The sequence below is a fragment of the Electrona antarctica genome (genome assembly GCF_951216825.1).
Source record: "Electrona antarctica genome assembly, chromosome: 9".
In the NCBI taxonomy this organism is placed as follows: domain Eukaryota; kingdom Metazoa; phylum Chordata; class Actinopteri; order Myctophiformes; family Myctophidae; genus Electrona; species Electrona antarctica.
In genome coordinates, this window is record NC_136790.1 from 23,656,212 (window position 1) to 23,718,147 (window position 61,936).

Genomic DNA, 61,936 nt, shown 5'->3' on the forward strand with positions numbered 1-61,936 from the left:
ACATTACGATCATAAATGTTGTTTGTTAACTTGTACAGGAAATAATAATAGGCTAATAGTAAAGTATAAACTATTCATTTGCTATGGTTATATTTATTTGTAACATTCTGGGGAAGGGAGGAGGAAGGGGGTCCCTATAGTTCATTGTTTCCCAAACAGTGTGTCTGGACCCATTTGTCTAACATCCCTTTCATTTTTTGTTTCATACATTTTTGTAGGAAACACAAATACAAAATCAATGTCATTTTGAAATAAAAACAAAACAAAACAAGAAGAATTAGTGAAAATAGCAGATCTACAAGCTGAGCTTGTAGATTGGTTTAGATTAGTTTAGGTCCCTGAGAGAAATCCAATTTCTCTTTTGGGTCTCGAGCACAGACTCACAACACAGATGCGTTGTGAGCTTGTTGATCTGCTATTTTCACTGGTTTGGGTCCCTGGGAAAAATCACATTTCTCTTTGGGTCTCGAGCTAAAAATAATTGGGAACCACTTATCTAGTTGGTATGAGAAATATCCTTTCTTATGGCAGCTTCATTGATTGATTTTGATGATTGATAGGCAAAAGTGGAGCATCAGCAGTGAGTATAAAGGGTTCTGATCCACAGGTGGTGGATGTGGTTAGCAGTGGTAAGAAACTTCCATCAATGTGTTAATCGCTGCATGGATATATAATTCTGAATATGGAAGCCATTTGAGATACAATGGCTTCAGAAGTCAGTGTGTTAGTCGTAACTCAATTCACGAGGCAGAATAATAGGCCTTAAAATGTTAATATGTTGAGAACATAAAAAACATATTAATATGTTGCTGTAACTTAAACTGCTTGCTTAAACATAATGCTTTTCCTACAGAAAAGCATTGATGAAATTTTAAATAACTTCTTATAACTGCTTTAATGTAGTTATAAGTATACTTAGAAGTGATATACATAGCCACTAACTGCTAACTGATTACTGACAGGTAATTGTGATAGGCCTAAACAAGCAACAGCAGATGGTCTTTCAGGATGTGGTAAGACGGATCACAATAATGTCTAACATGCTTTGAGTGGATCCTCATACATATTCCTTTGGCATTAGGGGAGAAAAAGTTACTTTAAATTATAATGTTGTTGCTGGTGTCACAGGGCTTGTCCAATCGAGTACAGAGGCAGGACATGGTAAGCCATAGAATGGGATGAATGTAATAATAACATTAATTAATTGTTATGGAATAATCCAGGAAACAATTAATGCAGCAGTCTAATAATGTGTTCATTGAAATATCAATGGCCAGGCACGAGACTGTAACATTTCTAACAAGAAATCCTTATAGAACAGACACCCTTTACTTCTGTGAGTGAGAAGGTGGGGAAATAATTAATAATAATTCCAGAGTGAAGGTGAGTTCTAATTTCAAATAACTATCTAATGTCAGTACTGTAACACTGAATCATCACATTCCCCAAGTATGTATGCTGACATTAGGAATGGCTTTCTGTGTTTCTTAGCATGGTCCTTGCTTGTGTCATGATCTTGCAATGTAAAATTCCTAAAGTCAAATACATAATCAGATCAAACTGACAGGTTACTTGAATTATGCACATCTCTCCCTATTCCTTCTTTATATCAACTAAAGACATTATTTAGTTTGTTTTACTTAATTTGTATCTTTTGAACAAGACTGATTGAAATATAATGATAGCACCATGGCAGTCATCATGGCAACACATTAACAGGCCATAATGATAGCTACTGTTAATGAAGACATGCTGATATATTTCTACATTAGAAATATCTGGTGTTATTCAGACTCTGGCTGGTGATGGTCAGACTGAGTTTGGGTTCAGAAATAATTTTCTCAGGCTACGGTTTAACATTGGTTCTGTTGGACAATTTCAGGCCCAATTTGAACTCAACACAGTGCTATAATGCAGTGAGTGAAATGCATAAGCAATACATAATACAAAAAATGACTAGAAATCATTAATATTGTTGAAGTCTGCTAAGGAGCAGCCCCTAAAGGCCGTGCTTCTCCTTACACCCACCTGGAAATGATGTCCGAAAGGTGGTGCTAGAAGTAAGGCCATGGGTCACAACAATAGGGTTCATCCTGCCTTAGGCCTGACTCACACGGTCACAACAGATTGTTGTATAGGCCTCACTCACACCTATACATCTAGCATACAACAATGTTCCATGGTAGATGTAAACAAAGGGTAAGTGTCATGGCCACCCCAATGCATTTCCAATGGAAGTCACATGGTTTGACACAACATTTTTGTTGTACAGCTTTCGGCTGTGTTTCGACTGCCCCCCTCCCCCTCATACAACAAAAATGTTGTGTCAAACCATGTGACTTCCATTGGAAATGCATTGCGAGCTTGCAACAGTCAACAAGTCTCATGCATCAGCTATACAACAATCTGTTGTGCAGGTGTGAGTGAAGCCTTAGAGTATGAGATATCTTGTGTGGAATAGCCAATGGTGGTACTAACTAGCACTCGCATGACTCATATTCAGCCCCACTTTCATAATGACCTCTTAGTCATGCGAGTGCTAGAGGAAAGCCCATTAGGTCCACACATTCAACAGAGGTTGTATTCCACCGCAATCCAGCCAGTAGTTTTCGGGTTATATTGTTTTGATAGTAAAATGTCTGCACATGAAAGACTACTTCCCTACTGGTACAGGAAAAACCTAAAAACAGGTATCATTGGATCATATTGTGCAAATCTAGGCAATCCAGTCCAGGTATCTTATTATAAGATGAAAATAATAAAATAAAGCTTTCTTTTTTTTTTAATAATAACAAAACTTATTTGAGCCTGTGATAACCTGTATGAAAATCAAAATACAGTGTATAATTGTTTCTTTCTTTCCTGTCACATAGACCCTGAAATTACAAGTGGACTATCTGATATCTATGCTGTTCGTGGTCAGTCTGCTGAACTTTTAATTAAGATGAATACTGATGCTAAGGGGACTTGGTTCAAGGATGGGGAAGAGGTATGGTTTAATTAATCTCCATGCTAGCTTTTTTCCTTTAATGTACAATGTACATTTAATGTATCTACAGTGCCTAATGTTTTTCTGATAACCCTAACTTACAATATGTGCAACATCTAAGCCAAAATAGATTATTTGATCACCATACCTAAAACACTAGAAAACTGTCTATCTCTGAGTCCACATAGAAACGGCGTAACTCCGATGTGGATCTCAGACTTCATGTGACCAGTCTGTAACATCAGACATCTATCTATGATGTCAGTTGTATGACATCATGGAATTTATTAAGGTCCTCTGTGGTACTACTGGCAGCGTGCATACAACATTTGGCATTTGATCATCAGCATGTGAACTTAGCTCTGGAAAGACAGACTTTTAGAGACAAACAAACTGACAGACACATGTATCCACCCACATGCACAGGTGCGCACACATGCAAGTCATAAACAGCTAGTTAAAGTTGGGCTGTATTTTGAGTGTCTTAAGTACCAGGTCTTATGACCACTCAAAATAGCTAAACAGCATTGACCACGCCTCCAGGTCTTAAGTTAAGTAATAAGACCTATTACTTATGACAAAATACAGCCCGCTCTTGCAGAGGCATGCTCTATAAAGATTTTAAAATAATTTAAGACCTGCAATATAGTGAAAGTGAAGTATTTCAATGCCCCTAGTTTGGTCCTGCATAACAGAATTGCCAGGTAAAGCGAAGGCACAACTAGGTATTTGTTACATTTGGTTCATTTAGACTTTTTGGCACAATATGGCTAATCTCTGTCTTTGTCTTACCAGTTAACTTCCAATCGTGGTGCTAGCATTACCAACGATGGAACTTCACACAAGCTGACAATCCAAAGCTGTGAAGATGATCACTCAGGGCTGTATCGTTTTGTGTCAGGAGACACAAGTACAGAAGGAAAACTCATTGTTGGAGGTATGACATAACAATCATAATTGTAATATAATAATAATAATAATAATAATAATAATAATAATAATAATAATAATAATAATAATAATAATAGAAAAGTGTGCTCCTCAGAGCACAGGTCTCCACTCTCCACCAGGCCAGGTTGCCTACCCAGGGCCCGCAAACTTTGGTCATAGCCACTTGGTTTTTCAAAACAACAATAAAAGGCTGTTTTGTGCATTTCTCTTTCCTCTATCCAGCAATATCCCAGCAGAAGAAATAACTGACAAATCACAACATTTTTCACAAATGCATTCAACTGATCAACACCTTTTTTGGTTCACAGATGTACCTGAATTTGACCCTGATGATCTTCACAAGTTCTCGAGGCCGGTGATAGTTAAAGTGGGACAGACTGCCACTTTCAAGATGCCATTTCCTCCTCAGGAATCCATTGACATCACATGGTTTAAGGATGGCTCTCAGTTGAAGGATGGAGGAGGAGTCAAAATATTTAAGGAATCCAACCACAGCCGGCTGCTGCTTAGAGACTGTCTGCGTACGGACACAGGGGAGGTCAAGATCCAACTCAAAACCCCATTTGGGACCGTGGAAGCCACCACTCAGCTTATTGTCCTTGGTATGAAAATATTATGCAGATAAAACAAGATTTGTGGTGATAAAAGTGAACAAGCAATTATTGCTTTTTATCCACTATTTTCCCCTCTGCACAAATCTAAAAATAATAATAATAATAACCCATCTACAGTACAGGCTCATAACAAGGTGCAGGGAGACGAATTGTGATATAGTTTGGTTATTTTAGTGGAATGTTCACCTATTATGACCAGAATAGAGATGCTGGGATTCATGTGGATTCATATTTGACGTACTGTAATCATTCCTAAAATAAATAATAATAAACAAATGCCTTTTAATACCATGTTTCCTCAAACAGACAGGCCAGGTCCACCAGAAGGTCCAGTGGAACTGGTTGAAACTTCGTCTTCTATGATTGAGTTTATGTGGAACCCCCCTAAAGACGACGGAGGCTCCCCTGTCACCAACTATATCATAGAACGACAGCAAACAACCCAAAGCCAGTTTGCGAAGCTTGGGGATGTCACAGCTGATAACACCACCTACAGAGACAGAAATGTGAACCATGGAAAAACGTACAACTACCGGATCTATGCTGAAAACCCAGAGGGTCTCAGTGACGCCCTAGAGACAGAAGATGCATTTATGGCTGGTGTACTGAGTAAGCCAAGAATTAACCAGATTCTGATTATGCATTCCTCAGTGGATCTAATGCTAATTTGTTCAATGATGTTTGTAATGATGAAAACTGCCTCTGGATAGGTTTCTGGTACACGTCAAATCATTTATCACCTACGCTGACAGTAAATAATTTAGCCAGTGTAGACACGTACATTTTGCTGCAATACTGTTGTAAAATGCTGTTCCAAGAAGGCCCACCGTTTATCATATCCACATTTGCTCCAACCCCACGAAGACCTTTCTGGATATTCCTGTATTACTAAATCAGTGATATAATAGGCGTCTAGAGTAAAACATAGAGAGACAATAATCTTAACTTCACTACAATTTACAGTATATTGTAGTCACTGAATTTCATACAATCTACAACCTACAACCTACCGTATCCTGTTAATTTAATTTCTCATCATTTCTTAGTACTGTCTGGCCCACCTGGAGCCCCGGATGTGGTCAGTGCCTCTAAGACCTGCATCAACTTGACCTGGACATGTCCAGAGGATGACAGAGGAGAACCCATCATTGGTTACCAGTTGGAGAAGCGCAAGAAAGACACGAGCCAGTGGATTGCCCTGAACCCCGTGAATGAGCCAATTGAAGGTCTGTCAGAGGGGATATGGCATATTTTGATTTGATAGCAGGAGGATGGGATGGTGGTAGAAAACACATTTTCCTCTACTGTATTTTTGGAAAATGGGATGTCAAAACGCATCAGAGTGTTATGAAATGAACATGTTCCCTGCCTTGACGTACTGCAGGTGAAAGCTATGCAGTTAAAGCTGTCACTGAGGGATCAGAGTATGAATTCAGAGTTGCGGCCATCAACAAGTCTGGTGCTGGAGATCTAAGCCCTCCTTCCAAGATGGTGTGTGCAAAGAATCCTAACAGTAAGTAATCACGATGCCTGCGAGTGTCCTTAGAGTTTATAGTTAGTTATAATTCATGGTGATTCATGTTCTCTAACAGGTGTGTGTGTGTGTGTGTGTGTGTGTGTGTGTGTGTGTGTGTGTGTGTGTGCGTGCGTGCGCGTGTGCGCGTGCGTGTGTCCAATCCAGTGAGACCTTGTTTTAAAGATCCAGAGGATTTCATGGTTGTCAGAGCAGGAAATTCTATGCGCATCAAAATAAACTATGAGGTATGTACAGATGAGTTCTTCCAATTCTCCCTCAATCCCACAATTTTAAATGACCCAATATTTTATCCATACATCACCATGATAGTAGGTTGAGCAGTTGTTGCTAAAGATAATTTTCGAAATCAGTTTTAAACATTATTTGAAGTTCTAACTACATCTAACAAATTACATCGCTTTGTTCGTAAATTAATCTTTTCTCCAGAGATTATTTTTAGCCTACACTATTCAAATCACACTTCAAAATCCATAAAAACTCAATGATAAGGTAACTCAAGTAAGTTTCAAGTCTTTGACTTGGAAAATTTATTTCCATACTGTACTAAAATTAATTTAATCCAATGGCTTCCTCAAAAACACATATTATTATTGGAAAATGGTCAGCACAGCAGTAATGTCAAATAATGTGCGAGTCATGGGCAATGGGCTAAACCGACCCCAAGCATGGTCCTTTCACTTGTTTGAGAAGACCGATGTGACATTTCAAGTTAGTTGTAAAAGTAAACTGCATATTGTGGCACAAGAATATCAATCATGAATTAGGCCTACAGCTGACAGCCAAACTGTAGTCTTGTCAGTCTATGAATTTATTTTGCATTAAAATAAAATAAAACAAGAAATGCCAACATCAACATCAGTATGAAATTGAGCCTCGTGTTTTTTTTGTTTGTTTTTTTAAATTGCTATCTTTAGGCGGAGCCTGCACCAGAGATCACTTGGTTGAAGGACAATGAGCCTATAGACGTCTGGACAAATGTTATCAACACAGAGGGAATGTCACAGCTTGTAATCCCCTCCTCAAAGCGCTCTGACTCAGGCATATTCACTATAAAGGCCAAAAACTCATCGGGCGAGGCCTCATTTGACATTGAGGTCAGAGTCACAGGTAAGAAAAAAACAAACAGAAACTGTAAACCAACTCAAATCGTAATGAAGGACGCTACTAAATAAAACTAATAAGGGGTCAATAGTAAATGTTTGGATTCCTTTTCTTTTTAATCAATAATAACTCAGATTTTCACTTTTCACTGGCTCCTAGAGGAACCCAAGAGCCCAGGCCCAATAGCGCTAGAGCAAACTGTCCAGGGCAAAGTCGTGATATCCTGGGCCCCGTCTCCAGACCAAGAGTTGGATGATCGCATGTACTATGTGGTGGCTGAACACAACTCAAACTCAAGGATGTGGAAAAACATAGGAGACCGTCTCTATGGCAACACATTCACAGCCATCAACATCGAAGACGGGAGAGAGTACCATTTCCGCGTCTATGCCAAGAATGACATGGGCCTTTCAGATCCGTCTGTGTCACCAACATGGGGTGCGAACAGCAACCGAGGTGAGTTATTTTCCTGCGTCAAATAAGTTTGATCAAATAATCAAACCAAACCAGGGACATTGCTCTAGATTTTGGTGTGGCATAACTTTCCACCAAAATAACTTTGCACCTATTTAATTAAAGGTAGGGTAAGTGATATTTTTAGTAAAACAAACAGTTTTTTGTCATTGCTAATATAGAGTATAATGTTCAGTAACTGGGGTCTCCCAGCTGTCTCTCCACCTCTTTAATGAACACTTATTGTGCCCAGGACGTCCCCACACGTCTTTATAATTACACCCGTAGGAGGACCAGGCCTGGAGACGTCTTTAGATCCTTTTTAATGATATAAGACTCGACCGCTAAAATCCATCTTTTGACAGCTAGTCAACGCGCGCAGCCCTTCACTTCGTTGTTTACGGGCCGACAAAACTTGCTATTATCTCCGAATCTACGGCGTTCTCCATGGTTTTGATCAGAAAGTCATAATTTCTGATTTAACCAAGCATTTCATTCGAAATATTAACGCTTCTAAAGAGAGATACAGACTTAGTGAGTTATAATGGAACATTATACCTCCCGGTTTTGGGGGGAAATGGAAGGCGAGGCTTTTCAGAGTCAAATCTGCCTCATTTGCTGGGCACTCTACTCTCTCCAATCAGGAGAGAGTACCCATTTATCAGCTTAAATTGTTTTCAATATGTTCAATTGTGTCTGCTATTTTCTTTTTCACCACTTCCAATTTCATGTTTGATCAGTATATGTACTGTACACGTTCTCTCTCCAAAATTGGCATCCTGACCTGAAAATGCAATTTTTGTTTATAAAGCACTGGAGAGACAGGGAGAAACATAGATAACTAGAAAAAGTGCCCCTCGGGGCACAGGTCTCCACCAGGGCAGGTCAGGTTGTGGCCTCCTGGTGGCGCTATAATAGGCCAATGTGAAAAGGGTGCCATTTCTTCATACGCCTTTGATGGCAATTGGATGATTTGAGGCATTTTGTTCCAAAAATGTGTTTTGCAAAAATCAACCTGTTGGTGGCGCTATAACAGGCCAATGTGAAAAGGGTGGGATATATTCCTCAGCCTAGTAAGAAAATGTGTGAAAGATTTCACGTAAATTGCATGCTGCGTTCATGATTTGAGGCTTTTGTTCAAAACGGGGCAATCTTGCAAACTGTGAAAGCCAATTATAGCCAATTAGGATGGAATATGAAATATCGGACAGATCCGACTTGAGCACATGGCCATAGAGATACTGTGTAACGATTTGTGAGATTTTTGGACAGAATCTGGAGGAGTAATATCAAAAAATGTGTTTTACAAAAGTCGGCCTCCTGGTGGCGCTATAAAAGGCAGATGCGGAAAATGCAGGTCAAAGGTTTATCCTTGGCCTCTAGGGAGTGTGCATAGAACGTTTCACGCAGATCGGTGCAGTTTTAGGTAAAAAATGTGAAAAGCTGCCTCATGGTGGCGCTATAACAGGCCGTTCTGGAAAATGTGGGGCAGAGGTTCATCGTTGGCATCCAGGGAGTGTGTGTGCAAAGTTTGGCATCGACCAGGTTAACGGTGCCGGAGATTAGCTGTTCACAGACGGACGGAAGGACGGAAGGACGGAAGGACGGACACACACACGGACGGAGTGCAAAACATACTCTCTCCCCATGCCTTCGGCCTGGTGGAGACAAATATCACTTACTCTACCCTTTAAGTTCAAGTAACAAATCCTGTAACCTGCAAGAGGTTCATTGGCAGTCATCATGAACTTTTAGGCTTAATCTTAAAACATAAAGCAATTTCTGCTTGGGATGTATAACACCCAGTCCATACAATCACCCACATTGATTTTTCTTCCCTTATATAGTTCCAGTGGCGTTAACTGGTGGAGGGGCCACAACGGCATTCACCATCGAGAAATCCCCATCCATCCTAGTCCCATTGAAAGTTCACTCACCACCTAAAGGCTACCAGCTTTACATGACATGTGCTGTCCGAGGAACCCCCACACCCAATGTGAAGTGGTACTTGAATGACGTCTGCATCAACTCGGACAAAAACTACTACATCACCAATGCATATGGCATATGCTCCATCTCCATAATCAGAGTCAGATCGGAGGACAGTGGCGAATACAAAGTTGTTGCAGTCAACTCCCTTGGCCATGCAGAGTGCTCCACTAAGCTTAAAGTCAGGGGTAAGGTTTGTTTTAATGAAAACCTGGATTCCTCTATGATAATTTCTCTTTCTTTCTTTCTTTCTTTCTTTCTTTCTTTCTTTCTTTCTTTTTCTAATTAAACATATAATGCTAATGTCATCTTTCTTCATGACTTCCCCACAGATTGAAATCAGCATGAAGAATTGCTTCAGGCCCGATATCTCTCTCTCCTGTTGGGTTTCTTTAGGAGACAGATGAATATTGTTTTAATTTAACGCATTGGTGACATAGAATGATGGTTCAAGTTTCTTTATTAGGAAAAAGACCCCTTGAGATGTACCATCTCATTTTCGAGGGGCTCCCAAGAATGTTTGTATTTAGAATAGTACTATATCAAACCGTCCAAATAGCCACAATGCTCACTTCTTTGCTAAATTATTCTATAAATATAAAAATGCACTTGCAATGTATCATCACAAATGTTATTCTTGAAGAAAAGAATGAAAAAGAGGGAAAAAAAATCAAGATCTGTTATATTTTTTTGAAACCGTAATAAAAAGCACATTTATAAAGTCCATCCATAATTTTGGTCTGTTGTCTTTTTGCAGCTGCTTTTGTTTCACTGCATTAATATTCTTACAAACATCATTACTGACTACTGAAGAATGAACTCAGTGGCCACTGGCCATATCCAACACCAGAACTGGCATTTGAAATATTTATACCATTATTGTTCATGCAAATCAGCAATATTTCACCGATATTTTCACAGATAAATTGGCTATGTGATGATCATGCACTGCAAATATAGAATAAGTTATTCTTACATCTGAACATGAAAGGAAGATAGTCAAGACATAATTTTCTACTTTTTGAAGGAACCTGCTCTGAAGGATATAACAAATGCTCAAAGAGGTGCAATCGTACAACATTTGTCCTGAAAATAAAATCTAGTTAGCTTAGTGTTGTCCACACTATGATACGAATAGTTTTCTGTTGAATAGTAAGTACGAAGCAGTACTACCTGCTGCTGAGCACACCTGCAATATTTCCATGATTGGCACGGCATGATTTTATCAGCAAAGAGTGAGATATTACAGTATTGTTTTAAAAAACTATTTTGATTTTATGTAAAGTTGTAAAAAATGGTTGAGTTTTTGTAGGAGAACACTTACCCTGTTTCCTCTGTCAGGTCAGAGGGTGCTGTTTTTGTTTGTCCTCCTATCTTGTCTTTTGGTTTTCTTATTGTTGGGTCACAACCTTATCGTTTATGAGGCTATGGTGTGTTAGCGCTATTCAAACCGTGGGTATGTTAAGCCTGACTAAACCCCAAGAAGCAGAAAGCGCCACTATCCAGACAACCCCCTTTTTATAATGCCAAGAGTATTGAACCAGTGGTGACTCACTGAACGCATCATTTGCTTTCTTTGGAGAAACGTCTTGTCAGAATTTCCATGAACACCATATAAGCTTAAATGGGACAGCCACTGCCAGCCATATTGTACTTAACATGCCAAAACGGTATTACTAACCAGGGATTATTTTACCAAATAAAACGTCTCATGTACAGTATCTACAGACCAATACATAAAAACAGTGGAGTCATCGTATTACACGACGGTCCAGTGATTCAGGAAAAGCATGGACACTGTGGATCCATAAATCACCAGAACAATGTTTTTGTGGATTCTGATATAGTATTAATAGAAGAACAATATTGATATCAACATGTGATTAATATTGGTTCATTATGTTTGTCAGAGATTGCCAAAACCCGTTCACTGGATTCAGGCCATAAGGTTTAGGAGTATTGGATGGCATACAGTATGTAATTGCCAATGCCAACTGTGTTAAGTGATCTGTTTCATGGGATTAGGGTAAGAAGAACCACCCTTTTACCATCGCCACAAATACACGTTTTTACCAAGGGGATTCTCCCCATGTAAGGGATTCAGCGGTTCTTAATGTTTTATTACCTAACAAAAAGGGGTGTCACTTTGGATGTGTCAGATAGTGTTAAGAGCAAAAGTGGAAGAGCTTAACACAGTGGACATACAACTAAAAGGTGAGTAGGGTTAATGAAACTGTTCCAGTGTTTAAAGTCAATGTGTGAGATCTGCATATTTGTAATTTTGGAACAACGTGACTTTATTTTGAACGCTCAGTGGTCCTGAAAAAATAATGTCAACCTAACACATTTTATTTTTAAATCCATGATAAATCTGGATACATGATCTAAGCCTAGTAATTTATACTGAAAATAATTTGATTTTCAAACAACGCCACGCTTCGCATTTTCTGCTTGAAAGTGATCAACACACTAAGTATTAATTAGCCTTTAGGATGTGTGACTGGTCAGAACATATTCTATTTTACATATTCTATTTAAACTTAGTTTTGCACAGAACATTTCACCTTTCATTAGGGCTGTCACAATTATTACATAATGGTGTAATCACAATTATTTTTGCATAATCGTCACAATCTTTTTCCATGTTTTTTTACGCATTTTCAAATATTGAAAAAAGCAGAAATAGCAGATCTACAAGCTTACAACGCGTCAAGAAGTGACGAATGTGTCAATCATTTCTTTGTATATTTCAGTTATTTGTCATATATCTGCCCTGTGCAATTTTAATTGATTACGAAGCCTAAACGGCTTCATAATGTTCAATGCCAAACACACAATCAAATCATTAATTGCAATTATTTGAGTGACAATCGTCAACATAAATTTGTAATCGTGACAGCCCTGCCTTTACCGATAGCTCCAAGGCATACATGTGCATTTATTTACAAACCAATTACATTAACATGCCAACTTATAGCCACTGGAAACACAAATCCAAAATAGCCAGATCTAAACAATATGATTTAAGGTTTTATACATAATAGTAGCATCTCCTATTTTTTATATATTTTTGTAAACTATACTGGCACTTTGACTTGAATATGGTTATGCTCAGACAAAGGAAATTCCACAATTCTGTTAACATATCGTAAAAAATAATCAACGTCAATTGTCCCACCCAAACAGGTGGAAAAACATCTTCTCCTCTTTGCATCTAAGCCAACTCTCTCTCTCACTCTGTCTCACCTGTCTGCCTCGCTCTGTGCACTAATAAATCACATCAGCTGATAATGTACAGTCAGCCTTTCATACGATCATTCAGTCATGTTAAAAGATCAATTCATTGCTGAATTCTGCTATGATGGCAAGATACTAGTGGACCTAGGTCTCATAGTCACACGTTTAGCACACAACCAATGTATTCAACCAATCAATCAAGTTTCCTTAACCACTTAACCCATTAAAACCCGGGAAGCTGTGTCATTTAAAATTTTAGCTATATAGGCATTATATATACTGTAGCAACTTTTTCAGAAAACTCTAAGGATTTAGAACACTGGTTTTCAAACCATAGTACATGCACAAGCTCACATCGCATCACTTCGTGCTGGGCATAAAATATTTTCAGATGGGGCTCCACGGCCAAAAAGGGTCCTTAATTAGCACGGAAAAGTTTGAGAACTACTGATTTAGAATTAAGGCATAATCGGCCTTCTACCGTAAATCAGGCAGAAGTGGCCTCAGGTCTTAATGGGTTAAACCCTATATCTCATTGCCGGGGGACCCCCAGTGGTCTATACTTGAAAACAGCCAATCTACAAGCTCACAATTTGCTGTGGGGCTTGTAGATCTGCTGTTTTCGCCAAATGTTTGCCTATTTTCGGGATGCCGGTGTTTAGGTGATTAAACTGATGGCACAGCCAGCTGACTCCATGGGTAAGTCAGAGTCAGCCACAACCCACAAGGTGGAATTTCACATTCCACATTTATAGTCTGTCGGCATGCCTCAAGTGTCCTTAAAGCCAACCCAAGGCACGACCCACAGATGAAAATAGCGTGATATCAGACTCGTTATGAGATCATGCCATCAGATAATGAGGTGCAAAGTCCAAACAAAACTGGAGACAAAAACGAACGCAAAGCAAAATGTAATCCAGATTTTGACCCCAGAAAGCTTCACAAACTGTAAACCCAGTACATGTTTTGTTGTTTTTTCTTCCCAAGTAGGAAATAAACATCTCCCATTTTTCTACATTTACCGTGACATATATTCTGTACTAAGTGACTGAAAACACTGTAGTTATCTGAATGACAGCCTATACAGTATTTACTGTGGCATAAGCTGAATTTGACTGAAAGGTACACAGCACACACACATTATTGTATTTATTTTTTGAGGGGCACTAGCTTTGTGTGTCTGTGTGTACCACGGAAATGATTTGATTGGCTGAGCACGGAATGTGATGTATGATGATGTATGATGATAAGAGCCCCCCTCACTTCACACATTTTTGTATATACAAAGGTTTGTCTGAGGCATTTTCTTAGAACACAAAGGTAACTATAAACAACATTGTATGAACACTCCTCACTACAAGCAGCATTACAATATTCCAGCACTAAATCTGAATATTTTTCACTTTCTGTTTCAGTCACCAGGCATTAAAGAACACTGATTTGAACAACAATAAAAGACACTGCAATGAATCCATCTGGAACGACGGGCCCAGGAGGGCAAGGTAAGCATCAACGCTGCAACATTTATCTTTTGTTGTAGCCCTAAAACGTGAATTAGAATTGAAAGAAAGACCTTCAGTGGGACTTTGAAAGTCCCACTTATTTGTTTGTTTGTTTCTGAATAATGAGTGTATATGTATTTTAGCACCTTTGAGAAAGCAACCTTTTCTCTTCACACAGTCTACTGTGTGGAAAATCTGTTCTTATTCAAGTATGGGAGGAGGATTTCTTCAAGCAATATCAGCTTTCAACCACCAACATACGCGAATAGGCAAAATAAGCCATTGGCTTCAGCCTAAACCTTTTTGGTCTTATGCAGAAGTTGTAAGAAAAAAAATAAGATCAGATGTTTAAATGTTCCTTTCATGACCAAAATAAACTATTACTATTACTTCTGAATAGCCTGGTGCTGATGAAATGAATTGTAACAGAAGGGAAGAGGTGCAATACTCTATCAAGGCCAAATCCTGTAGCTTCTTTAAAAATAATGTTTCTGTCTTTTTGACCTTCATAAGATGAAATATAGAACGATGACTGAGAAAAAAACTAGGAAAACCCATCCTAAAGCTGGCCCTATAGGTTTTTGTCTGCAAAACTGTCTAATATTCCATGCCACTTTCCAAAATGTGCCCAAATTCCCCAAAATGTGCTGACCTCATCACATTTGGTGATGATTGCAATGGCCGTTGTTAGCCCAAGGAGTGTTTTTTGTGCAAAACTAATACTTGGAATGAATTCAGAATCATGAAAACCCTCTAGTTTGTTTGACATTTCACATGCTACTTAAAGCATAATATATTGTTTTACATTTTTGCCTTATATGATGTCAATGGTATGGTCACATATAAACCCCTATAAAACTTTTGCTCAATACCGACAGCTGGTCAGCAAGTAGATTCATGAATGTATGTATATAGACAATATTTTAGGCCAATAAAAACATGTGCCCCCTGCCCCAGCTGTTCCACTATACTGTATGTGAGGATAGAATTAAATAAATGTAATGTTAGATAGATTGTAATTTGTTTGACTTAAGTTACTCTAAATTACAAATTATGGTATTGCATTCCATAACCTACACACCATGTAGCTAAGTAGGACTTTGTTAAATTTAGGCTATTCTGTTCATAGCCTACCAACAACCATGATCATCACCTTCCTTCATCTCGAACAAAACGTTTCAGTGGGGATCCCGATAAAGTGGTGAAACAAATCACAGAATGTTATGTACATCCTTATATTATTATAATCCTTGGACAATAAACTCCTAGATGCTCATCCTGACACCCATTCTCTCACATTTTATATTGATGATAAAACCGCATATCATACAGCGTGCCTTTCATCAGTTTCATGTAGCCTATCATGGGCACCTGAAATTAAATTAAATAAAAATACAGAACCGAACCTATACTACTTTTCACCTATAGCTTGGACCGACGGGATCAGGTCCATGCACGCTATATGGACCGACCAGACCGACGGTATGGATCAGACTCAAGTCACTCAGTCAATAAACATTATGGACTGTCTTCTATAGCAGACATGAGTGCAATAGCCTAAACAGTCATTAGGCCTTCGATGTTCGCACAAGGTAAATCGTAGCAATACTTACTGAATGATTTCATCTGGTTTCAGGGCCCCAAACATTGTTTATTGATAGGGAAAACAATTCCGCCGTTGAAAGACACTCTCCTTACTATCATTTACAAATAGTAAGGAGACAAAGTAATCAAACATGGGTGGCATAGGTATTCAGAAAGGCTGTTCATGCAGACCACATGACAGACATGCCAATTTAAATATAAAACATATATATTTTTGGCATCTGCTGAATAAGGCAACTTGATTGATTGACATCAAAAAGGGCCTGTCAGCTCAAACCCACAATGCAATACTTTGTGTTGCACACAAAAATCAGTAAGTATTACAGTTATATAGATGTAATGCCAGTAATGCTATTCCAAAGCCCCCTCAGGTAGGCTACTTTTTTTTTTTTAGATCTTGTTGAGCTGGTTATTTTGAAAGTAGCTCTCAAGTCTAAAAACGTGTGGATACCCCTGGTCTAACATAATCACCTACTGACGTTGTGCATATTGGGCTGGCTCACTTGAAACAAACAACTAATTCCTACACTCTCAGAGTTATGGGTCTCCTTGAAGTTTGACAACCACTGTAAGCTAATATATAGGCTACGGATTTAACTTCCTGAACTATATAGCCTTTCTTTTCGTTACCAGCTAGGCTTTCCTTGAACAGGTTCAGTAAATAGGCCAGAGCCATCTCCCGATAGGATACTTTTTTCCCCTTCTTCTTCTTCTTCTAGGATTATGACTGCACGAGATACATTTAAATGATAAAACATGAGAAGCACTATAGATTTCTGGCAGATTCTTTCTTTCTCAAAGGACTCATACTGTGCATTTATCCCCCTCCCCCATATCACAAGGCTGGCATTATTAAAGTGTGATTTTATTATCTTATAGTGTGCATCCAAAAGAGATCCAGAGTTCCCGGGGTCGTGATCACGCAGTATGTTGAGCAAGTGCCCCTTGGAAAGACAACCCCAGATATCGTCCATAAACCCCTACCACTGAAAATTCAACAGGGTAAAATATTAACTCTATTACTGTATGACTATGTGATCTTCTTTGGTCATTTAAATATGAGATTGCTAATGTACTAAGGTTTTGTTGTTATATTGTAATAATTAATCCATATACGTTTATTTCATTTATTTTATGTATTTATTATATATAATATTATTATGTATTTATTTTTTCAGGTAAAAAGGCCATGTTCAAAGTAATGGTCAGTGGGCAGCCGGCACCAACGGTCACATGGGAACGAGAACGCAGTAAAATCAAATGCGATGATCAAGAGATATATAAGACTATATACAATGAGAGAAATAAGGAACACATTCTTGAGGTGAGATAATATTCTTGAGGTTAACCAGTAGGCACTGGTCAATCGGATGGTGGTAGCCATAACTGAGCTATCCACCTCCGGTGGGGGATCCCATGCTGTTTAGCCTCAGTTACCGGGGACTGCCACGAGGAGGCACAGCATGGGTCTTGGTGATGGAGAGGCTATGTACTGGCAAGGAAAGACTTACGCATTCTGCTTTCCATCGCTTGGTTCTTAGTTAGCTAGCCAGCAGCAGTTCCTGAGCGAGAGGCATCAAGCAGCAGGCATGCAACACAGCAAGCAGCAAACAAGCATGCAACTATGGGGGGGTCATAACCTCCCCACACACACACACACACACACACACACACACACACACACACACACGGTGTGGGGGGGCAGCTTAAGTGTGTTTGTGTGTGTGTGTGTGTGCAATGGCAGCTTAAGTGTGTGTGTGTGTGTGTGTGTGTGTGTGTGTGTGTGTGTGTGTGTGTGTGTGTGTGTGTGTGTGTGTGTGTGTGTGTGCAATGGCATGTGTGTGTGTGTGTGTGTGTGCAATGGCATGCGTGTGTGCGCGCGCGCGCGCACACACACGCAAACACACACACACACACACACACACACACACACACACACACACACTTAAGCTGCCATTGCACACACACACACACACACACACACACACACACACACACACACACACACACACACACACACACAACCACAATAACCCCACTTTGATTAATTAGAGCAGCTTGTTGTGCATGTAAATATCTAGAGTGAAAATATCAATATATGCACTCTGGATACAATTTACAGTATGAACATATTGTTTACAGATAACCAATGCGCTTCCAGAACATTCTGACACTTACAAATGTGTTGTCACCAATGAATTTGGAATGGCTACTTGTACTGCTATACTGAATGTTTTACAAGGTGAGAGACCAATTTAATATTTAATAGATTAGCAATTCATTCATTCTATGACTGCCATATTTTACAGTTGGACTAGATACTTATGAAAAACATTTAATTCTCAGGTGGAGCGGACAACAAAAACCAAGGTAAAGTATGAATTTTACTCTTTTCTGTCCTTGGATGATGCTATTTAGCAGACTTGCAATATTAGAGCCAGCCTTCATCTGCCTTTGCAATGTATATTGCCCCAGGCAGATTCCCGGTAAATCTGGCCCCTCTCAATTGTGGAAGGAATTCACGGCTGAAATGGTGACGAGCCAACCAGATTTGTTTGGAACCAGGCTAACCAGGCTATAACCAACCAGGTCCCTGTATGCAAATATTGGGAGGGAAATTGTGTGTCGCTGTTCCGCCCCCGACGAGCGGCCCGGAAGACAATTTCTAATACATTTTTCCCATAGACGTTTCAGAAAGTATTTATTTAAAGACCTTTACGACTCAAAGAAAGCCAACTCAGATCGTAACAACTCATGACAACAAACACAATTTTTTGGGCCGAGCAAATTATTAGAAAGAAGAAAAAAGGGCAGGGTAAACCACTTATTTTGTTGTTTTTCTTTTTTCTAATTATTTGTTCGGCCCAAAACATTTGATTTCATCATTCAAAGTAACCTAAACCAGATTGTTATTATCTTATTCATTCACATGTCCATGTTCATAATATTGATTTGATTGTCTTGCAGGTGAAGAACAAGATTTCAGAAAAATGCTCAAAAAAACGTAAAAAGAAAGAAAGAAACAATACATTTCATAGTTCAATTTCAATCTGTCTCGCAAGACAATTTAAGCAAAAAGATCTTAATATGTCTAGTATGAACCATTCTTTCTTGTGTCTCTGCCCAGTGTTGTTGCAAAAAAGAAAAAACCACTCCCACCAAAAGAGGGAGAGATTGACCCCAAGCTCTTGGAACTGCTATTATGTGCCAAAAAGAAGGACTATGAAAGAATCTGTTATGACTTTGGCATTAGTGACTTCCGTTGGCTGTTGAAGAGACTCAACCAGTTGAAGAAGGAACGAGAGGATGAACAGGCAAAGGTGTGTTATTAAAGGACGACTTCACCGATTTTCAACCTATCTTTGTATACCAGTAAGACGTCCTGAGGGCGAGAAGCGACCTTGGCCGTAAAGGGCGAGGTCGCGTGCATGCATCTGCCTGGGTGGCGGCAGACGGCAGACTGCTGGGCGAGCGCTGGTGCTTTGGCATGGGGGGTCAGATCCACATATGGAATGAATTCTGTATTGGCCATATATGGAACGTGTCTTGAGTGTACAGGGTATGATGAGACATGATGAGGCATGATGGAATGGCAACCATATATGGGGGTGTGACTGACACGAGACACAGGATTTCTTAGTAAATGCGACCTTTGGTCGCAATTAGTCCTCACTAATGCTCATGATAAAATGGTACCATTTCTGCTATTTCTACTTACTTCGTGTCTCAGAGGATGGCTGTGGACCCACCCACCAGTTACCTCATCTTTTGGGAAATGGGAATCCAAGCTTATGGAAACTGCAGGCTTTATATTCCTGGAAAATGTGCATGTTATAATGGAAGCCAGTGTTCTCGTGGTAATAACAATCTTAAAAAAGAAGAATCTTGTTAGAAAACAGTGCCCTCCTATGAGACTCGACAGAGTAGAAAAAAGTTTTATCATGAGCATTAGTGAGGACCAATTATATGAAGTTGGGTTGAAAATGGGTGAATCCTTTAATGATGATGAGATGCTGTCTCTCTACTGATGCCTTTTTTATGATGTCTTGTCATTTTTGTCTCAAATTGAGGTAACACGATGCAAAACGTATACTATTAACTTGGCTTAACACAAGTTATACTAATTGTGAACATATTCCATGGCAAAATTCACAGTCGAACAAATGGGAAATCTTGCTATATGAATATTGTTTGGATATTTAATGTTTTTATACACAAATAAAAATTATTTGGTGATGAATCAGGTAGGTTGATATAAGACAGACATAAAGCAAGCACTATCCTTGCAGTGTAATCTGTATCACCTATCTCCTATGACTGACTCTCTAAGGTTGTGGAGAAAATTGACAATGTGAAACAAATAGAGTTGAAACCAAGTGGCAAAGCGGAATTTGAGCTGGACATGAAGCTAAAGGATTCCAACAGTACAGTTACTTTATATAAGGTAAGGTGAACGTTGCTTTCATAATTTCTCCATCATCTTTAAGCCAGCCCTGCCCAAATGTACTTTACTTTTAAAATGTGGCCTACTTTTTCCAAATCAAGGATGGCGAATCGGTTGAATATGGTGAGGGTGATGACGGATCGAAGCACACTCTTAACAATGTTGGGACAAAGTATGTTTTCAGTATCAATGGTACTGAGCAAGACGATGCTGGGTTTTATCAGGTTGATGTGGATGACACCAATGTTTTCGCCACCGATCTTCAAAGTAAGGCATAATCTAACCTTCTCCCTTTGTTTTATTAAAAAGCAATCATTGTCTTGCTAATGAAGAAAAAGGGGGGAAAACAAGTTTTACCCCACACACTATCCTTCTCTTGCACTCTTCTAGTCCCATCGGTTGAGTTTGCTGCCAAGCTTAAGGATGTCAAGGCTGTTGAATATGAAGACGCTGTCTTCCAATGTGTCCTGTCAACACCCCTCAACAGGATTACATGGTCTACAGAGCACTCGTCGATTGAACCTGGAGACAAATTTGAAATCACAGTTTCAGAGGACAAACTCATTCACTCATTGACAGTGAAAGACCTTGCAATGGAAGATAAGGGTACCTTTTATGCCATCGCGGGTCTTGCCAAAAGCAGCGCTTCTCTCGCAGTGGAAGGTGGGACTGCTTTAAGACCTTATTCTTGTGCTGAAATTTAAACTTAAAGATGGATTTGTCCAGTAACATGAGGTAGACAGAAAATAAATGTTCAAGTCAATTTAATCCAATCAGAGAAAACCTGTTTGTTCATTAGTTACATTTTATTTATGATTGGATGAAATTGGTAACCCGACATAAAATTGGTAACCGGACCTGAAAATTAATTATTTATCTACTTTGTTTTTTAAAGAGCTGGAGAGAAGGGGGGGACCTCTGTTACTAAACAAACACTCTATAGAAGTTATTACTATAGGAATATAGAGCTATTGACACTTATTTTAACTACTGTGTGTGTGTGTGTGTGTGTGTGTGTGTGTGTGTGTGTGTGTGTGTGTGTGTGTGTGTGTGTGTGTGTGTGTGTGTGTGTGTGTGTGTGCGTGTGTGTGTTACTGTATTTCTTTCTCTCTCGTTCTCTTTCCTGTGTGACTGTTACTACTCAGCGGACCCAAGTGGTGGTAAAGGTCGCAAGAAACCTGCAACAGGGGGAGAGGACCTGGCTAAACGTGGAGCTGCAAGTGGGGATGGAGGAGATGGGAAAGATGGGAAAGATGGTTCTGGTGATGGTTCCGGTGATGGTTCCGGTGACGGTTCTGGCAATGGTGCAGGTCGAGATGGTGGAGATGGTGGAGAAGGAGATGGCAAGAATAGGATGGATGGGGCAGAGGGAGACGGTGAAAACAAGGAGGAGGGGGATGGAAGTGATAAGACAAAGAAGCGAGCCCGAAGTGGTCTCTTGGTTCCTGAAACATTGGTCATTGGTAAGTTTTTCAACAGACAAACCCACCCCACCACAAGGACCAGTAGACATTATTGAAAGTACTTCATCATCTGTTGAGTTCAAATGGAAGCCGCCAAAGGATACTGGTGGTTGTCCGGTGAAAATTTAACTACTGAAGAAAGGTGTAATTCTCTCCCAGAAAGTATGCCCTAATAACCACCTAGATAATGAAATAGTAATACAGCATGTGATTACCAGTTGTACATTGTCTCTACTCTCTTCCCAACTCTGCTTCTACACATTCATTAAAATACCTTTTCTCAGATTTATGTTATTCATATACCCAATCCCCCTGCGCCTTAATATTGTTGTGCCAATTATGTTTGTATCGCTAGTCAGTCTGTGAAATGTTAAGTGTCAGGTTTTCACTGACCCCCATTCACTTTGTGAATCCTTGTGAGAGGAGGTTCTGTAATGTCATTGACATTACCGCTACTCTATATACAGTCAAATGTAACAGTAATGGCATGCAGGATGAGATGTACACATCTGAAAGGTGGCAGACCATGAGAGCCAGGTTGCCTACCCAGGGCCCGCAAACTTTGGTCATAGCCACTTGGTTTTTCAAAACAACAATAAAAGGCTGTTTTGTGCATTTCTTTTTCATCTATCCAGCAATATCCCAGCAGAAGAAATAACTGACAAATCACATAATTGTTCGCAAATGCATTCATCTGATCAAGACCTTTTTTGGTTCACAGATGTACCTAAATTTGACCCTGATGATCTTCACAAGTTCTCGAGGCCGGTGATAGTTAAAGTGGGACAGACTGCCACTTTCAAGATGCCATTTCCTCCTCAGGAGTCCGTGGACATCACATGGTTTAAAGATGGCTCTGGGTTGAAGGATGGAGGAGGAGTCAAAATAATTAAGGAATCCAACCACAGCCGGCTGCTGCTTAGAGACTGTCTGCGTACGGACACAGGGGAGGTCAAGATCCAACTCAAAACCCCATTTGGGACCGTGGAAGCCACCACTCAGCTTATTGTCCTCGGTATGAAAATATTATGCACATAAAACAAGATTTGTGGTGATAAAAGTGAAGAAGCAATTATTGCTTTTTATCCACTATTTTCCCCTCTGCACAAATCTAAAAAGAATAGGTCTCCACCAGGCCAGGTCAGGTTGTAGCCTCCTGGTGGTGCTACTGTATAATAGGCCAATGTGAAAAGGGTGCCATTTGTCCTTACACCATTAATGGCAATTGGATGATTTGATCCACCTGTTGGTGGCGCTATAACAGGTCAATGTGAAAAGGGTGGGGTATATTCCTCAGCCTAGTAGGAAAGTCTGTGAAAGATTTCACGTAAATTGCACGCTGCATTCATGATTTGAGGTGTTTTGTTTTAAAAGGGCCAATCCTGCAAACTTTGAAAGCCTATGTTAGGCAATTAGGATGGAATATGAAATATCGGACAGATCCATCTTGAACACATGACTATAGAGATAGTGTGTAACGATTTGCGGGATTTTTGGACAGAATCTGGATGAGTAATATAAAAAAAGAGAGTGGCGCTATAACAGGCCGTTCTGGAGATTGTTGGGCAGAGGTTCATCGTTGGCATCCAGGGAGTGTGTGTGCAAAATTTGGCATCGACTGGGTTAACGGTTCCGGAGATTAGCTGTTCACAGACGGACGGACACACGGACGGACGGACGGACAGACACACGGACGGACGGACAGAGTGCAAAACATACTCTCTCCCCATGCCTTCGGCCTGGTGGAGACAATAATAATAACCCATCTACAGTACAGGCTCATAACATGGTGCAGGGAGACAAATTGTGATATACTGTAGTTCGGTTATTTTAGTGGAATGTTCACCTATTATGACCAGAATGGGGACGCTAGGATTCATGTGGATTTATATTCGACGTACTGTAATCATTCCTAAAATAAATAATAATAATAAACAAATGCCTTTTAATGCCATGTTTCCCCAAACAGACAGGCCAGGTCCACCAGAAGGTCCAGTGGAACTGGTTGAAACTTCGTCTTCTATGATTGAGTTTATGTGGAACCCCCCTAAAGACGACGGAGGCTCCCCTGTCACCAACTATATCATAGAACGACAGCAAACAACCCAAAGCCAGTTTGCGAAGCTTGGGGATGTCACAGCTGATAACACCACCTACAGAGACAGAAATGTGAACCATGGCAAACAGTACAACTACCGGATCTATGCTGAAAACCCAGAGGGTCTCAGTGACGCCCTAGAGACAGAAGATGCATTTATGGCTGGTGTACTGAGTAAGCCAAGAATTAACCAGATTCTGATTATGCATTCCTCAGGGGATCTAATGCTAATTTGTTCAATGATGTTTGTAATGATGAAAACTGCCTCTGGATAGGTTTCTGGTACACGTCAAATCATTTATCACCTACGCTGACAGTAAATAATTTAGCCAGTGTAGAGGGACACGTGTTTACATGTTGCTGCAATGCTGTTGTAAAATGCTGTTCCAAGAAGGCCCACCGTTTATCATATCCACATTTGCTCCAACCCCACGAAGACCTTTCTGGATATTCCTGTATTACTAAATCAGTGATATAATAGGCATCTAGAGTAAAACATAGAGAGACAATAATCTTAACTTCACTACAATTTACAGTATATTGTAGTCACTGAATTTCATACAATCTACAACCTACAACCTACCGTATCCTGTTAATTTAATTTCTCATCATTTCTTAGTACTGTCTGGCCCACCTGGAGCCCCGGATGTGGTCAGTGCCTCTAAGACCTGCATCAACTTGACCTGGACATGTCCAGAGGATGACAGAGGAGAACCCATCATTGGTTACCAGTTGGAGAAGCGCAAGAAAGACACGAGCCAGTGGATTGCCCTGAACCCTGTGAATGAGCCAATTGAAGGTCTGTCACAGGGGATATGGCATATTTTGATTTTATAGCAGGAGGATGGGATGTTGGTAGAAAACACATTTTCCTCTACTGTATTTTTGGAAAATGGGATGTCAAAACGCATCAGAGTGTTATGAAATGAACATGTTCCCTGCCTTGACGTACTGCAGGTGAAAGCTATGCAGTTAAAGCTGTCACTGAGGGATCAGAGTATGAATTCAGAGTTGCGGCCATCAACAAGTCTGGTGCTGGAGATCTAAGCCCTCCTTCCAAGATGGTGTGTGCAAAGAATCCTAACAGTAAGTAATCACGATGCCTGCGAGTGTCCTTAGAGTTTATAGTTAGTTATAATTCATGGTGATTCCTGTTCTCTAACAGGTGTGTGTGTGTGTGTGTGTGTGTGTGTGTGTGTGTGTGTGTGTGTGTGTGTGTGTGTGTGTGTGTGTGTGTGTGTGTGTGTGTGTGTGTGTGTGTGTGTGTGTGTGTGTGTGTGTGCGTGCGTGCGTGCGTGCGTGCGTGCGTGCGTGCGTGCGTGCGTGCGTGCGTGCGTGTGTCCTATCCAGTGAGACCTCGTTTTAAAGATCCAGAGGATTTCATGGTTGTCAGAGCAGGAAATTCTATGCGCATCAAAATAAACTATGAGGTATGTACAGATGAGTTCTTCCAATTCTCCCTCAATCCCACAATTTTAAATGACCCAATATTTTATCCATACATCACCATGATAGTAGGTTGAGCAGTTGTTGCTAAAGATAATTTTCGAAATCAGTTGTAAACATTATTTGAAGTTCTAACTACATCTAACAAATTGCATCGCTTTGTTTGTAAATTAATCTTTTCTCCAGAGATTATTTTTAGGCTACACTATTCAAATCACACTTCAAAATCCATAAAAACTCAATGATAAGGTAACTCAAGTAAGTTTCAAGTCTTTGACTTGGAAATTTAAGTTGTTTTCCATACTGTACTAAAATTAATTTAATCCAATGGCTTCCTCAAAAACACATATTATTATTGGAAAATGGTCAGCACAGCAGTAATGTCAAATAATGTGCGAGTCATGGGCAATGGGCTAAACCGACCCCAAGCATGGTCCTTTCACTTGTTTGAGAAGACCGATGTGACATTTCAAGTTAGTTGTAAAAGTAAACTGCATATTGTGGCACAAGAATATCAATCATGAATTAGGCCTACAGCTGACAGCCAAACTGTAGTCTTGTCAGTCTATGAATTTATTTTGCATTAAAATAAAATAAAACAAGAAATGCCAACATCAACATCAGTATGAAATTGAGCCTCGTGATTTTTTTTTTTTGTTTTTTTAAATTGCTATCTTCAGGCGGAGCCTTCACCAGAGATCACTTGGTTGAAGGACGATCAGCCTATAGACGTCTGGACAAATGTTATCAACACAGAGGGAATGTCACAGCTTGTAATCCCCTCCTCAAAGCGCTCTGACTCAGGCATATTCACTATAAAGGCCAAAAACTCATCGGGCGAGGCCTCATTTGACATTGAGGTCAGAGTCACAGGTAAGAAAAAAATCACACCCGTGTGAACTGAGTGGTGCAACTCCCCTCACCCCCCCCCCCCCCCCTCTCTCTCTCATTAGCAGGCAACAGTGCAGCACTATCTCTCTCTCTGGTACAACAGCGCCCCTACTGGTACTCATGAGTCACACATGAGTCACACACAAACATAGGTTAACGTCACAGACATTGCTGTTCCTTGGAGTGGTTGCACCACTAAAAAAAAAACAGAAACTGTAAACCAACTCAAATCGTAATGAAGGACGCTACTAAATAAAACTAATAAGGGGTCAATAGTAAATGTTTGGATTTCTTTTTAATCAATAATAACTTAAATTTTCACTTTTCACTGGCTCCTAGAGGAACCCAAGAGCCCAGGCCCAATAGCGCTAGAGCAAACTGTCCAGGGCAAAGTCGTGATATCCTGGGCCCCGTCTCCAGACCAAGAGTTGGATGATCGCCTGTACTATGTGGTGGCTGAACACAACTCAAGCTCAAGGATGTGGAAAAACATAGGAGACCGTCTCTATGGCAACACATTCACAGCCATCAACATCGAAGACGGGAGAGAGTACCATTTCCGCGTCTATGCCAAGAATGACATGGGCCTTTCAGATCCGTCTGTGTCACCAACATGGGGTGCGAACAGCAACCGAGGTGAGTTATTTCCCTGCGTCAAATAAGTTTGATCAAATAATCAAACCAAACCAGGGACATTGCTCTAGATTTTGGTGTGGCATAACTTTCCACCAAAATAACTTTGCACCTATTTAATTAAAGGTAGGGTAAGTGATATTTTTAGTAAAACAAACAGTTTTTTGTCATTGCTAATATAGAGTATAATGTTCAGTAACTGGGGTCTCCCAGCTGTCTCTCCACCTCTTTAATGAACACTTATTGTGCCCAGGACGTCCCCACACGTCTTTATTGCGAACGCAGTGATTGCGAACGCAGTGAGCATTTACTATGAGACCCAGCAGATCATGTCTGTCTGTCTGTCTGTGAGTCTGTGTGTGTCACGCTGTAACACCACCCGCCCACCACCAGAGGGCGCAGCTGTATCACACACAAAAACACACACACACACATGCACGCACACACACACACACACACACACACACGCACGCACGCACGCACACACACACAAAAAAAAAAAAAACGTAACTTAAAAAAAAACTTAACTTAAAAAGGAAAAACTTAAAAAGGAAAAACTTAAAAAGGAAAAACTTAAAAAAAACTTAACTTAAAAAAAAACCTAATTTAAAAAAAATCTTAAAAAACACAAAAAACGAGAACTTAAAAAAAACCTTAAAAAATTACGTAATTTATTCTAATTGTTGTTTTTGCAATTTACGAGCTGCGTTCGCTTCCCGCGTTTGCGCGTCTTACTTGTAATTACACCCGTAGGAGGACCAGGCCTGGAGACGTCTTTAGGTCCTTTTTAATGATATAAAACTCGAACGCTAAAATCCATTTTTTGACAGTGGCCGTTGCTAGGCAACGCGCGCAGCCCTTCACTTCGTTGTTTACGGGCCGACAAAACTTGCTATTATCTCTGAATCTACGGCGTTCTCCATGGTTTTGATCAGAAAGTCATAATTTCTGATTTAACCAAGCATATCATTTGAAATATTAACGCTTCTAAAGAGAGATACAGACTTAGTGAGGTTTTGGGGGGAAATGGAAGGCGGGGCTTTTCAGAGTAAAATCTACCTCATTTGCTGGGCACTCTAGTGCCTTTATTTAGAAGAAATCCGGGACATAAAAAGTAAACAGAAAATACATTTTTAGGAAGATTGAAATTTTCAACCAATCAGGAGAGAGTACCCATTTATCAGCTTAAATTGTTGTTCAATTGTGTCTGCTATTTTCTTTGTCACCACTTGCAATTTCATGTTTGATCAGTATATGTACTGTACACGTTCTCTATCCAAAATTGGCATCCTGACCTGAAAATGCATTTTTGTCTCCACCAGGCCAAAGGCATGGGGAGAGAGTATGTTTTGCACTCCGTCCGTCCGTGTGTCCGTGTGTGTGTGTCTGTCTGTCTGTCCGTCCGTCCGTCCTTCCGTCTGTGAACAGCTAATCTCCGGCACCGATACCACATGAACATTTTCGACTATAACTGGCCGAAAAGTGTTTTTATCTCTAACTGCACGGATCTGTGGATAACTTTGTATGCCAACTCCCTAGAGGCCAAGAAAAACCTTTGCCTGGAATTTTTCACATCTGTCTTTATAGCGCCACCAGGAGGCCGACATATGTAAAACACATTTTCTAATATTACTCCTTCAGATTTTATCCAAATTTCACGCAAATCGGTACACATCTTCTTCACAATCATGTGATCAAGACGGGTTTGTTTGATTTCTCATAATCCACCCTCATTGGCTATGATTGGCTTCTAAACTTTTCAGGAGTAGCCCGCTTTGTACCCGTTTTGTACAAATCGCCACAACTACTCAACGCAGCGTCCGATTGTGGTGAAACTGTGCATGCATATTCCCACTATAGGCTTTGGAAGAAATGCCACTTGACAGTTTTCAAATCAGCCTCATGGTGGCGCTACAACAGGCCAAGCCGCGTCACACACACACACACACGTTTATATTGCTCCTAAACATTTTTGCCAAACATCACACACACACTCCTATCCTCCTGGTGGAGACCTGTGCCCAGAAGGGCACTTTTTCTAGTTTGTTTATAAAGCACTGGAGAGACAGGGAGACTCCCATTACTGAACAAACACGCTATAGCAATGGGGAACATAGAGAACTAGAAAAAGTGCCCTTCTGGGCACAGGTCTCCACCAGGAGGATAGGACTGTGAGATGTTTGGCAAAATGTTTAGGATTAATATAAACATGTTTTTGAGGCATTTTGTTCCAAAAATGTGTTTTGCAAAAATCAACCTGTTGGTGGCGCTATAACAGGCCAATGTGAAAAGGGTGGGATATATTCCTCAGCCTAGTAAGAAAATGTGTGAAAGATTTCACGTAAATTGCATGCTGCGTTCATGATTTGAGGCTTTTGTTCAAAACGGGGCAATCTTGCAAACTGTGAAAGCCAATTATAGCCAATTAGGATGGAATATGAAATATCGGACAGATCCGACTTGAGCACATGACCATAGAGATACTGTGTAACGATCTGGAGGAGTAATATCAAAAAATGTGTTTTACAAAAGTCGGCCTCCTGGTGGCGCTATAAAAGGCAGATGCGGAAAATGCAGGTCAACGGTTTGTCCTTGGCCTCTAGGGAGTGTGCATGCAACGTTTCACGCAGATCGGTGCAGTTTTAGGTACAAAATGTGAAAAGCTGCCTCATGGTGGCGCTATAACAGGCCGTTCTGGAAAATGTGGGGCAGAGGTTCATTGTTGGCATCCAGGGAGTGTGTGTGCAAAGTTTGGCATCGACCGGGTTAACGGTGCCGGAGATTAGCTGGTAACGGACGGACGGAAGGACGGACGGACACACACACACACACACACACACACACACACGGCCTGGTGGAGACAAATATCACTTACTCTACCCTTTAAGCTCAAGTAACAAATCCTGTAACCCTGTGGCAGTCATCATGAACTTTTAGGCTTAATCTTAAAACATAAAGCACTTTCTGCTTGGGATGTATAACACCCAGTCCATACAATCACCCACATTGATTTTTCTTCCCTTATATAGTTCCAGTGGCGTTAACTGGTGGAGGGGCCACAACGGCATTCACCATCGAGAGATCCCCATCCATCCTAGTCCCATTGAAAGTTCACGCACCACCTAAAGGCTACCAGCTGTACATGACATGTGCTGTCCGAGGAACCCCCACACCCAATGTGAAGTGGTACTTGAATGACGTCTGCATCAACTCGGACAAAAACTACTACATCACCAATGCATATGGCATATGCTCCATCTCCATAATCAGAGTCAGATCGGAGGACAGTGGCGAATACAAAGTTGTTGCAGTCAACTCCCTTGGCCATGCAGAGTGCTCCACTAAGCTTAAAGTCAGGGGTAAGGTTTGTTTTAATGAAAACCTGGCTTCCTCTATGATAATTTCTCATTCTCTTTCTTCCTTCCTTCCTTCCTTCCTTCCTTCCTTCCTTCCTTCCTTCCTTCCTTCCTTTCTTTCTTTCTTTTTTCTAATTAAACATATAATGCTAATGTCATCTTTCTTTATGACTTCCCCACAGATTGAAATCAGCATGAAGAATTGCTTCAGGCCCGATATCTCTCTCTCCTGTTGGGTTTCTTTAGGAGACAGATGAATTTTGTTTTAATTTAACGCATTGGTGACATAGAATGATGGAAAAAGACCCCTTGAGATGTACCATCTCGTTTTAGAGGGGCTCCCAAGAATGTTTGTATTTAGAATAGTACTATATCAAACCATCCAAATAGCCACAATGCTCTCACTTCTTTGCTAAATTATTCTATAAATATAAAAATGCACTTGTCATCAATGTATCTTATCATCACAAATGTTATTCTTGAAGAAAAGAATGAAAAAGTGAAAATAAATCAAGATCTGTTATATTTTTTTGAAATCGTAATAAAAAGCATATTTATAAAATCCATCCATAATTTTGGTCTATTGTCTTTTTGCAGCTGCTTTTGTTTCACTCTGCATTAATATTCTTACAAAAATCATTACTGACTACTGAAGAATGAACTCAGTGGCCCCTGGCCATATCCAACACCAGAACTGGCATTTGAAATATTTATACCATTATTGTTCATGCAAATCAGCAATATTTCAAACTACAGTGCCAGTATGAATAGCACTTGACAACTGTATGCTTCCAGCAATTCAGGAATCCAAGAGCTTGTCGCATCAGGCACATACATTCGACACCTGAGTCAAGAGTACATTTTAATTGCACAGCCAAGAATATCTACTTAAGCCCACAGATAAAATGGCTATGTGATGATCATGCACTGCAAATATAGAATAAGTTCTTCTTACATCTGACCATGAAAGGAAGATAGTGTTAGATTTGTCAAGACATCATTTTCAACTTTTTGAAGGAACCTGCTCTGAAGGATATAACAAATGCTCAAAGAGGTGCAATCGTACAACATTTGTCCTGAAAATAAAATCTAGTTACCTTAATGTTGTCCACACTATGATACAAATAGTTTTCTGTTGAATAGTAAGTACGAAGCAGAACTACCTGCTGCTGAGCACACCTGCAATATTTCCATGATTGGCACGGCATGATTTTATCAGCAAAGAGTGAGATATTACAGTATTGTTTTAAAAAATGACTATTTTGAGTTTATGTATAGGCTAATTGTTGAGTTTTTTGTAGGAGAACACTTACCCTGTTTCCTCTGTCAGGTCAGAGGGTGCTGTTTTTGTTTGTCCTCCTATCTTGTCTTTTGGTTTCCTTATTGTTAAGGGTCACAACCTTATCGTTTATGAGGCTATGGTGTGTTAGCGCTATTCAAACCGTCTGGGTATGTTACGCCTGACTAACCTCCGGACCGTCAGTGTGAAACTAAACCCCAAGAAGCAGAAAGCGCCACTATCCAGACAACCCCCTTTTTATAATGCCAAGAGTATTGAACCAGTGGTGACTCACTGCACGCATCATTTGCTTTCTTTGGAGAAACGTCTTGTCAGAATTTCCATGTACACCATATAAGCTTAAATGGGGCCACTGCCAGCCATATTGTACTTAACATGCCAAAACGGTATTACTAACCAGGGATTACTTTACCAAATAAAACGTCTCATGTACAGTATCTACAGACCAATACATAAAAACAGTGCAGTCATCGTATTACGCGAGGTCCAGTGATTCAGGAAAAGCATGGACATTGTGGATCCATAAATCACCAGAACAATGTTTTTTGTGGATTTGGATATAGTATTAATAGAAGAACAATATTGATATCAACATGTGATTAATATTGGTTCATTATGTTTGTCAGAGATTGCCAAAACCCGTTCACTGGATTCAGGCCATAAGGTTTAGGAGTATTGGATGGCATACAGTATGTAATTGCCAATGCCAACTGTGTTAAGTGATCTGTTTCATGGGATTAGGGTAAGAAGAACCACCCTTTTACCATCGCCACAAATACACGTTTTTACCAAGGGGATTCTCCCCATGTAAGGGATTCAGCGGTTCTTAATGTTTTATTACCTAACAAAAAGGGGTGTCTCCTTGGATGTGTCAGATAGTGTTAAGAGCAAAGGCTAAAGTGGAAGAGCTTAACACAGTGGACATACAACTAAAAGGTGAGTAGGGTTTTTTCTTTTTTTTTCTTCCATTGGTTCCATGTCAATACATTTCACCGCAGCTGCTGAAAGTTTTATTTGACTTGATGGAGAATATCTGGTGACATATTATACGCGTGAAATTGGTCAGGTTGTAAAATATTGTACTGTACATGCGCTCCAAGTAAACGCTTATGGTTTACATACAGTAATGAAACTGTTCCAGTGTTTAAAGTCAATGTGTGAGATCTGCGTATTTGTAAAATAATGTTTATTTTGAACGCTCAGTGGTCCTGAAAGATAATGGCAACCTAACACATTTCATTTTTCATCTGGATACATGACCTAAGCCTAGTAATTTATACTGAAAATAATTAGATTTTCAAACGCCACGCTTCGCATTTTCTGCTTGAAAGTGATCGACACACTAAGTATAAATTAGCCTTTAGGATGTGTGACTGGTCAGAACATATTCTATTTTACATATTCTATTTAAACTTAGTCTTGCACAGAACATTTCACCTTTCATTAGGGCTGTCACAATTATTACATAATGGTGTAATCACAATTATCTTTGCATAATCGTCGCAATCCAATGCATTTCCAAATATTGAAAAAAAGCAGAATTGTAGCAGATCTACAAGCTTACAACGCGTCAAGAAGTGACGAATGTGTCAATCATTTCTTTGTATATTTCAGTTATTTGTCATATATCTGCCCTGTGCAATTTTTGATTACGAAGCCTAAACGGCTTCATAATGTTCAATGCCAAACACACAATCAAATCATTAATTGCAATTATTTGAGTGACAATCGTCAACATAAATTTGTAATCGTGACAGCCCTGCCTTTACCGATAGCTCCAGGGCATACAACTTATAGCCACTGGAAACACAAATCCAAAATAGCCATAACAATATGATTTAAGGTTTTATACATAATAGTAGCATCTCCTATTTTTTATATATTTTTGTAAACTATACTGGCACTTTGACTTGAATGTGGTTATGCTCAGACAAAGGAAATTCCACAATTCCATTAACAAATCATAAATAATAATTGACGTCAATATTGTCCCACCCAAACAGGTGGAAAACATCTTCAGGCTGCCTCTTTGCATCTAAGCCAACTCTCTCTCTCACCCTGTCTCACCTGTCTGCCTCATACTCTGTGCACTAATAAATCACATCAGCTGATAATGTAAAGTCAGCCTTTCATACGATCATTCAGTCATGTTAAAATATCGATTCATTGCTGAATTCTGCTATGATGGCAAGATACTAGTGGACCTATAGGTCTCATAGTCACACGTTTAGCACACAAACATCACAGAAAAGCAGAACACAGTACACACGCAGTGTGCATAAACTGTTTTCCTTTAGAAATTGTATTTATAAAAATGCTATACAGTAACATAAAGCGATGACCCCTACCTGTTAGTGTGGCCTCTGGATTTCTGAGAGCCTGCTGGATGATTTCCTGTGCTTCTGTAGCTGTTTGACCTTCAGAATTTCAATCAATGGTATCCTTCTGCTGAGACAACTCAGATTCCTGTAGAAGGGAAGATGAATAACGTATGAGTTTAAATAAACTCTATCAAACATGTTGAAATTGAATACATATTCAACCAATCAATCAAGTTTCCTTAACCACTTAACCTATTAAAACCGGGGAAGCTGTGTAATTTTAAATTTGAGCTATATAGGCATTATATATATACTGTAGCAACACCATACGTTTTTCAGAAAATAGCACATGCACAAGCTCACATCGCATCACTCCGTGCTGGGCTGAAAAGTCTGGGGGGTCCCTGGCACAAAATATTTTCAGATGGGGCTCCACGGCCAAAAAGGGTCCTTAATTAGCACGGAAAAGTTTGAGAACTACTGATTTAGAATTAAGGCATAATCGGCCTTCTACCGTAAATCAGGCAGAAGCGGCCTCAGGTCTTAATGGGTTAAACCCTATATCTCGTTGCCGGGGGAACCCCAGTGGTCTATATTTGAAAACAGCCGATCTACAAGCTCACAATTTGCTGTGGGGCTTGTATATCTGCTGTTTTCGCCAAATGTTTGCCTATTTTCGGGATGCCGGTGTTTAGGTGATTAAACTGATGGCACAGCCAACTGACTCCATGGGTAAGTCAGAGTCAGCCACAACCCACAAGGTGGAATTTCACATTCCACATTTATAGTCTGTCGGCATGCCTCAAGTGTCCTTAAAGCCAACCCAAGGCACGACCCACAGATGAAAATAGCGTGATATCAGACTCGTCATGAGATCAGGCCATCAGATAATGACGTGAGGTCCAGACAAAACTGGAGACAAAAACAAACCAGATTTTGAATCCTTTACCCCAGAAAGCTTCACAAACTGTAAACCCAGTACATTTTTTGTTGTTTTTTCTTCCCGGGTAGGAAATAAACATCTCCCGTTGTTCTACATTTACCGTGACATACTACTGTTCTAAGTGACTGAAAACACTGTATGGAGTTATCTGAATGACAGCCTATACAGTATATACTGTGGCATAAGCTGAATTTGACTGAAAGGTACACAGCACCTACTTGCTTTGTCATACTTCATGTACATCACCATGTAATTAATACACAACCTACTTGCTGTGTCATACTTCATGTACATCACCATGTAATTAATACACGCACGCACGCACACACGCACACGCACACGCACACACACACACACACACACACACACACACACACACACACACACACACACACACACACACACACACACACACCCACACACAGAGAGCCCCCCTCACTTCACACAAGTGTGATTTTTGAGTGGTGCAAACCACTCCAACAACTGGCTTTGTACCCGTGTCCCGTGTACCCGTGTTTGTTCGTACCAAAAAAGAACGAGCATGGTTGCTATGGTTAGTGTGTGACGTCACTGACATAGCTGATCAGACTATATAAGACCTTGCACCACTCAGTTCACACAGTGTGATTTTTTTATATACAAAGGTTTGTCTGAGGCATTTTCTTAGAACACAAAGGTAACTAAACAACATTGTATGAATACTTCTCAATACAAGCAGCATTACAATATTCCAGCACTAAATCTGAATATTTTTCACTTTCTGTTTCAGTCACCAGACATTAAAGAACACTGATTTGAACAACAATAAAAGACACCACAATGAATCCATCTGGAACGACGGGCCCAGGTGGGCAAGGTAAGCATCAACGCTGCAACATTTATCTTTTGTTGTAGCCCTAAAACGTGAATTAGAATTGAAAGAAAGACCTTCAGTGGGACTTTGAAAGTCCCACTTATTTGTTTGTTTGTTTCTGAATAATGAGTGCATATGTATTTTTAGCACCTTTGAGAAAGCAACCTTTTCTCTTCACAGTCTACTGTGTGAAAAATCTGTTCTCATTCAAGTATGGGAGGAGGCTTTCTTCAAGCAATATCAGCTTTCAACCACCAAAATACATGAATAGGCAAAATAAGCCATTGGCTTCAGCCTAAACCTTTTTGGTCTTATGCAGAAGTTGTAAGAAAGAAAATAAGATCAGATGTTTAAATGTTCCTTTCATGACCAAAATAAACTATTACTACTATTACTTCTGAATACATAAATTAACAAAAATATTATATTACTACAATTTTTCAGGAGAACCTTTTACAGAGAGATTGTATAGGCCTAACTGAAAATATTGCCATGCACAAAGTTAAGCGTGCTGCTGATGAAATTAAATGAAAAGGGAAGAGGTGAAATACTCTATCAAGGCCAGATCCTGTAGCTTCTTTAAAAAATAATGTTTCTGTCTTTTTGACCTTCATAAGATGAAATATAGAACGATGACTGAGGCGTGGTGCAGAATGGTGTTATAACAAACAGCAAATATGCTATCACTTGATCTGGTCCATAGCGTTAAGGACTTCATGTCCTTAAGGCTATGGACCAGAGCTATAGCTAGGCTGTTTTCAGCAGAAAATCATGTAAAAACATATCTGTGTCACATAATAGTCAAGCTTTTTGTAGGCCAATATGCTTTTACTAACTTGCCCCTATTGGATGTAATGGCAAGCTCAGTGTCCAGAAAACAGTTTACTGTTCAAAATTACAATAATAACATGAGCTGTAGGAGGGTAGATGATAACAGTCAAAACTAGAATGCAATTGCTTTTTTGCACCATACAGGTGTACAATTTGCAGGTGTAACATTCATAGCCTATATATTCTACACATCCTTGTAACATGTGTGCATGTCAGTGCATCACTAATAGTGTGAAACAGCTTTGTTTTGCTGCACAATGTAAGGGGCCAAGACATTAACAAAAGCATAAAATAAAGCAAAATATGGTGCCTGCTGTGCATTTCATACCGTAGCAGGGAAAACCCATCCTAAAGCTGGCCCTATAGGTTTTTGTCTGCAAAGTGTGACATTTTGTATAGTCTTTTTTATTGGCCTAAAATATTGTCTATATTGTATACATTCATGAATTGCTGACTGGTTGTCGGCATTGAGCAATTTTTTAAATTGTGACCATACCGCATAAAAGCATAAAATGCTCAATACCGACAGCTGGTCAGCAAGTGGATTCATGAATGTTTGTATATAGACAATATTTTTGGCCAATAAAAAAAACTATCAAATTTCCCACCCCACAACCCCGGCTGCCGGACTATAAGGTGGCACCCTGTCAAACACAGCCTACCAGGACTGAGCAGAGTTTCTACAGTAGGATGACATGTGCCCCCTGCCACAGCTGTTCCACTATATGCGAATAGAGGATGGAATTAAATAAATAATGTTAGAGAATTTGTTTGACTTAAGTTACTCTAAATAACAAATTATGGTATTGCATTCCATTAACCTACACACCATGCAGCTAAGTAGGACTTTGTTAAAGTTAGGCTATTCTGTTCATTACCAACAACCATGATCATCACCTTCCTTCATCGTCGAACAAAACGTTTCAGTGGGGATCCCGATAAAGTGGTGAAGCAAATCACAGAATGTTGTGTATAGGCCTACATCCTTATTATTATAATCCTTGGACAATACACTCCTAGATGCTCCCTGACCCCATTCTCTCACTGATTAATCTAGAACCACAACCACCACCTATGTATATCAGCAATCAGCACCAGATTGTGCCTTTCATCATGCAGTTTCATGTAGCCTATGGGCACCTGAAATTAAATAAAATAAAAATACAGAACCAACAGTATACTACTTTTCAAGATTGGACCGACGGGATCAGGTCCATGCACGCTATATTGACTGCCCAGAGCTAGACCGACGGTATAGATCAGACTCAACACACGTTAGGTCTGGAGTCTTCTATAGCAATAGCCTAAACAGTCATTAGGCCTTCGATGTTCATGTTCGCACAAGGTAAATCGTAGCCTATATACTTACTGAATTTAATCTGGTTTCAGGGCCCCGTAGGCCTGCCGCCTACTAAACAACTGTTTACCGATAGGGAAAACAATTCCGTCGTCGAAGACTTGAAAGGACACTGCATTTTGTAATTTCTTAACTTTTGCAATCGCCACCTATAAGTACCACTGCAGTAGCTGTGATTAATGAAAAGCTGCATGACACGTGCCTTCATTTAACTGACTTATTATAGAAAGGACACAATGACCTCTTGTGGAGGTTTTGCTGAAATACAACCTAAACATGGAGGAAGGTGGAGGTCTAACTCAACACATGGGTGGCCAAAAGGTATTGTGATCTACCAGTATCAGAAAGGCTGTTCATGCAGACCACATGACAGACATGCCCCTAAAATATATAGGCAAATTTAAATGTAAAAATAATAAAATATATATATTTTTGGCATCTGCCACTTGAATTAAGGCAACTTGATTGATTGACATAAAAAATGGCCTGTCTTACACACTTACACACATTATGTTCATGGCAAAAAGCAGGACAACAGTGAAAAATACATTAAAAACAGGTTTAAGAAGACATGGTATCATTTAGTGCCTTAATGGCATTAAGAATGAAGGATTTTTTAAAGATGTCGGTTAGCTTTAGGTAATTGTACCGTTTACCAAAGGGAAGTAGTTCGAACTCCCTGCAGAGTGGGGTCATTTGCTATCTTGACAGCTTTTTTCCGAATTACTTCCTTGTAGATACCAAGGACTGTAGATACAACTTCTTCTTCTTCTTCTTCTTCTTCTTTTACAATATGACTGCATGAGATACATTTTTTAAATGATAAAACATGAGAAGCACTATTAGATTTCTGGCAGATTCTTTCTTTCTCAAAGGACTCATACTGTGCATTTATCCCCCTCCCACATATCATGAAGCTGGCATTATTAAAGTGTGATTGTATTATCTTATAGTGTGCATCCAAAAGAGATCCAGAGTTCCCGGGGTCATGATCACGCAGTATGTTGAGCAAGTGCCCCTTGGAAAGACAACCCCAGATATCGTCCATAAACCCCTACCACTGAAAATTCAACAGGGTAAAATATTAACTCTATTACTGTATGTGATCTTCTTTGGTCATTTAAATATGAGAAGGCTAATGTACTTTTGCTTTGTTGTTATATTGTAATAATTCATTCTTACGTTTATTTCATTTATTTTATGTATTTATTATATATATAATAATATTATTATTATTTTTTTTTCAGGTAAAAAGGCCATGTTCAAAGTAATGGTCAGTGGGCAGCCGGCACCAACGGTCACATGGGAACGAGAACACGCGAAATTAAAATGCGATAATCAAGAGATATATAAGATTGGTTACAATGAGAGAAATAAGGAACACATTCTTGAGGTGAGATAATAGAAAATATAATTTAAAAGTTAAAACACACACACACACACACACACACACACACACACACACACACACACACACACACACACACACACACACACACACACACACACAAACACACACACACACACACAGCACACACACACACACACACACACACACACACACACGCACACACACAGCGCACACACACACACACACACACACACACACACACACACACACAATAACCCCACTTTGATTAATTAGAGCAGCTTGTTGCATGTAAATATCTGAGTGAAAATATCAATATATGCACTCTGGATGCAATTTACAGTATGACAATATTGTTTACAGATAACCAATGCGCTTCCAGAACATTCTGACACTTACAAATGTGTTGTCACCAATGAATTTGGATTCGCTACTTGTAATGCTATACTGAATGTTTTACAAGGTGAGAGACCAATTTAATATTTAATAGATTAGCAATTCATTCATTCTATGACTGCCATATTTTACAGTTGGACTAGATACTTATGAAAAACATTTAATTCTCAGGTGGAGCGGACAAAAAAACCCAAGGTAAAGTATGAATTTTACTCTTTTCTGTCCTTGGATGATGCCATTTTGCAGACTTGCAATATTAGAGCCAGTCTTCATCTGCCTTTGCAATGTATATTGCCCCAGGCAGATTACGGTAAATCTGGCCCCTCTCAATTGTGGGAGGAATTCACGGCTGAAATGGTGACGAGCCAACCAGATTCGTTTGGAACCAGGCTAACCAGGCTATAACCAACCAGGTCCCTGTATGCAAATATTTGGAGGGAAACATGGAGAGTGTCGCTTTTCCGCCCCCGGCGAGCGGCCCGGAAGACAATTTCTAATACATTTTCCCATAGACGTTTCAGAAAGTATTTATTTAAAGACCTTTACGACTCAAAGAAAGCCAACTCGGATCGTAACAACTCATGACAACAAACACATTGTTTTGGGACGAACAAATAAGAAGTAAAAAAGGGCAGGGTAAAACACTTATTTTGTTGTTTTTCTTTTTTCTAATTATTTGTTCGGCCCAAAACTTTTGATTTCATCATTCAAAGTAACCTAAACCAGATTGTTATTATCTTATTCATTCACATGTTCATAATATTGATTTCATTGTCTTGCAGGTGAAGAACAAGATTTCAGAAAAATGCTCAAAAAAACGTAAAAAGAAAGAAAGAAACAATACATTTCATAGTTCAATTTCAATCTGTCTCGCAAGACAATTTAAGCAAAAAGATCTTAATATGTCTAGTATGAACCATTCTTTCTTGTGTCTCTGCCCAGTGCTGTTGTAAAAAAGAAAAAACCACTCCCACCAAAAGAGGGAGAGATTGACCCCAAGCTCTTGGAACTGCTATTATGTGCCAAAAAGAAGGACTATGAAAGAATCTGTTATGACTTTGGCATTAGTGACTTCCGTTGGCTGTTGAAGAGACTCAACCAGTTGAAGAAGGAACGAGAGGATGAACAGGCAAAGGTGTGTTATTAAAGGACGACTTCACCGATTTTCAACCTATCTTTGTATACATAGTAAGACGTCCTGAGGGCGAGAAGCGACCTTGCCGTAAAGGGCGAGGTCGCGTGCATGCATCTGCCTGGGTGCCTGGGTGACCACTGGTGCTTTGGCATGGGGGGTCAGATCCACATATGGAATGAATTATGTACTGGCAATATATGGAGCGTGTCTTGAGTGTACAGGGTATGATGAGGCATGATGGATTGGCAACCATATATGGGGGTGTGACTGACACGAGACACAGGATTTCTTAGTATGTGTCTCAGAGGAGGGCTGTGGACAGTTCAGAAACCCGCCTACCAGTGACCTCATCTATTGGGAAATGGGAATCCAAGCTTATGGAAACTGCAGGCTTTATATTCCTGGAAAATTAGCATGCTATAATGGAAGCCAGTGTTCTTGTGGTAATAAAAATCTTAAAAAAGAAGAATCTTGTTTGAAAACACTGCCCTCCTATGAGACTCGACGGAGTAGAGTTAGTAGTTTAGTAGTTTTATCATGAGCATTAGTGAGGACCAATTACAGTATATGAAGTTGGGTTGAAAATGGGTGAATCCTTTAATGATGATGAGATGCTGTCTCTCTACTGATGCCTTTTTTATGATGTCTTATCATTTTTGTCTCAAATTGAGGTAACACGATGCATATGCGTATAACTTAGCTTAACACAAGTTATACTAACATTTACCCATGGACATAAGCAAGCACTATCATTGCAGTGTAATCTGTATCACCTATCTCCTATGACTGACTCTCTAAGGTTGTGGAGAAAATTGACAATGTGAAACAAATAGAGTTGAAACCAAGTGGCAAAGCGGAATTTGAGCTGGACATTAAGCTAAAGGATTCCAACAGTACAGTTACTTTATATAAGGTAAGGTGAACGTTGCTTTCATAATTTCTCCATCATCTTTAAGCCAGCCCTGCCCAAATGTACTTTACTTTTATTTTCCCAAATAAAGGATGGCGAATCGGTTGCATATGGTGAGGGTGATGACGGAGCGAAGCACAGTCTTAAAAAGGTTGGGACAAAGTATGTTTTCAGTATCAATACTACTGAGCAAGACGATGCTGGGCTTTATCAGGTTGATGTGGATGACACCAATGTTTTCGCCACCGATCTTCAAAGTAAGGCATAATCTAACCTTCTCCCTTTGTTTTATTAAAAAGCAATCATTGTCTTGCTAATGAAGAAAAAGGGGGGAAAACAAGTTTTACCCCACACACTATCCTTCTCTTGCACTCTTCTAGTCCCATCGGTTGAGTTTGCTGCCAAGCTTAAGGATGTCAAGGCTGTTGAATATGAAGACGCTGTCTTCCAATGTGTCCTGTCAACACCCCTCAACAGGATTACATGGTCTACAGAGCACTCGTCGCTTGAACCTGGAGACAAATATGAAATCACAGTTTCAGAGGACAAACTCATTCACACATTGACAGTGAAAGACCTTGCAATGGAAGATAAGGGTACCTTTTATGCCATTGTGGGTCTTGCCAAAAGCAGCGCTTCTCTCGCAGTGGAAGGTGGGACTGCTTTAAGACCTTATTCTTGTGCTGAAATTGAAACTTAAAGATGGATTTGTTCAGTAACATGGGGTAGACAGAAAATAAATGTTCAGGTCAATTTAATCCAATCAGAGAAAACCTGTTTGTTCATTACTTAAATTGTATTTATCCTGTATCATTTATGATTGGATGAAATTGGTAACCCGACATAAAATTGGTAACCTGACCTGAAAATTAATTATTTATCTATTTTGTTTTTTAAAGAGTTGGAGAGAAGGAGGGGACCTCTGTTACTAAACAAACACTCTATAGAAGTTATTACTATAGGAATTCATAGCTATTGACACCTATTGTAACGTGTCGTACCTGCGTGCGTGCGTGTGTGCGTGCGTTACTGTATTTCTTTCTCTCTCGTTCTCTTTCCTGTGTGACTGTTACTACTCAGCGGACCCAAGTGGTGGTAAAGGTCGCAAGAAACCTGCAACAGGGGGAGAGGACTTGGCTAACCTTGCAGCTGCAAGTGGGGATGGAGGAGATGGGAAAGATGGGAAAGATGGGAAAGATGGGAAAGATGGTTCTGGTGATGGTTCCGGTGATGGTTCCGGTGATGGTTCCGGTGACGGTTCTGGCAATGGTGCAGGTGGAGATGGAGATGGTGGAGAAGGAGATGGCAAGAATAGGATGGATGGAGCAGAGGGAGACGGTGAAAACAAGGAGGAGGGGGATGGAAGTGATAAGACAAAGAAGCGAGTCCGAAATGGTCCCTTGGTTCCTGAAACATTGGTCATTGGTAAGAACAGTTTTTCCCAAACATTTTCATGTCAAGGACACGCAAGTTATTGTATGTATTTGGCCACAGAGACCCTCATCTGAAAAGTATTTGTGCCAAGGAACCCTTTTTTGAAAATTGCAGATCTAGTAGCTCACAACACATCGTACCGTGATACGTTGTGAGCTTGTCAATTGGCTATTTTTGAATAGCCTTGTATTAAAATAGTGTTAATGTGGTTGAACTGATTTTAATGATATCTTGCTGGGGACCCCCTGGAACACCCTCAAGGACCACTGGGTTCCCTGACCACACTTTGACAATCACTGGGTAATGAACACCTGCACAGTGACTGCACAGTGTATTCAGCTGGAACTGGGAGCTATTGCTAATGGTAATGGCAATGATGGATATTTTGAATATTGTGAGCTTGCCAGTGTGACCATTGTCCACTTTGTGAGCTGCTTCATGCATTTTTATAAAGTGCTCAGCACCAGAGCCTTTCAGAAGTAAATGGCTTCAATCAGAATGTTGCTGGGGTAATAAAAAGAGGGCAAGGGGTAATAAAAAGAGGGCAAAAACATGTTAAAGTTTTAAAGCTGTGAATGATCAAAACTAATACACTTCAGAAAACAACATTTCCAATGAAAATGTGATGCAATTTAGTTGTTTGGAGCCATTTGAAATTGCATTTTGAGTTGGCAGGGACACCTCTTGCAGTATCCCATGTAGACCACTAGAGAGAGACATATACTAATCATTGGTAAAGTGACCCTGGACAATTCCAAGCATCACTACAGTAGGCCTATGTTTGGTTTTCTTATGCCAAGTATAATGAGAGAATTGTGTAACATAATTTCTGTCCTGTTTCCAAATTTGATAGCCCTTTTAAGCATAATCATTTGAGTTGTAATTCTTGACAGATACTTTACTACTATTTCAAATATCTGAAATGTAATGCTTAGTAGTACATACTGTATATACTGTAACTTTATACCTGTGGAGTTATCTTAGTTGAAATCTCTGCCATATTGTTTTACAGATGAGAGTGCTCGCTTTTTAAGTGGACTGTCAGATACTGCAGCTAATGTTGGTGAACGGGCAGAGCTAAGCTGCAAACTGAGCAATGAAACCAGTGAGGGACGTTGGTATAAAGATGACGATTTGGTAAGTCAAATGCCACAATCTTGTTAACAGCTAGTACAAGTACAATAAATTAAAAAAATTACTCAATAACTTAATGCTCAACATGTTTTTTTCTGACCAGCTAACTAGTGAAGATGGGGTAGAGATCATCAAAGATGGAGCTTGCCACAAGTTGGCTATTGACTGCTGTATGAAAGATCATGCAGGTGTCTATCGTTTTGAGGCAGATGGGCGTAAATCTGAAGCGACACTTAATATTGAAGGTGAGGATTATCGTTAGTGTTGTTGGAAATGTTTGTTTTTGTATTTGATTGATTTCTTTATATGACAATAATATGTAATATATATCTTGTTTTTTTTTTGTTTTTTTTTCACAAATTGAAGACCCACCAAAAATTGACAAGGACGCCCTGCTCAAATTCTCTGAATCAGTTATTATAAAGGCAGGTGAAAATGCAGAATGGAAGCTGCCTTTCTCTGGTGGTTCACCACTGACTGTGCAGTGGTACAAGGATGATGATGAGCTTCTGGCTGGCCAGAAAGTAAGGATTGACACATCCGACACAGAGAGTGAGCTGCGTCTTTCGAAATGCCAAAGAAAAGACTGTGGTGAAGTCAAAATCAAAATTAAGAATGAATATGGGACACTAGAGGCGGTTTCTAGGCTTATTGTCCTCGGTGAGTTGAACAAAAACAAATATTGTCTGTTGAAAACTTTAAAAATTATGATTAAGCATTTTATAATGCAGGCTTATTTAAGGTCATGAATGTCGTTTCTCCGGATGTTCCTTTTACTAAAGAGATATTGATTCAGTTCTGTCTCAACAGACAAACCCACCCCACCACAAGGACCAGTAGACATTATTGAAAGTACTTCATCATCTGTTGAGTTCAAATGGAAGACGCCAAAGGATACTGGTGGTTGTCCGGTGACCCATTATCTCCTGCAACGCCAACAAGTTGGCCGCAATAAATTGACTGATCTGGGTGAGATCCCTGGTAACAAAACTAGCTACAAAGACACAGATGTGGACCCAGGACGCAGGTATTGCTATCGAATCAGAGCCAAGAATGCAGAAGGAGTTAGTGATTACCTTGAGTCAGAAGATATCCCAGCTGGTGTATTACGTAAGTATTCATATAAATCAGTCAGAAAACCATCACTCCTCTGGAGGCATAATGGTTTTAAAATTGAACTACTGAAGAAAGGTGTAATTCTCTACCAGAAAGTATGCCCTAATAACCACCTAGAGTAATGGAATAGTAATACACATGTGATTACCAGTTGTACATTGTCTCTACTCTCTTCCCAACTCTGAAAATACCTTTTCTCAGATTTCTGTTATTCAAATACCCAATCCCCCTGCGCCTTAATATTGTTGTGCCAATTATGTTTGTATTGCTAGTCAGTCTGTGAAATGTTAAGTGTCAGGTTTTCACTGACCCACATTCACTTTGTGAATCCTTGTGAGAGGAGGTTCTGTAATGTCATTGACATTACCGCTACTCTATATACAGTCAAATGTAACAGTAATGGCCTGCAGGATGAGATGTACATCTCGATATCTGAAAGGTGGCAGACCATGAGAGCATAGTCTCAGGAAATAGTCCTCAGAAAGAAAGTAATAAAAGAGAAAAAAGAGAGGGATTGCTCTAAGGATGACACTAATCTCCCAAAATATTTTATTGTCAATTCCAGCATGCTTGTTCGGCAACTCTATGTCTGTGATTCCAAGACGGCACTGTATTAGGCCCTGTATTGACAGCTCAAACTGAGTTGAATGTGTGGCGACATGAAGACGTGGGAAGTTTTTGGGTTTGGTGTCACACGTATAAATGTATATTTTGGTGTTAATATAACATTGGCTTCTACCAGCAAAGTTGTATGTCTGCAATTGGCGAGTGATGGTACATCTGAAACGTACCATGTCTCTGTACGTCTGTCTGTACGTACATACTGTACGTGTGTACGGCTGTAATGCACGTAACTTGAGAACCGTTAGCCCCACCGACTTAAAATTCAACACACGCGTTCTACATCCCCACAGGGAGTGCATTGCCCGGTGTCGGACCCATGGTTGTCCAGAACCGCCACAAAAGGCCTCTGCCCGGGCTCTGGACAGGGCCCCTGCCCAAGTGCCCATACTCCATATATGGAGCTGGCCTGTTCTGACATCACAACACTCCATATTTGGGCATGCCTGACACTCCATATATAGGAATAAAGGGACACAGAGAGACAGATATAGAAATCTCCATATACCGTATGGGTTATAAAAGGGACACAGACAGATGGGTGGAATGGGTACTCTGACATGGGTGCAACGGGTATTGCATAGCCGGGTGGGACATGGATCTTCAACTTCCATCGTTTCCGACTCGGTGCATCTACAGCCGGGCACGTACCGGTCTAGACCCATAAACTGGAGGGTCAGAATCAATCATTGTAATTGGACAGTTGATATACTGTAGATCCCATAATCTGGATGAACAGACAGTTTGCTAGATTGCATAGCTTCATGGCACCATAGCCATAGGATTGCTATGCGGATATCTTTTTTATTTATTTTGTATTTGTCGCTGCCATATTCCAACAGTGTCGTCAGCATGCACAATGAATTTGACACTGATCGACCTAGTACGTAAGATTATCTGAGGACAGACACAGACAGCCAGACCAATACACAGGGGCGAATGCATGGTCTCCTGGCTACTTAATGTAAATTGAGCGGCAGAGGGGTAGACTTGTTTTAGGGCAGCTCAGCTGTCTTGTGATCAAAAGGCTGCCGGTTGACTAACTAAAAAATATTTATAAACCACAATAGATAGAGTAAGACAATGCTGCAATTTTGTTGTTACAGGATTCGCTGGATCTCCAGCAGCCCCTAAAGTGGCCAGTGCTTTCAAAGACTGCATCAATCTGACATGGTCTCCTCCTTGTGACACCGGCGGAAGCAAAATAGTGGGATACAACCTGGAAAAGCACAAGAGCGGCAGCAACTATTGGACTCTTGTGAACCAAAATGAGCCAATCAAAGGTACTGCTCACTAACCTGACTCCGCCAGATGGGGCAGCAGAGAGTACACTGGGTTCCCCCCCTCCTGCTGGGGGGAACCCAGTGTACTCTCTGCTGCCCCATCTGGCGGAGTCAGGTTAGCTGCTCACATGAGTACAGTATACATACGTTCTAGAAATTTGAGACATAATAAGAGGTCATTTGTGGAATGTGTGTACAATAATCAAGCAAAAGAATTGCACAAAAACTGCACAATCCTTTTCAATGCAATTTCCATAGCTTTACCCTCTCTGTTAATCTTCAGTGGCAGATTGAGTTGAAATGCTTCATTGGTAAAGCTTACTGGGAAAGCATTTACAAGAATATACTTAATTTGCAGAGGATTTGGAGATTTATGCCTGCCATGCTGCATATGTGTATGAAACAAGATATGCTTTTCATTTCATATGATGTTCTATTTCCCTTTCTCTTAGATACACAGTATGCAGTAAAAGATGTTTTCGAGGGTGCAGCATATGAGTTCAGGGTGTCTGCTGTCAATCTGTCTGGCGCTGGTGATCCTAGCCTTCCATGTGATACAGTCTTTGCAAGAGATCCTATGAGTAAGTCAATGAATACTGGATTCTTTCATCTTGACGCATCTGCATTTTCTCTTTGACTGTAAATACAGTGTCAAAGCACATCATGTGGTCACCAGCAAATGTATGCATCGGGACTACGAGTTGTGCAACGTCTCCTTTCTATTTTAAAGTTTACCAGCAAATGTACACCATAATATACAAAGAATGTACAAAGAATATACACAAATAGAATATACAAAGAATAGAATATACACCATAATATACAAAGAATACTATTTACGCTAAGCCAGTAACACATTCATTCATTCACTTTCCTTCCAGAATCTCCAGGTAAAGTCATAGACCTCAAGTTAACATCCTCTGATTACAACACATTTTCCCTGGCTTGGACTAAACCTAAGGTGGTGAAAGGTGAAGTGGATGAAGCCCTAGGGTATTTTGTGGAGATCAGGCCCATTGAGAACATTGAATGGAGTCGCTGTAATGCCAACCCAATTAATCGAACATCCTTTACCGTGGTTGGCTTGAAGGCAATGGCTGCATACTGGGTGAGAGTGATCGCTACCAATTATGGAGGTGATGGATTGCCTTGTAGCTTTGACAATTATGTCATTGCTATGCCTCCCCCTGGTAAGAAATATTTACATTTTTAAACAAATTATTGGTGATTTCTCAGCTTAAGTGAATAGATACAGTGTGTGTGTGTATATATATATATATATATATATATATATATATATATATATATATATATAAAACGAAACTTCTAAACTCATATCTGACATATTATGGTGCAAATGTGGTGGTCTGGCAAATTATTTAACACATCATAGAAGGATGAGTGTTGTATTTGAAACATTGTCTAGATCCTGTATAAGCCAGGTAATGATGCGTTTACATCAACGTTGGCTCAATTCATGAACTGAGAGTGCATGTTCAGAACTAATATCAAGTAATGAAAAAGAAAAAAAAATGTTATCTCACATTTTCTCTCAAAGTGAGGCCAAAGTTTAAAGATGGCAAAATGAAGACCTTTATGGTTGTGAAAGCAGGGAATACTGTCCGTGTCAACATCATCTTTGAGGTAATGCTATACACAGCATTTCTTGGTAATAATGGATTCACTGCAGAAAGCATGTTCTTAAATATGACATTATCCAGATTGTATCCCTCAATTCTTGCATTCTGTCTGTAGGCTTCTCCCTTTCCAGATATCACCTGGCTGAAGGACGGCCTTCCTGTGCTCAAACATGTATCAATTACCAACTGTGATGGCGGCTCGCAGCTCTTGATCCCAACCTCTGAGCGCTCTGATACTGGCATCTATACCATTATTGTGAAGAATATTGTGGGACAAGACACCTTCAATGTTGAGATCAGAGTTACAGGTGAATGTTAATCGGTTGACATGGAGTTCTAATGCCTATTATTACTACATGCACATAGGCCTACTGTACACTACACTGTAGTGCCCATAAGTCCAACATCCCATTAGTCCGACCTATGTGGCCAGTTAAGACCGAGGCGTGGCCGGTTAAGACTGACATTATTTATATTATTTAAACACATCCCACACACAGGCACCTGACATTGAGTTGTATTTTTTTACTGCTTTTTACTGCTGCTTTGTTGTTATTTTATTGCTATATTTGCAGATTTTTCTTGTTGCTGCAATGTCAACGATCCGAAACCCAATAATTGTACTCTTTTATGCATGAATGATAAAGAATCTTGTATCATCTGTAATGTGTTTCTCTGTGTTCTACCCTGATTTCAGATGATCCCAAACCTCCAGGCCCAGTGGAGCTGGATGAGAATGTCAGAGGAACAGTGACCCTGTCCTGGACTCCTTCTCCCGATGAAAAAAGGGATGACAGACTGCATTATATGATAGCTAAGAAGGACTCATTCAAGCCCACTTGGAGGACAGTGGCAGACAACCTCTTCAACTATAAGTTCACAATCGTCAACATCATACCTGGACGAGAGTATTTGTTCAGGGTGTTTGCTAAAAATGACATGGGTCTCTCTATGCCATCTGTCTCCCCAAAATGGGAAACCAAAAAGGAAAAAGGTATGTGCATTTTGTTTCTTTAAAGTGAAAAACATCGTCAATTGGTTTTTTTTATGACCTAATCCAAACACTGTTAATTTAACATTCAGTATTTTACTGTGTGGCTGCAGGAGACTTTATACGGTTTTATAACACACACACACACACACACACACACACACACACACACACACACACACACACACACACACACACACACACACACACACACACACACACACACACACACACACACACACACACACACACACACACCTCTATTCATACATATTTGATGACATAAGCACAGAACTATTGAACACACTGTACTGGATGTATAAAACATCTATTTTAAGATGAGTGGAAACAGTTTCCCTCATTGTGTGTACAATAATTAATTCGCAAGAGTGCATATATTTGTTTACCGTATATTACAATGCATAAACTTTACTGTTTCTATGATCTCCCTTCCTTTGCCACCCAGTGACGTTCAAACTGGACATGCCAGAGTCAAAAGGCCTTGACTTCCAGACACCTCCGTCATTTATTGTCCCCCTGAAGCAGCGTCTGGCCCCACAGGGATACGAGTGCTACATGACCTGCGCTGTCTCAGGAAATCCCACCCCGCGTGTGACCTGGTATCGTAACAACATCAGTCTGAACACCAACAGCAACTATCACATCACCAACGTATGCGGGGTGTGCTCCATGCTGCTACTGAGAGTTGGACCCAAGGACACTGGGGAATACACAATCGCCCTGAACAACTCACTTGGGACAAACGAGTGCTCAATGATGCTGAGTGTCAAAGGTACACACATTCACAAGTTGAACACTCACTGTTGGAGCAACACAAGTGTGTAGGCCAGTGGTTCTCAACCCCCCCCCTTTTATGCCTTTATTGATAGGGGAGTAGCACGCAGCAAAGGTTGTTGCGATTGGGATTCGAACCCGCGACACGTTGTCAGGCTGGCATTGCAGCCTAGTGTGCCCGGACCACCACGCCAGCGGCCCGGGCCAAACCTTTATTAAGGACCCTCTCTCTTCATTTGTAAACTCTCACATACAGACCTGTAACTAAGGGTCCATTTGGAACCGCCTCAAGGAACGCTGAGGGTCCCTGGACCCCACTTTGAGAACCACTGGTGTAGGCAATGCAAGTGTTCATGTTTCTGTGATCACATTTTCTGTGTTATTTCTTTTTCTTTACAGGGTGAAGAGAACGTGCAACCTGAATGAAGGATACTGTATGTTGGAATGATGCATTGATGTGATAGACTTTTCTTAGACCTTGTGCACTGTGTAGGCTACTGTACACTCTACTCAATTCAGTATTGGCTGCTGATACTGTGTATTTGAGCTTTAAGTTGTGGTAGTTTTCATTCACACTTTCATCCATTTGTCATGGATTTCTTTTTATTTTTTGTTTGGGGGGGTGGGGCATGGACACTATTTGGGTTGATGCTAGGCACTTCCTGGGAAAATGTGGTGTGTGTGTGTGTGGGGGGGGGGGGGGGGGGGCTACTTGATAGCTGAGCATCTTGTGTAGGCAAAAATTGTCATTCAAACAATATTTCAAACATTTATTTATACGTTTTATTGCTGAAAGAACAATGGCAACTATCTCAGTGTGGAAAAAACACTGGAACCCCTGCAAACACTGATGAAGACTGTATAACGTCTCTCTCTCAGCTATTATGTAGTAAAATAATTGAAATGTACTCTTGCCACTGTGTGCGATCCAGTACTTTTGGTTTTCATTATGTTATTTTGAGTGGATATCTCACCAGAAGTCAGAGTGCAGTCACTGCGGCAGTCACAAGAAACCTCTGAGACAAAGAGCAAGTAGACAGAAATGTATACCGCATTATATAATGAACATTAGTGAGTACTACCAGTTATATGAAGACTATGTTGAACATTGGTAACCTGTTGTACTGTAACTATTACACAACAATGTATGCCTCTAACCTGGAAACCAGACGAATTTGCCAGTGCAAAGAATAAATATAGCTCTATTCAGTGATATTAGTCTGGCCATGTCCGGGCTCGGTTACTATGCCCCCAGTACATGGAATATACAGTAGGCCTATTATGTGAACTGGCCACCAAAACAAAGTGGGCTCAGGTAAACTGCACTAAAGCAGAGTGGGCACTTGAAAAGCCTAGACACTAATAGTCTAGTAGCCAGCCCATAGAGCCCCATTGTGAACCCGGACATGTTGAGTACACCAAGGTTTTATGTTAGAAATGTTGAGTATGGGTCTCCAGCATGTAGAAACTGCCGGATGCTAACTTGCATATGTTGAGCAATTTTCAGAATTGGCATAATAGGCCTATGTGACCATACCATTAACAACCAAGGCAAAATATTCATCATTCTTCATTTTTTTATGTTGACAACAAATAAAATACTTAAAGACCATGAAGACATCACCTGCTCATTTATTATCTAGGATACTGCTCAGTTATGCCCAGTGTTCACTGTGCACAACTGCACACTAAATACCCAATTTCTCAACTCTGTTGTGTCCCTATTCCCTATAGTCAATTCAAAGTAAAACAATTAATAGTCACTATACTGTACTTCATAGAGCTTGTTTTGGTCATGAGTCATGACATGATGACACTATTGTATTGTAATGAATACATTTATTGTTTTGAATAAAATGTCTTGTTTTGTGCATAATGTCTCATCTCATCGTGTGTCCCACAGTACCATGTGCATATATGATCGATATTTATAAGGGCTCCTTTTATAAGGGCTTCCCTGCCCTTACATAATATCGCGCCACGCCCCCTTCCCAACACTTCCCCTGCACATAGTGGTCCAATGAATGACAAGATCCAGGGAGGCAGGGAGCCAGGGACAGTACAGCGTGGTAACCTAGCCGACACTCATTGCCACTTGCACTCTAAAAGCACCACTCCGTGCGGTCTCTCTCCCATAAATATTATTAATAATATATAAAATAACTTTACAATGGCCAAGCGCAAATCAAAGCCTGGCAGCAAGCAGGAAGACGGCTCATATTTGATAGAATCGTCAGCGCACCAGTCGGGTGGAACAAGCAGCTATGTCCTGCCTGGTCTATTGTTCCTTATCATCGGAATTGGTGGATCCACTCTCGGTGTCTTTTGCATGCAGCAGCAAGACACACTGGGCCAGCTATCGGAGTCTTTCACTGCGATGCAAACTAGGATCACAAACTTCCAGCACGTGTTGGGTATGAAAGACGCACAGGTAATAGCATATAGCTACTCTCAAAACATGAAATGAATCATTCAGTAAACTAGGTTCTTACAAATGTTGCTTTAAAGTAAAGTAAATTAACTGCACATTTTTAAAACATGATATGATAGCTCAGTGATTTTCAAACGGTTGACCTGTTAGGCATGCATGCATGCATGTAGGCCTATGCGACATGTGTGTCTTCTATCTTTAGTCATGTGTAGACAGTTTCCTGATCACGTTTCTCCTCTGCACGTTGACAGTGCGACTGTGACAGGCTGTCAGTGTGACATCGTCGACACTACCACCAGTCAGGACTGGCTTATTAGTGTGTTTCAGCAATCAGCATTGTTCATTAGTTACCTGTTATTATAATCCTACAAATGATACTGTAAAATATATTGATACTAAATGCAATTGTGTGTGTGTGTGTGTGTGTGTGTGTGTGTGTGTGTGTGTGTGTGTGTGTGTGTGTGTGTGTGTGCGTGTGCGTGTGCGCGTGTGCGTGCGTGTAGATGCATTCAGAAGTGGAGGTAGAGGAGAGGATCTTGGCTCTGGAAGAAGCTCAGAAAGACGCTCAGCAGAAGGCGGAGGTTGCCCTGGAAACGTCAGAGAGTCTGAAGAACAGCGACCTGCACTCCCAGATCTGGTCTCTTCACTCCGAGATTGACGGCCAGCTGGCCCAGATGCAGCAGGTTGCAGCATCCACCGCCATGCTCCACGCCATGCTCAGGAACAAGAGCGAGGAGTTTGACGCCGTGAAAGAGAGCCTGGCGAACATTCTGAGCTCCAGCTCTGTACTGGCGGCGGGTGTGGCTGGGCTAAACGGCGCCGTGGGCAGCACAAACTCCAGACTGAACGAACAGGTCGCCGTGATGGATGCGATTAATGCGCGCATGGAGGGACATGCGTCTGAGCTGAACGACATGAAAGTGGCCCTGGATCTTCACAAAATCTCGCTCTATGCAAACAGCCAAGATGTGGTTATGATAAAGTAAGTGTTGTGTATATAGCTGATTTACACTTGCGCTGTTACACATTGCAGGCTTGTAGATCAGCTATTTTGGTGTGCGACAAAGGTGCACAGCTAAGTGGATTAGGGTTCAAATCATATAAGGCAATGAATCCTATCATGGAAAAGAGAAAATATTCATACTTCAACTTGTATGCTATTGTTTATGTGTGCATTTCAGGCAGTTGGTTGAGGCAGAGCAAGCAATGAGGGCCCTGATGTTGGAGAAGAAACTCAGCTCAGTGGAGAAGACCCTGGATGAACAGTTAATCACATCACAGTCCCTCCACACTAACATCAAGGCTCAACTGAAGAACGTCCATAGCCAAGTATGATACGCTGGCTTTTTGAGTGGCGAATCTGGCGATATGTATGAATAACTCCGTCATGCTGATCTGTTAGAGCATGGCTTGGCAGCATCACATGCTGTGGGAAAACAAGCAAAATATTCAGAAGTGGTGTGAAGTTATGACAAATGTGATTGTTCCTCACAGTGTGAGGAACAATCACATTTGTCATAACTTCCTAGGAGTAGATAAAGCCACAAACTATATTAGATTGGATTGTAATGTGTAGAGACGACTAAACATAGATCTGTGAGCAATTGCAGGCCCTATCTGTTCCTGTGTACACCAATTAGGCCTGCTCACAGAAAACCACATTTCTCCACAGTATACAGGTCATGACTAATGCCTTCCAAACTGACGTTCCTGTCACAGTAATGTTGCATGTGCTCTGTGTTCCAGCTGCTGAGTGGAGGTCAACCCACTTCTCAGTCAACTGATGCTGAGTCTGATGTGGAGGCTTCTCCAGCTGTTGAGGAGCTGGAGGTGGTCACATCTCCCACAGAGGAGCTAAAGGAAGAAGAGGCGGTGGAGGAGGAGAAAGAAGAGGTTGAGGAGAAAGAGTTGGAGCATGCCACAGAGGTAGGGTCAGAACATGTAGAGGAAGTCACGAATAGCCCAGACGACGAGGAGCAAGTGGAGGAGGAGGCTAAGCAGGAGGAGGAGTTGGTAGAACAGGAAGTTGAGAATTATGATTTACCTGAGAAAACGGCAGAAGAGGAGGTCACAGATGAAATTGTAGCGGCACAGGAGTTGGAGGAGTCTTTGGAAGAGGATGATTCAGATGGTTTTGAGGAGTTAGGTATTGCAGAATAGGAGGTAATCGTGTCAAATGAAAGTGAATAATTTTATCTCCATAAGGGTAAGCGCACGGCAAGAATACAGAAGGTTTCATTGCCATGAGGTCAAGCCAGTACAGCCATACTGTTGATACGGTATGCTCAAGAGGGCTACTGCCATCATTCTATCCCTAGAAATTAGGTTTCATGGGTCTTGTTCACTATTCTTATATTTAATTAACAATATGATGTACATTATTGATTAATGACATAGAAATCTAGGTCATGAGTGTCATGAGTTGCCCTTCCAATAGTAATACTGCCAGAAACCGCACCAATGCAACTAGTCGCAACTGCCATAATAATGGTTGCAAAACAAAAGTAGTTGCAAGAAGTTGCAAGGAGTTGCATTGGTGGATTGGCCTTTAATGAACAACATTTGGCTGGCCCTCGTTGTGTTATAACTATCTGGTCCTACTGTAAGTTATTTTCTTTTAAGGTATTGCCCCTTTGAAATAGTCATATTAAATTGACAATTGAATAACATTAAGATTCCATTTAGGAAAGTGTGTTGCTTTAAAAAACTCATCACTTGATGTCCTACAAGTAGGCCTATATAACATGTAGAAAGGGGACTGACAAAAAGATTCATGTTTATTGGTGCCTCTATCTAAAAGTTTGTATACATTTGAATGTGACTCATTATTTGAGTTGTAGCCACGCCTATTAATACAGTATTGTGTTAAACAGTTTTTTTCTCTCCTTTCTTTTTTATTTATTTTTTATTTGATAATTAATATCAACCATTTTAGCGTATCAAACATTAATTGGCTAAAATGGAGGCAGTTGTAATAGTAAAAACTGTAAACTAAACTACCTAACTACTGTCCATCTCAAAGGTCAATATACATAGGCTACAGTTCTGCTGCAGAGTTGCCATGTGGCTTTGAATCATTGTGTTCACTACTATTTTTATGTTCGCTGTACACAATGCACTGTTTTTATGATGATTAAATGGTTGCTTATTTTTTATTTCTTAACTTGATGTTTTGCAGTCATTTACAAATCACAGTATGAAATGCCACAAAGGGAAAAGGATAGGAAATGTGTACTGTCTGTAGACCATGTAATTTAATATCTTCTTAACTGTACTGTACTGTACTGCACTGTATTTATGGAGCTGCCTTAGCCTATGGATCTAACAACTGCAGAGCAACTGTACATTCTGTACATGTGAGTGGAGTTGCTGCAAGTGGTACAGGCTGTACTGTTCTTTTGGCCACGCTTCATTTAGAAGTGCTTCAACTTCATCTGCCACCAGATGGAGCCAATGTTCAAACATCGAACTAAGGGAAATGTTGCTTACTAGTCTTAGAGGAGATGAGAGAGAGGCGGGGCTATTGGCCTGTGCTCTCTCTCTAGAGATATTATATTGTTCAAACGAGATATTATGTCGTTTAAATGACATAATTATCTTGTTCAAACGAGTTATTAACTTGAACGAACAAGATCTTTATCTCGTTTGAATGAGATATTATCTCATTTGAACAAGATAATTATCTCATTTGAACAAGATATTATCTTTAAACAAGATATTATCTCGTTTCAACGCGATAAAGATCTCGTTCGTTCAAGTTAATAACTTCACAATTAATGAGCTACGTCATGTTCCATGTTCCGGGCGTGCCTAGGCCGGCGCTTTCAACGGCAACGCCAAGAGGACAAACTTCATGTCGCCATCTGACGTGCATCATAAAAACAGCCGTGGATTTATATATCTATTAGCCATTTATTCATTCATTCATTCATTCATTCATTTATAAAACCATGCCATTTACTAATTCATTAATTAATTAATAAAACGGTGCAAGAAAGTTGTCTGTTAGTGTGCTGTTATTTATTCACTGTTATTGTATTAAGTTGTCTAGGCTGTTATTTATCCACTGTATTGTATTCATTAAGCCATTTATTTATTCAGTTATTTATCTCAAGAGTTATAGTTTTAAAGTATATCCCCCAATACCATTATTTATTATTAATACCATTACCATTATTTATCCCCTGTATTGTATTCATTAAGCCAGTTATTTATCTCAAGACTATCTCAAGTAGTACAGTACCGCACTGTTGTGACGAAAAGAGAGTTGAGCCAGAAGGCAAAGCTCTCTGTCTACCGAGCAATCTTCGTTCCTACTCTCACCTATGGTCATGAAGTATGGGTCATGACCGAAAGAATAAGGTTGCGAATACAAGCGGCCAAAATGAGTTTTCTTCGACGGGTGGCTGGCATCTCACTTAGAGAGAGGGTGAGAAGTTCAGTCACACGAGAGAGACTCAGAGTAGAGTCGCTGCATCTTCGCCTGGAAAGGAGCCAGCTTAGGTGGTTCGGGCATCTGGTTAGGATGCCTCTCGGGTGTCTCCCTAGGGAGGTTCTCAAGGCACGTCCCACTGGGAGGAGAGCCAGACCAAGGCGCAGTTGGAGGAAACACATCGACTCACTGGCCTTGGAACGTCTCGGGATCCCCCAGGAGGAAGTCACTAATGTTGCTCTGGAGAGGGACGTCTGGAACACACTGTTGCCCCCATGACCCGACTACGGATAAGCGGTTGAAGATGGATGGATGGATGGAGTTCAGTGGTTCTCAAAGTTTGTACTTTCAAGGATTCCAATAACTTTGAGAGTGTACAACTTGAACCAAATTTCTGGGCCGAGTACGTTTGAGTAAACTGATCCAGGGCGGTTCATCTTACGGTGGACATGTTTGCCTGAAAAGGAATCTTTAAAATGTTGAATAGTTTTAGAAATATAGTGCTTTCAAATTTGAGAATTTTATAATGGGGCTCAATGGCAGCTCTATGGCACGTCAAAAAATCACTTTCTCCTAGAAACTCCATTCACAGACACATGGAGACACATGCTGGTGATTTTCGTCTTTTTTTCAAATCCTCAAAAATGATGAAAAACGGCATGCTATAGTATGACGTCCAAGGCCATGGGCTATAGCACATGGTCAAAAATGATGAAAAACGAGGATTTGAAAAAAAGACGAAAATCACTCCATGGAGTGATTTTCGTATTTTTTTCAAATTCTCAAAAATGATGAAAAACGTCATGCTATAGTCTGCCATGGGCTATTGGCTGAACTTGAACCCACGACACATGGCTCACATAGACAGCAGCGTATCACAGAGAGCCACCATGCTCTCTGAGAATCTCCTAAACTTTCCATCTATTTCCAGTATTCTTCTGGATGTTATTCTCCAAAACATGCTGCAGAGTGAAAGTAGGAGGAACTCAGCTGGATTTGAACCTACAACCTCTGGTTTACATGGACATCGTCTGAACAAGGGTGCCACGGAGCCCTCTGTGATTTTCAGTTTTACAATGTTCTTCTTGGTGTGACTTTTCAAATGGGGCATTGGGATCATATACAGAGCATTTGAATGGTGTTTGCTGTGCATCAAATGTGTCTTTTAGTGCTTTTAAGTGTTATCATGGATTTTAATCACATAATAGGCTATAGAGGAGAAACCATGACAGAACACAGACAGTCTGGTAGCTTTATGTGTTAAGTGGCTGTTCTTATGATCCAGATGTTGTGGGTTCAAATCCCACTCTGGTCTTTCCTCTGAAACTTTACTTTGAAGAAAGAAGAAGATGAAAGTGCATGGAAATCTCACTCAGTCAGGATAAGGTAGTGATGGTGCAGTTGGTAAAGAAAAGGACCTTCAAGTCAAAAAAGCACTTTCACCTAGAAACTCCATTCACACTTTTTATAATTCAGCTTTCTGTGGAAACACATGCTGGAACTTTTTACTTTGAAATGTTTTGTAGTTTCTGAGTTATTTTTCATTCCCAATGGCAATAGCACAAACTTTGGCATGCTACTTCAGAATGGGGGTCAATGGCAGATTTTGGCAAGTAAAGATTTGAGTGGGGTTTGAACCCATAATCTCCAGGTCATTCAGCCAGTGTGCTAAGTCACTGATCTACTTGCTACCTGCCACACCACAGTCTGCTGTTCCCTTTGAGTACAACATTGATACAAAAATAAAATACAAAAAATAAAATAACAGGAGATTTGTCTATTGTTTCTTTTGCTGTTGTTTATCTCTAGACGTTTGAATGTTTATGAACCACAATGGAAACAAGTCTCTGGCTCTTCTGTCATTATCTATTCGGCCTTTTAAGAACAGCATGCACAGTGGCTTACTGGGTACAGAGCCTGCCTGGGAATCAGGAGGCTGCAGGTTCAGTGTCAGGTACAGTGTCCCAAAATCATGAAAATATGACAAACCATGGACTATAGTATGTTGTTTTTTCATGATTTTCATCTTTTTTTCAAATCCTCCAAAATCATGAAAAACGACATGCTATAGTATGCCGTCCGAAACCATGAACTATAGTATGTCGTTTTTTCATGATTTTCATCTTTTGTTCAAATAGTCCAAAATCACGAAAAACGACATGCTATAGTATGCCGTCCGAAAATAATTATAACTTTGGCATGCTACTAGTCCTACATACTTACACCTAGAATCCCCATTCAAACCTATTTAGGTTCATCTTACGGTGGACATGTTTGCCTGAAAAGGAATCTTTGAAATGTTTCATCGTTTTAGAAATATAGTGCTTTAAATGTGAGAACTTTATAATGGCAGATAGTGGCACGTCAAAATCACTTTCACCTAGAAACTCCATTCACACGTTTTATAATTCAGCTTACTGTGGAGACACATGCTGGAACTTTTTACTTTGAAATGTTTTGTAGTTTCTGAGTTATTTAAGTTAAACGCCCAATGCATTCCCAATGGCAATAGCACAAACTTTGGCATGCTACTAGTCCTACATACTTACACCTAGAAACCCCATTCAAACCTATTTAGGTTCATCTTACGGTGGACATGTTTGCCTGAAAAGGAATCTTTGAAATGTTTCATCGTTTTAGAAATATAGTGCTTTCAAATTTGAGACATTTACAATGGGGCTCAATGGCAGACATTGGCACGTCAAAAAAGCACTTTCACCTAGAAACTCCATTCACACTTTTTATAATTCAGCTTTCTGTGGAGACACATGCTGGAACTTTTTACTTTGAAATGTTTTGTAGTTTCTGAGTTATTTAAGTTAAACGCCCAATGCATTCCCAATGGCAATAGCACAAACTTTGGCATGCTACTAGTCCTACATACTTACACCTAGAAACCCCATTCAAACCTATTTAGGTTCATCTTATGGTGGACATGTTTGCCTGAAAAGGAATCTTTGAAATGTTTCATCGTTTTAGAAATATAGTGCTTTCAAATTTGAGACATTTACAATGGGGCTCAATGGCAGATATTGGCACGTCAAAAAAGCACTTTCACCTAGAAACTCCATTCACACTTTTTATAATTCAGCTTTCTGTGGAGACACATGCTGGAACTTTTTACTTTGAAATGTTTTGTAGTTTCTGAGTTATTTAAGTTAAACGCCCAATGCATTCCCAATGGCAATAGCACAAACTTTGGCATGCTACTTCAGAATGGGGGTCAATGGCAGATTTTGGCAAGTAAAGATTTGAGCGGGGTTTGAACCCACAATCTCCAGGTCATGCAACCAGTGTGCTAAGTCACTGATCTACCTGCTACCTGCCACAACACAGTCTGCTGTTCCCTTTGAGTACAACATTGATACAAAAATAAAACTAGAAAAAGTGCCCTTCTGGGCACAGGTCTCCACCAGGAGGATAGGAGTGTGTGTGATGTTTGGCAAAATGTTTAGGAGTGATATAAACATGTTTGTTTGTTTTTTGCAACAATTTTCTTCATTTTGTTGAGGAAATACATAGCCAGATCACTCATAGCATCTCTGAGGATAGAATTCTGGATGAGCAGGACATGTGCAGCATTTTGTACAAAACGGGCCACTCCTGAAAACTTTGGAAGGCAATCTTAGCCAATCAGTGTAGAATCTGAGAAAGCAAACAGACTTGTTTTGATCACATGACTACAGAGATCATGTATACCGATTTGCATGAGATTTGGATGAAATCTGTGGACTAATATAAACAATGTGTTTTGCAGAAATCGGCCTCATGGTGGCGCTATAACCGGCAGATGTGGAGGGATGCAGGGGAAATGTTTTTCCATGGCCTCTAGGGAGTGTGCATACAAAGTTGTACACAGATCGATGCAGTTATAGGTAAAAACAGGAATTGCCCTGTTATAGCGCCACCATGAGGCTGGTTTGGAAAACAAATTGTGTCATGTCGTCCTCAGCCTAGTGGAAATGTGCGTGTATAATTTCACGGAAATTCCACACTGTGTTTGGGATTTGTGGCATTTTGTTCGAAACGGACCCATCATGTGAGCTTTGGAAGCAAATCTTAGCCAATCAGGAAGGAAGATGGGAAATAGTGCAGATCCGTGTTGATCACATGACTATGGAGATAGTGTATACCGAATTGTGTGATGTATTGAGAAATGTGTACGAGTAATCTACAGAAATATGTTTTACCTAAATCTGCCTCATGGTGGCGCTATAACAGGCCGTTGAGGAATATTTGGGGCAGAGGTTCGTCGTTGGCATCCAGGGAGTGTGTGTGCGAAGTTTGGCATGGATCGGGCCAACGGTGCCGGAGCATTGATACAAAAATAAAATA

At 40.2% G+C, this 61,936-nt stretch overlaps 4 protein-coding genes across 4 annotated transcripts in view; all 4 read left to right on the forward strand.

Annotated features, from left to right (window-relative positions):
• The window catches only part of LOC306929882 (immunoglobulin-like and fibronectin type III domain-containing protein 1), a 21,171-nt gene extending 10,832 nt beyond the window's left edge, over positions 1-10,339 (forward strand). Inside the window, exons 14-24 of the mRNA XM_079510616.1 lie at positions 2,874-2,989; positions 3,785-3,926; positions 4,249-4,542; positions 4,861-5,163; positions 5,601-5,780; positions 5,939-6,067; positions 6,236-6,315; positions 7,006-7,198; positions 7,352-7,648; positions 9,493-9,822; positions 9,967-10,339. Coding sequence (XP_079366742.1) covers positions 2,874-2,989; positions 3,785-3,926; positions 4,249-4,542; positions 4,861-5,163; positions 5,601-5,780; positions 5,939-6,067; positions 6,236-6,315; positions 7,006-7,198; positions 7,352-7,648; positions 9,493-9,822; positions 9,967-9,971 — 2,069 coding nt within the window. The 3' untranslated portion in view covers positions 9,972-10,339. The remainder of the gene's footprint in view (positions 1-2,873; positions 2,990-3,784; positions 3,927-4,248; positions 4,543-4,860; positions 5,164-5,600; positions 5,781-5,938; positions 6,068-6,235; positions 6,316-7,005; positions 7,199-7,351; positions 7,649-9,492; positions 9,823-9,966) is intronic.
• A 3,967-nt stretch (positions 10,340-14,306) lies between these two features.
• On the forward strand, positions 14,307-30,855 carry LOC306929883 (immunoglobulin-like and fibronectin type III domain-containing protein 1). The gene is made up of 20 exons (XM_079510617.1): positions 14,307-14,373; positions 16,858-16,980; positions 17,157-17,302; positions 18,121-18,220; positions 18,325-18,348; positions 18,946-18,982; positions 19,106-19,298; positions 20,309-20,422; positions 20,524-20,689; positions 20,813-21,085; positions 21,568-21,885; positions 22,607-22,900; positions 23,855-24,157; positions 24,603-24,782; positions 24,941-25,069; positions 25,334-25,413; positions 26,110-26,302; positions 26,660-26,956; positions 29,983-30,312; positions 30,492-30,855. Exons 1-20 carry the CDS (start codon positions 14,337-14,339, stop codon positions 30,494-30,496), a joined length of 3,342 nt encoding a protein of 1,113 aa, XP_079366743.1. The 5' UTR covers positions 14,307-14,336; the 3' UTR covers positions 30,497-30,855.
• Positions 30,856-35,692: 4,837 nt separating this feature from the next.
• On the forward strand, positions 35,693-51,142 carry LOC306929884 (immunoglobulin-like and fibronectin type III domain-containing protein 1; the record flags this gene model as incomplete). The annotated part of the gene is made up of 20 exons (XM_079510618.1): positions 35,693-35,729; positions 38,868-38,990; positions 40,462-40,498; positions 40,622-40,814; positions 41,614-41,727; positions 41,816-41,981; positions 42,105-42,377; positions 42,805-43,149; positions 44,171-44,295; positions 44,396-44,537; positions 44,659-44,952; positions 45,103-45,402; positions 47,136-47,312; positions 47,765-47,893; positions 48,194-48,502; positions 48,871-48,956; positions 49,068-49,260; positions 49,650-49,946; positions 50,410-50,736; positions 51,138-51,142. The coding sequence occupies 20 exons, from the start codon at positions 35,693-35,695 to the stop codon at positions 51,140-51,142; spliced, it is 3,672 nt and encodes a 1,223-aa protein (XP_079366744.1).
• A 1,642-nt stretch (positions 51,143-52,784) lies between these two features.
• On the forward strand, positions 52,785-56,332 carry LOC306929465 (uncharacterized protein). Its single transcript, XM_079510006.1, has 4 exons — positions 52,785-53,169; positions 53,673-54,151; positions 54,351-54,498; positions 54,916-56,332. The coding sequence occupies exons 1-4, from the start codon at positions 52,909-52,911 to the stop codon at positions 55,327-55,329; spliced, it is 1,302 nt and encodes a 433-aa protein (XP_079366132.1). The 5' UTR covers positions 52,785-52,908; the 3' UTR covers positions 55,330-56,332.
• Positions 56,333-61,936: the final 5,604 nt, after the last annotated feature.

What these genes read in the sequence shown, in the direction of transcription:
- LOC306929883 (XM_079510617.1), top strand. Translation starts at nt 14,337, where the DNA reads ATGAATCCATCTGGAACGACGGGCCCAGGAGGGCAAG. An exon ending in GCATCAAAATAAACTATGAG is followed by an intron (nt 25,414 to 26,109) that starts GTATGTACAGAT and finishes TGCTATCTTCAG; the next exon opens with GCGGAGCCTTCACCAGAGAT. An exon ending in CATTGAGGTCAGAGTCACAG is followed by an intron (nt 26,303 to 26,659) that starts GTAAGAAAAAAA and finishes ACTGGCTCCTAG; the next exon opens with AGGAACCCAAGAGCCCAGGC.
- LOC306929465 (XM_079510006.1), top strand. Translation starts at nt 52,909, where the DNA reads ATGGCCAAGCGCAAATCAAAGCCTGGCAGCAAGCAGGAAGACGGCTCA. An exon ending in CAAGATGTGGTTATGATAAA is followed by an intron (nt 54,152 to 54,350) that starts GTAAGTGTTGTG and finishes TGTGCATTTCAG; the next exon opens with GCAGTTGGTTGAGGCAGAGC. An exon ending in TGAAGAACGTCCATAGCCAA is followed by an intron (nt 54,499 to 54,915) that starts GTATGATACGCT and finishes TCTGTGTTCCAG; the next exon opens with CTGCTGAGTGGAGGTCAACC.